The 72089-nt window shown below is 32.2% G+C and overlaps 6 protein-coding genes across 7 annotated transcripts in view; 3 read left to right on the top strand and 3 right to left on the bottom strand.

The window, feature by feature from the left end:
- LOC132750287 (uncharacterized) overlaps positions 1-3205 on the top strand; it is a 21185-nt gene extending 17980 nt beyond the window's left edge. The window contains exon 2 of the mRNA XM_060740237.1: positions 1987-3205. Coding sequence (XP_060596220.1) covers positions 1987-2972 — 986 coding nt within the window. The 3' untranslated portion in view covers positions 2973-3205. The remainder of the gene's footprint in view (positions 1-1986) is intronic.
- A 15701-nt stretch (positions 3206-18906) lies between these two features.
- On the top strand, positions 18907-22395 carry LOC132750286 (uncharacterized). The gene is made up of 2 exons (XM_060740236.1): positions 18907-19231; positions 20836-22395. Exons 1-2 carry the CDS (start codon positions 19114-19116, stop codon positions 22074-22076), a joined length of 1359 nt encoding a protein of 452 aa, XP_060596219.1. The 5' UTR covers positions 18907-19113; the 3' UTR covers positions 22077-22395.
- Positions 22396-26771: 4376 nt separating this feature from the next.
- LOC132750283 (uncharacterized) lies at positions 26772-30302 on the top strand. The gene is made up of 2 exons (XM_060740231.1): positions 26772-27375; positions 28723-30302. Exons 1-2 carry the CDS (start codon positions 27267-27269, stop codon positions 29706-29708), a joined length of 1095 nt encoding a protein of 364 aa, XP_060596214.1. The 5' UTR covers positions 26772-27266; the 3' UTR covers positions 29709-30302.
- Positions 30303-34563: 4261 nt separating this feature from the next.
- Positions 34564-39044, bottom strand: LOC132750285 (uncharacterized). Its single transcript, XM_060740235.1, has 3 exons — positions 38838-39044; positions 36188-36339; positions 34564-35669 (listed from the first exon to the last, which is right to left on the bottom strand). The coding sequence occupies exons 2-3, from the start codon at positions 36330-36332 to the stop codon at positions 34570-34572; spliced, it is 1245 nt and encodes a 414-aa protein (XP_060596218.1). The 5' UTR covers positions 36333-36339; positions 38838-39044; the 3' UTR covers positions 34564-34569.
- Positions 39045-45283: 6239 nt separating this feature from the next.
- Positions 45284-55772, bottom strand: LOC132750284 (uncharacterized). 2 transcript variants are annotated; one of them, XM_060740234.1, is made up of 2 exons: positions 55542-55772; positions 45284-47236 (listed from the first exon to the last, which is right to left on the bottom strand). In XM_060740234.1, exons 1-2 carry the CDS (start codon positions 55657-55659, stop codon positions 46143-46145), a joined length of 1212 nt encoding a protein of 403 aa, XP_060596217.1. In that variant the 5' UTR covers positions 55660-55772; the 3' UTR covers positions 45284-46142. The 2 variants fall into 2 exon arrangements, with proteins under 2 accessions (XP_060596217.1, XP_060596215.1); XM_060740232.1 differs by lacking the exon at positions 55542-55772 and adding an exon at positions 49206-49709 and having other exon boundaries at positions 45288-47236.
- A 4205-nt stretch (positions 55773-59977) lies between these two features.
- On the bottom strand, positions 59978-64534 carry LOC132750282 (uncharacterized). Its single transcript, XM_060740230.1, has 4 exons — positions 64452-64534; positions 61956-62108; positions 60599-60758; positions 59978-60254 (listed from the first exon to the last, which is right to left on the bottom strand). Exons 1-4 carry the CDS (start codon positions 64452-64454, stop codon positions 60175-60177), a joined length of 396 nt encoding a protein of 131 aa, XP_060596213.1. The 5' UTR covers positions 64455-64534; the 3' UTR covers positions 59978-60174.
- Between the last annotated feature and the right edge of the window lie 7555 nt (positions 64535-72089).

The following is a 72089-nucleotide window of genomic DNA, read 5'->3' as shown; positions in this document are numbered from 1 at the left end:
ACTTAAAAATACTTAGGGTACGCAATTTAATAAACAGTTCCAAATATGGAAGCCGGACAAGTCCATTTCAGTTATGCATTACATACTTGTATATACAAATCTCAAAATAAGAGCTTCAGATACATAAACAATTAATTGAGTTTTATTAACACTACGAAAATAGTGAGATGCCAGTGAGATCAAGTGTAATAAAAAAAAAAAAACAAGATAATTCTAATTTGCTTAATATTTTTAAAATGGGAAATAATGCTTCACCAGAGTATAACCTCTGAACTATAAATAATATCACATTGAAACTTTACAAATTTATAGACATAGGTCTGAAAAGCGCAGTGTTTAAGAAAAGTGGTTCTATATGTAATAGTTATAGTACATGAAACGAGTTAGTTACGAAGATATAAAACTGGCTGGGGCGACATCAAGGGGTGTTTCTGCTAAAAAAAATTTTTTTGCAGAAACATCCCGAGATGTCGCCCTAGCCAGTGTTATACCCCCGTAACTAACGAGTTTCATATACTATAACTGTTTTATCGCAATGGCATAATGTTTTCTTTTTTGTACTAGAAATAAATAAATAAATAAATAAATCGTTAGCTACATTACAGCTATTCATAATAAGACAGTATTTTCAAGTTGTTTTCGCTGCCGGAAAAAAAAATATAATACAAGAGACATCTAACGTTAGAGGCGAATTGTAAACTGTTACCAATATTGATTCAAGATTAATTAAAAGGCTTTTTCAATAAAAATAATTCATTCAGCGGATGTATCTTTTTGATTAAATGAGAGTAAATTTTATTTCATTAATTATCTTTATTTATATCTTTCATGGTATTTATTTATTTATTTTTTTTATTTTATTTTTTTGATTAAATGAGAGTAAATTTCATTTCATTAATTATCTTTGTTTATATTTTTCATTGTATTTATTTTATTTTATTTTATATATCAATTCTATATTATTTTATATTTTATTTTATTTTATTTTATTTATTCCATTTTTTTTTTTTTGCTACTGTGAATGGTCGTTGCCACTGCCCCATTGGAGCCTCTATGAAAAAAAACTGCATTGATATATAACAGGTGCGTAAAAAACTCGACCGATATATAACAGTCGAGTTTTTTTCCTATATAAATCAATGAAAAAAGCTGTACTGTTATATATCAAAACAGTTTTGAAATGCTCGTTGAAGTGTACTGAGTATAATGGGTTAGTAAGAACAAAGGAAAAGTTCCAAACCATGCGATAAGACTTAGTTTTTGAATGATCTCCTTTTATAATAAATAATATTGCTTTCTTGGGGAATTATTTGACCGCATTTTATCAACACATCACACAATGATAAAGATCAGAGAAGATTTTTACATTTTTGCTCATATTGCATTTGTTTATGTGCAGATGTCTTTCATATTTAGTAAGTAGGTTTGTCTAACTTAAGTTAAATTAATCAGACACTATGGTCAAGGTCACCGATTTTTATGCTTTTGCTAACCATTATGTTTACCTTTCATTTTTGGTAAGTTCATAACTTGGTTTATACTAAAACTTTAGATAGAGGAGGAAGGTAGTCTAGTACTGGTGTAACTCTCCAGGAAAGATGGTTAGGAAACTACCCGCCTATATGACTGAAATACTGTTGGAAAAAGGCGTAAAATGAAACAAACAAACAAACATTTGATAGAGGAATAGTGGTAAGTTGGTCAAGTTAACGAGACAGATAAAAATAGATTTGAACACTTCTGCTCATACAACCTTTATTTATTGACTTATGTCTTTTATATTTAGTTATGATGATATCTTGTGTTGTCACTTTACTTCGGGTTCAGTTAGGGGTCATGGATCTCAATTTCACTGTCGCTAAAATAAGATTTAGATTACAACATTTATTGACTAATGAGCATCATATACATTGACCAATGTTCAGGTTCGGGGATTTTCTTTTCCCATCTGAAATATTACTATGAATATTTTTCCTTGAATTACAGTGTTCTCAAGAGCAGATGCACTCAAAGATTTACCATTGTTTCAATCAACAGAAGAAGAAGAGTTTCCATCAACAAACAGGAATGTTCCTCGTATTCCTCACATTTTACATCAAATGTATGTGAATGAAATGATTCCTGAAAACTATATAAACCACATAAAATCATTCATCAAATACAATCCGACGTGGCAATACAGATTTTGGACAGATGAATCTGGTCGTAAGTTCCTTCAAAAATATCACCCATACTTAATAACAGCGTACGATTCCTTTGGGAAAAGTGTGAAAAAATCTGACATGCTCAGATATGCTGTTTTATACGAGTTTGGAGGATTTTACGCAGATTTTGACATGGAAAATTTCCGTTCACTTAACATCACGACAAATAAATATGCGTGTATATTCCCTTCAGAACCATTTGAGCACAGTGCTTTGTTGTACAACAAACCCTTTATGATAAATAACGCTTTTATGGGTTGTCGCCCTAAACATCCGTTTCTAGAACGACTCTTGACTGGTTTACATACAGCGTCTTCGGTTGGAGATGCTGTTGATGTAACAGGACCTAGGTACGTTACAAAAGTTTTTTGCCAGTACAATAATATTACACACATAGACGCGAATAGAAATAAAACGGACTGGAGCAGTAATTCTCCCTATTTCTATAAAGGTGATTTAAAGGAAGTCGATGCCAATGCCGTATACGTCCCCAATTCACAATATTTTATGGACAAGATGGATCCAGGCCTTATGCGTCCAAAAGGAGAAGTCAGAGAATTCTGTTCCAACATCAAGCCTGTGTCGTATGTGAAAGAAAGAGGATGCGCGGAATTAATCAGCCGTGTTCAAGTGAGGGAAAAAAGGAAATATACATTGACGGTACATCATTGGTTACATTTATGGAGTGAGAAAAAAAAGAGAGTCAAGAGATTAAAATATATCAATATAACTAGCATAGTGCCAAACATTATAAAATATCATGATTAATGTGATTGTCAGACGATATCATTTGCGTTTTTATAGTCTATTTGTAAGAGATATTTTAAATTACAAAACAGTTTTAATTCAATAATTTATAATGCTCAGTATTACTTTGATATTTGATATTGATAATCACGAACAATAACAATGTTTATTGTAGATGGAATGTGTTCTGAAACATTGCCATTAAAGAAGTATTATAGTTTATAGTTTTATGAATAAATGTTGCCATTCATCCATTACTGACATTTTTTCTATTCATTTGATTAAAATTCCTTTTATAATAATATAATAATTCATTTCAACATTGACTTTTGTGTGCTTATAAAGTTTTTTTTCAGCATAAATGGCAAAGAAAATGTCTATATTGCCGTAAAGTCTAAAGGAGCACGGGTACAAATTGATTTAAAGTGCAAATTGCTGACTTTAGTTAAGATGCTTGAATCAGGTTTCGACAATCTTGAAAATAGAAAAGCGAGTGAGATCTGCGAGTTGTTTTTTTTTAAAAAAAAGGTTAGACGTCGAAATAACCTCATCCGACTAGCAGACAAGTCGCCAGGTAGCTGGCTTACAGTATCTGTGTATGAACAAAACGATCTAGCGAGTGACGAAGAAGACATAAAGAAAACTAAAAAGGCAGAAAAGTGGCACTTATTATCTTAAAGGAAAGAGATGAAAAACGAACGTCTGAGAAAAAAGTTGTTCAGTACATGTTATTCTCCTTATTCTGCTACCAACGTACCTCTTCTTCCTACCTTTTACAAGCCGAGATCAGTGTTAGAGCAGAACGTTTTTCGCCCATACAACTACGATTTTCAAGGACGTCAGAGATTTTGTCAAGGACCAAAATCCACGTACCAATGGTTTGCTTGAAGACTGTTGGCGAATTAATTCCTCTTACAAAAAAGCGATTACAAAGTCATATTTTATACAAGTTTCCTTACGCAAATCGGGGGTTTTATCAAATGATGAAAAGTCAGTCCTGAAATGGTTAGCCTCGAATGTGGTTATTTAAGAATAACAAAGGAGAAGGTAGATAACCTCAAATAGGAAATTACAAAATTGAAGAATAAGTCCAATAGAGTTACTTCCCGTTCTCTAGCAAAGATTACTGGTATGCTGGTTGCCATGCATTTAGATTACTCGTATGCTGGATTCAATGCATTTTGTATTTGGCAATCTAACACGCTTAATGACTAGGTTTATTTATGAAATAATCGTATGTGAGAAGTTAGCAGTTAACAGTAGCAAAAAGGCATTACAATTTATATAGGGAAATCAATGATCTGTTGTTATGCTCAGCTGGCTAAGCAATCTAGCGGGGCATTCCAAAATATAGTGTAAAAATGCTCTGCTGGCTAAGCAATCTAGCAGGGCATTCCTAAATAAAGTGTAAAAATGCTTTGCTGGTATCCTCAGCTGGCTAAGCAATCTAGCAGGGCATTCCAAAATATTGTGTAAAAATGCTCTGTTGAATTGCTCAGCTGGCTAGGCAATCTAGCAGGGCATTCCTAAATATAATGTTAAAAATGCTCAGCTGGCTAGGCAATCTAGCAGGGCATTCCTCAATATAGTGTTAAAAATGCCCAGCTTGCAAGGCAATCCAGCAGAGCATTCTGAAATATAGTGTAAAAATGTTCTGCTGGAATGCTGAGCTGTCTGGGCAAACTAGCAAGGCATTCTTAAGTAAAGTATAAAATTGTTTCAGCTGGCAGAGCAATCTAGCAGGGCATTCTTAAATACCGAGTAAATATTCTTCCACTTTTACTCCTTTTGCATCCTCTTGTAATCCTTATGCCTCTGAAAATGTTATTTTTGTTGCGAGATATATTTCACTGGTGTCTGCGGCTGTGACTGACATCCTCGAAGACTTCCAGGATTTTGGTACGAAATGATTAACCCTCAGGAGTCCATTTCGTTGGTCTGCAACTGATTATTGGGCACTCGCAAACTTTCAGGAATTTTTGGTGTTAATGCAGATAATGACATTTTTTAATTCTAAGGACTATCCAGAGTCCATTTCGTTGGTCTGCGACTAATTCTGGAACACTCGCAGACTTTCAGGAATTTTGTTGTCAATGCAGATAATGACATTTCTGACTTCTACGGACCTTCCTGAGTCCATTTTCTTGGTCTGCGACTGATTCTGAGGCACTTACAGACTTTCAGGACTTTTTTATGTCAAGGCAGATAATGACATGTTTTACTTCTAGGGACTATCCAGCGTCCAATTTTTGGTCTGCGACTTATTCTTTGACACTCGCAGAAGTACTTCAAGGACTGTGTGGTGCCAAAAGAGATTATTACATTTTTGACATCTTTTGACCATCCAGAGTCCATTTCGTTGGTCTACGACTTATTATTGGGCACTTGCAGATTTTAAGGAATTTTTGGTGCTAATGCAGATAATGACATTTTAGAGTAAAATGCGCTGCTTCTGACTGAGGGGTTCTTTACATTAAAAAATGTCATGATCTGCAATGGCACCAAAAATCCTTAAAGTCTACGAGTCTTAAAGAATCAGTCGCATACCAAAGAAATGTACTCTGGCGGGTCCCTAGAAGTCAGAAATGTCATTAACTCTATTGGCATCAAAAATTCCTGAGCATTCCAGCAGGGCTTTTTTACATCATATTTTGGAATGCCCTGATAGTTTGCCTAGCCAGCTGAGCATTCTAGCAGAGCATTTTTACACTATAGTTAGTAATGCCCTGCAAGAATGCCTAGCCAGCTGAGCATTCCATGACCATATTTTGTCATGTCCCGCTTTATTGCTCTGCCAGCTGAGCATTGCAGCAGAGCATTTCTTGCACTACATTTAGGAATGCCCTGCGTAGTTTCCTAGCCAGCTAAGCACTCCAGCAGAGCAATTTTACACTATTTTTAACCATGCCCTGCTAGATTGCTAAGCCAGCTTAGCATTCCAGTAGAGAATTTTTAAACTATATTAAGGAATGTCCTGCTAAATTGCTTAGACTGGTTGGTATTACCGTAGAGCATTTTAACACAATATTTAGGAATGCACTGCTAGATTGCCTAGCCAGTTTAGCATTCCAGTAGAGCATTTTTACACTATATTAAGAAATGCCCTGCTAGAATGCCTAGCCAGCTTATCATTCCAGCAGAGCTTTTTTACTATATTAAGGAATGCACTGCTAGATTGCCTAGCCCGCTGAGTATTACAGTAGAGCATTTTTACACTATATTTACGAATGCCCGGCTAGAGTGCCTGGCCAGCTAGGCATTCCAGCAGAGCATTTTAACACTATATTTAGTAATGCACTGCTAGATTGCCTAGCTAGCTGGGCATTCCAGCAGAATATTTTTACACTATATTTAGGAATGCCCTGCTAGATTGCTTAGCCAGTTTAGCACTCCAGTAGAGCCTTTTTCAATATATTAAGGAATGCTATGCTAAATGGTTAGTCCGCTGGGCATTCCAGCAGAGCATTTTGTACACTACAATGTATATCTAGGAATGCCCTGCTAGAGTGCCTACCAGCTGGGCATTCCAGCAGAGAATTTTTACACTTTATTTAGGAATGCCCTGCTAGATTGCTTAGCCAGCTGAGCATACCAGCAATGTATTTTTACACTATATTTAGTAATGCTCTGCTAGATGCTCAAGACAGCTGAGTATAACAGCAGATCATTGACTTCCCTATATAAATTGAAATGCCTTTTTGCTTAACTCACTGTTCACTGCTTACTTCTCACATACGAAATAATCAATGAAAGTCATAGCTGGGATTGAAACTTTTTTATTTCACGTTATGTTCGGGTAATAGGGAAATAAGATGTTTTGTAAAACAATTTAGACCAATTTTGCATGTTCTTCTTTTTCTCCAAGTTACCCAGAATGCATCGTACACAAAAAATGGTCTGACCAAGAAAAAACAAAATATTCGACATGGAGGGAACTAAAATGCATTGATTGGGAAATTAAATTGTTGTCAAAATTTTTGTTTATAAGCATGTACAGTGGTTCACGGAGAGCAAAAACTGTGAAATCATTGTTCACTCAGGAAGTTCAAAGCAAAAGTTACAATCTATAGCACACTCGACATTCCGTTTTTGTATCGCATAGTTCTAACAGTATCGTGGATTCCACGTAAAGATAATGAAGTCGCCGATTTCTATTCTAGAATATTAGATGTTGACGACTGGGGTGTGTCTGATGCATTTTTTACTTTCTCAATTCACAGTGGGGTCCGTTCACAATGGATAGATTTGAAAATTATAGCAATAGAAAGACGATGCGTTTCAAGTCTAAATTCTGGAATCCAGACTGTGAGGCAGTGGATACTTTTTCTGCAGATTGGTCCGGTGAAAATTATTGGCTGGTTCCGTCCATGAATTAAGCCTGTAAAGAAATTTTACTTCTTATAAGTTGTCCCTCGTTAGGCGTGCTAGTTGTTTCTAAATGGTAATCCGCTGCTTTCTGGTCCCTAGACTTTGAAGATGAATATTTGAATCTGAAGCCTTATGTTAAAGATGTTCTGGAATTTAGCGATTCAAGTATCTTTATCCCAGGCGAAGCGAAAAAATCTTTACTTGGATCCCCTAATTTTAAAAGTGTTCACTTTATCTTAGCTATAAAGCTATATGCCACATAATCATATCCTAGTTAACATTCAATTTATCTTTTCTTGCTTAAAGTAGACGTTAAGTTAGTATTCTCTTATAAGGAAATACTCGGAAGTTAAGTTTTTGGCGGCAAAAGTGAACGAGTTTTTCGTGATAAGTAAAACGGGCAATCGAGTTTTATTTGTCAAGCCATTCAGATGTGAAATTTTGTTTTGCAAAAAAAAATTTGTTAGCTTCGAATATTGTCTAAAAATTTAGATGCTGAGAAAACAAAATCTTATTTTCAATATTATTTTAAATAATACGTTCACGGAATTTTAAAAGGACATTTGTAAAGTGCCAGAAACAACAATAGTGAACCCAGCTGCTATAAAGTCTAAAGGAGCACAGTTAAAAATTAATTTTAACTGCGAATTGTTTACCTTAGTTAAAAGGCTTTAATCGTGTTTCGACAATCTTAAAAATTGCGGAGTAAGTGAGATTTTCGAGCTTTTCAAAAATAAGCTTATCCGACTAGCAGATAAGTCGTAAGCTAGCTGGCTTATAGTTTCCGAGTATGAACAAAACGATCTAGCGAGTGACTAAGAAGACAGAAAGAAAATTAAAAAGGCAGAAAATGTGGCACTAAATAACATAAAGGGAAAAGATGAAAAACCAAAGTCTACCCGTTACTCTCCTTATTCTGCTATCAACGTACCTGTTCTTCCTATTGTTAACAGGCCGAGATCAGGGTTAGGGCAGAGCCTTTTTTCGCCCATGCACCTACGATTTTCAAGGACGTCGGACCAAAATCCACGACCAATGCTTTACATGCGGAAAGTTCGGACACTATCGTTCCAGCTGTCCATACAACTACTTTAATCGAAAATCCGATATTGAGTCGACGCAGCCGACATGAAAATGCCCACTTGAAGCCCAGATGAACTCAAAGTTGAGTATTCTTTCATTCTTTTTGTGACACAATTAACACGGAGAATATTTTGAAATTCAAGAAAATAAATCTATAGATGAAACGCTGATAAAGGGCAAACTTAAACAGAATATTAAATTTTGGGTTGAAATTTGGGTCAAAAGTTATTCCAAATGGATACACTTACCATTTTATTCATTCGCCAAAATTTTTTTTTCTTCAAAAACAACAGAATCATACACCGTAACATAGTATTCTCTTATAAGGAAATACCCGGAAGTTATGTTTTTTGCGGCAATTGTGCACGAGTTTTTCGTAATTAGTAAAGCGGGCATTCGAGGTTTCATAACCTCTGATCCCCTTTCAAAATTCCATTTTATTTAGTTCCGCCCATTGTTTTTTCGTTTAGGGCACACGCATTCTTTTACTTGGGGACCATACGCCGCTTTTCATGGAATGGCACGAAAGTGTCACATTGAAGGTTCCATGATACTAGTAGCCGCCGTATGAACACATCTGCGGATCATTCTAAATTCAAAATTTTACTATTACCATGATTAAATGTTGAATTCTGCTAAAGCCGGTGCTAGGGGGCGTGGGCCGTAACTTGCACTTTCCATTACCGTCCATGAACAGGCTCAATCAAACCGAGCCTGCAACATTTTCAATTTTGTCTTGCTGGGCTTACTTTAGGGATTCTTTATTTCTCTCTATTTTATTTGTCACACCGTTTAGATGTGAAATTTATATAATATACAGAACGTGTATGAACGTATGATTCTTACAATTGTTTTCTTTTTTCAGGGTCATGTACAGCTTGAAGCAAAAGAATAAATTTGTCTTTATAAGCGAAATAAATATTATCCATAGACTTTTAAAAGTCGACGATGCATATTCATTTAATTCTGTTTTGATTCACTGTATATTATCATTCTGTTTGCATATACATGTATGTACATGACATGAGTTTATTTCAGAGAGAAATGATCCGTGCCTTTTTTTTGCATTTATAAGTTTCAATATTCGTTTCCTTTTTTCCATTACCGCTAAATTTGGGTAGGTTAGAAGGAGCCGCTGGTGTTGAGCCTGGAATCATCCTTCAACAAAACCTCTCCTCCCACGTCGGAGTAGGTTTGGGTATCCCGCTCGAAGCAACCTGACTTTCGATCTTTTCATAAACGTCACTTTTGCAAAACTCTTTTATACAGTTATATTGGAACGTCACCGAAGGTTCAGGGTCAGCTATTAGTATCAAAGGGGGATGGTCCGTCGTCCGTCGTCATGTGTCAACAATCATCTTCTCTGAAACTGCTCGGCAGATTTACCTCAGATTTTGTCTGTAGCATCCTTGTGACATTCACATTTAAATTTGCTCATGTCATTTAAGTTTGCCTCTTTTAGGGGTTAACAGAGCTAAAAATAGACAAACCTTTAAACATCTACTCCTAGATTAAATGGTGGATGATCACCAAACTCTGTCTCATATGAATTTGATTGGCCCCTTTTAAAGCTAAAAAAAATGAAAACCTTTAAATGTCTCCTTCTTCAAAACTAATTGATTGATTGTCTGTAGCATTTTAGGTAGTCTTTTATCAAATTTGCTCATATCAATTTGATTGGGGGCGTTAAAGCTAAAAATAGGAGAACAATTTTTTAATTGTCTTCTTCTAATGAACTAATGGATGGATGATCAAACTTTGTCTGTAGCATTCTTAGGTAGCCTTTTATCAAGTTTGCTCAAATTAACTTGATTGACCCCTTTTAGGGGGGGGGGGGGCTATAGCTAAAAATACAAAACCTTAAAAAAAATTGTACTGAACTAATTGATGGATTATCACCAAACTTTGTCAGTAGCATTCTCAGATAGTCTGTTATCAAATTTGTTCAAATTAGTTTGATTGGCCCCTTTAGGGGCCTCTAGAGCGAAAAATAAAAGAAAACCTTCTAACAGCTTCTGCTAAAGAACTTATTAATATATGACCACCAAACATTGTCTGTAGCATTCTTTTAGAAGTCTTTTATTGAATTTGCTCATATAAATTTGATTGGCCCCTTTAAGGGACCGCTAAAGTTAAAAATAGAAAAACCTTTTTACGTCTTATTCTACAGGACTAATTGATGGATGACCAACAAACTTTGTCTGTAGCATTCTTAGGTAGCCTTTTATCAAGTTTGCTCATATTAATTTGTTTGGCCCCTTTAGGGGCCACTAAAGCTAAAATGTCACAGGACATGGCATTTCTTCAAATTATAGTTTAATAATGAAAGGGAAACAACTCATGTTGGAATGTATTCTTTACATGTGAACATGTTATGTAATTTTTCTTTAAAAAAGATTAAGTCTTAATGTCATGACCTGTTTGCTTTTCAGAGATCTTGAAGAAAAATAATTTGAGGTCATGTCCTTTGTATCTGAATAGTATGCATACCTGTAGATTGTCTCATTTGACATGCTAAAGAGGTCCTCACTAGACACTACTGCACAATGGCAAAGTTCAACTGTGTAGAATAAAATCTATTTCTGGAACTATTAAGTGTTCACAAATGCAATGGTAAAACTAAATTCATCATTTTTGTGTTAATATCTTTAGCTCTAGAATTTGGACACCATATTGCATAATTCTATTAATTTTTCTGCAAGGTCATTTGTAGGTCAATGTAGAGAATTTTTCAAAGGAAATGAAATTAGGACTAAAGAAGGATTACATTTGTTCCTGTACCTTACTAGCATGCTCAATTTTTTATTGAATTTTGTAAAAAGTTCTTGTATTTTGTTTTCAATTTTTGTTGAATTGGATCCAACTTAGAGAAACCACATTTCAATAAATATTTGGACACACTGTTGAACCTGGTGTTTCATGTGCATGGGATATTGTTACCGGTATTCTACAGCTGCATAACTACTTTTTCTGATCTCAGTTATGTGTTGTTGTTACTTTTTTGTTTCTTTGTTGTTTTTTAATTCATTAAGTAATATTCAAATAGTTTTCAATAGAGAAACACTCAAACTAGTTAGTTAGATGTTGATAAACATGAATTTATTTCATAAATCGTGTAGATATGGCTAAAATTATTTTTCATCTTATTTTACTTTATAATCCTTTGTAACTTAGCATTTTACATTAAGGAACAAAACTTAAGTTTAAGTGAACTCATGTGATTTTTAGAAGTTTTTCTTGCTTGTCTTTATAATGTAATTTTGTCATTTTTATTCTTTGTGCTATTTTAGTATCAGTTTCAAATATTTATATTCATTCTATTATTTCTATCATTTCTTGGTTATATCTTGTAATTTTGCACTGTTTCATACAATATCACTTTTCCACTTTGTATGTAAAGTTGTTTTATTAAAAGAGTTTTCTTGTCCACTGAATATATTTCATCAAAACAACCTTTTGCCTTTTTCCTCTATATAGTTAGAGTTACATGTTTTCCTTTTTCTATTACAGAGTAAATTAATTCAACCTGAAACGTTACCTTTCTGGTCGAGATGACTATGTTATCCTAAATAAATAGTGACCGTTGGTGTCATCCTGACAAACAGTTTACATATATATCTAAATACTGAGATTATATTATTATCTTATTTTTAAGATAAATAAAAAAAGAAGGATCACAATTTCGAAAGACAGTCATTGGCAAATTTGATCACAATTTAATGGATATATGATAACCAAACTTGGTTCCTTTTATTCTTACATAATAGGAAAAAAACAATCAGTGTCAGGAAACTTTATAACTAGAGAGGCAAGTTGAAGTTGCCTATTTAAACTCTGTGTTATGCTGTTTATTATTTCAAGGGTGTATAATTAAAGAATGTAAATGATTTATGCTCGTTTAAGTGCAACGGATTAGAGCATAAACTAAGGGATACTACTCGTTCTACGACCGTTGTATTTAATTGACACAGTTACTTTCCTTTAACTTGTGAAATCTTGGCTTTTTTTAAAGAAAACTTCAAAAATTCAGTTTTTGACAGAATAATTTTTGGCCGGGTTGCACTGGTGCAAACCCGGGTTATAGTATGGTGAATGTCGGGTGGCGGGTGGGGAAAAACTTTTCGTAACAGTTTTCTCAGCAACTACTTATCACAGCCTCTTGATATTTGGCATACAGCATTGATACGTGGTCCCATACCGTGGGATTCGATTTCAGGTCTGTTGCTTATCCACCTTCAGTTTACCGACTTAGTTAAATTTCCGACATAAATGGTCAATGGTAGGAAAATTTCGTAACAGTTTCGTACGTGGTCTCATACCGTGGGATTCGATTGCAGGTATGTTGCTTATCCACCACCTGTTTACCAACTTAGTTAAATTTTCGACATTAATGGTCAATGGTAGGAAATTTTCGTAATAGTTTTCTCAGCAACTGCTTATCACAGCCTCTTGATATTTGGCATACAGCATTGATACATGGTCCTATACCGTGGGATTCGATTTCAGGTCTGTTGCTTGTCCACTTCCTGTTTACCGACTAAGTTCGACATTGATGATCAGCGGCAATTTTTTTCCGTAACATCACAGCATCATGATATTTGGTATACAAATGCAACCCTTTCTGTCTTTGACCCATTTTTACTTTTTAAATTTACAGAATTTGTAGAACAATATTAAAGCCCTAGAGTGCAACATTTATCACAATATAGAGATTTGTCATTTGATTTGATAGAGAATAAAATTTTAGATAATTGATTTTTTATTTGGGTACAGTAAATCCAGCAACGTATATATACAGATAAAAACTTGCACAGATCACCTGAATACAGTACAACATAAAGTAATAGACACCTAGAGAGATTCTACATATTTAATGCTTGTATAAAGATTTAGATTTCTTTAAAATCAGCAGATACAGTAAGACCAGTCTCATAGATCATATTAGAATACAGTGCAACTTCAACAATATATACCTTGTAGATTTGTTATATTTTGAGTATTCCATTATTTCTTATTAGGCCTTAACATTGACAACTACTACAGATACCATGATGTGTTAAGACCAATCTCCCACTATAATATATGAGTGTGATACAGATGAGCCTCAAGATGACACTGTATACTAATCCCAATCAACCCTCGTTAGAAATCTAGGACGCTTCTCACTCCTTGGGAAGAGGATGGTCTAAATGTGGAAATTTTAGACACTTCCAGTGTAGAAGTTACATTTAGACTGCCAAGGTAAATATAGACTAACCCTGATAAAATAACCTATGTAGAACCGCCTGTGTCTATGCCGGTATCGGACCATAATTACAGTAAGGAAAATAACGAGCCTGTACGTGATAGGTATAGATATTCGGGGAATGAAGAAATTTTTAGGTGTGGGGCTGAGGGTGCCTTAATAAAGGACCCTGTTTTAGTAGAAAGCCTTGGCAAAGGTAATGATAATATGAGGGCCAAAATTGCAACAAATTCCTATTTAGTAAATCATTTGGTCTTTAAAAGGTCCCCACCACAATTTAGTTCAAATCAAGCAAATCTTTAAGGTCCATGGGTGGTCGTATGAGTTTTAAACACGTTGGATAAAGACAAGATTATTTCACTGATGGTCCAGTTCAGAGATCTAGAGAGTCTACAGATGCGCCCAGGGCACATAAAAGCAGACTTGATTATCATAGTTTTAACCCTAGGTTTTATTTAGATAACAGAAACGCATGTTCTGAATCAGACAGCAGATATAATTCTCAAATTTCTATAGCGCCTAGAAATTTGAATGCACAGAACCGACTTTAACATTGTTTAATTTTTGTTTGACTCTATATTTAGAAGTATTATTTGAATCCGACTGAATAGCCCCGAAAGCCCCGAAAAAATATCAGACATTTGTCTCATAATTTTGTGATAATTTTGAGCAATATTTTTGTTCAAGTTATATTTACAAAAGAAAGGTTCTAGGAACCCATTATGGTGAATTAAACATTTATCATGAGTCATTCTATATTTAACAATCAAGATTATTAATACAATTCCCTTGATATACGTGTGGTAAATACACACGCGACTTTACAGTCAACATGCTTCTTGATACAGTTGATACAGAAAAAGTATGTTAGTACACAGATCAAAATTTTATATGATTGTTTCATCTTGTTTGTTGTCAGATTTTATTAATTTATTATCAAACTGGCTAGATAAAGGTAAACATTTATAAATTCTTAGATCATCTTAACTATCATATTACTTTCATAAACACTGTAGCAATGATACATAAATATGACATCTTGATTACACCTTTTATATGCTTTCTTGTAAAGAAAAGAATTCTATTCATTACAAGAGAAGTTGCGAAAGACAAAGAAAATATTCTTCGTTTCAAATGTTTAAAGTATTATACTCATTTTTCTTTTATCTTTCAGGGTGACATTATTACTGAGAAAGACGAATGTAGATAGAACTATTACAAATTAAAGAAATAATAATGATCTAATGACAGGCCATATATAAATCTTTACAAAAAAAGTTAGTTTTACCAAAACCCTTATGTTCTTTTTCAATCTCCAAAAGAAAATGGAAACTAGTTTGAAACAATTTTCAAACAGTATCGTTGGTTGTATTTTGATACTTTATATCAAATATATGCGGATGAAATGAAACCTGAAAAATAATTAAGCCTCGTCAAGACATTTATCAGATCTATCATCAATTATTGTCTGTTGCGGCTGTGTCTGGTCGCAAATTACTTCAAAAACACAACATCTATCTTGTCTATGTGTATTATAGATCCTATATATTTCATATTTGCAGTCCAATAAGAATTTATAGGATTTTACGCAGATTTTATCATTTCCGTTCCGTTAATAGAACGACATTATGATATGCTTGTATGATTCCTGTAGAACTATTAGAGCAAAGTATTGCGTTGTACAACAATTCTTCTTGCTAATAAACAACGCTTTAATGGGTTCTCGCCCTAGGGACCAGTTTTAGAAGCTGCTTTTATCTGAATTATGCATAGTCAATCCTAGAGGTAACCCTATTGAAATTACGGGACCTGGAAATAAATTAATAGGTTCTATATATTTTATTAATGAAAAACTGTGAATTAGGTACATGTATAAAGCATCATTATCAATCTCTTGTAAGTCTCCTTCATAAAAGTGTAGAGAACTGCTGGACCAGTCTGTTTTGATCATTTTAGTTGAATAATTATCAATGCGATTATAATATAAATCATCTTTGTAACATATTCAGGTAGGGGTGACATTAATTATATACAAATGGAATCATAACAAAATTATGCAAGAAATTTGTTTAATTAGGTTATCACACCTAAAACAGAAAAGTTCTATGATAGAATCTTCTAGGCGGGTAAGAACTAGGATAAAGTGTAATTTTAGGTAAGATAAGATAGTTTATTAAAGTCTCATCATCATGTACAATATTAAAACAATACAAATATAAAACCTACGACATTGTACATAAATGCCACTCAAAGATGAGTTATAAGAGACTATACATAACTTTATAGCAAAATCTAACATACAGGACATATCTACAAAATTACTTAAAAATAAAACCAGGTAATTTTTCTTTTTTTAAATTAATGTGAAGTGTTGAGACAACCAGACTGTATTTATTTTAGTTGAAATTCTGTGTAGTTTGTGTTGATATTGCTGGTTGTAAGATTTGAATGGTTACAGCGGTGTACAAGTTTACAGTGTTCCGAGAAACGCCCAGATATATGCAGATCCTATACACACATCCGAACGTTCATCCAAAAACTATACCCTTGATATAATATGTGTGTGTGCTTTACCTAAATAGTAATAAGATTGGGTGTAAAGCAATAAACAAGAAAGTGTGATTTATTTATGACTAAACATTGCAGTCCTATAGTATCATAAGACCTTTTTTGTATGTTAATACAACTATATCTGTTACAATGGTTCAATTCAAGAAGCAGCCTCCAACCAAATACTTATGAATAACATCAAGGCAAAGCTCAATATTACGCATTAGAGCGGTATCCTATATCAATAAAAGAAATAAAAAAATCTTAAATTAGGAATTTTTATCACGTCTACTTATTGAAACCTACTTCTTGAATATGTTTCTAAAAAACATAAAATCTATCTAAAATGTTACTAACCATTATTTACATATTTGTGAAAACGATAATCCATAAAAACATATAAAAGAATCATGATTTACAGTACAATTTTCTTTTTCTCTCTGGCAGGCTTTGGCAGATAAATATACTAGGTTTTCACTACTAAACATTGTTACCATTTTGTCATCATCAGAAACAATATCTCTATTTCTTAATACATCATCTACCGCAGAGACCAACTCTTTCCTTATATCATTATATAATGGACAGTAAAGTAATACATGTTTCTCATCTTCTACAGTGTCCGGACAGTTAAAGCATTTTCTATTTATTAAATCAATATTTTCATAACGACCTGTTTCTATTCTTAGTGGTGCTACACCACATCTGAAATTTGTAATGACTGATCTATACATAAATGGCAACTTAGACGTAAGGTATTTTTCAGTGCAGAACTGAGATTTAAACTTCCTGTAAGTTCTTAATTTATTCCCGCCATTTCCTCTAAAGGCATTTTCTGTCTCAGGTAATAACTTCCATTTATTTGTTTCTATATCCATAAGTTTAGATTCTAGCATTGATATGGTAGGTTTGGCATTTCCGATATTAGCCTCTAGTACGTGAACACTATCAATATCTTTTAAAAGTTTCTTAAGTCGGTAAAAACCATTCTTGACATTACTTGCTTTAGACCACATATATACAGACTTATTAATTCTATTATCATCCATATTAATAACTCTAAAATACTGTCTAAATACAAACACCCACTGTCTAACAATTGGTGGTTTCCATCCCATCTCTCCACTTACAGCCACATTCGAAGTGTATCTTCCAACACCCAAGTAGTAACGCATGGCCCTATGATGAACTGCATTAATGCACGAGTAAGATTAATCACCCCAAATCGGGGCACTGTAATTAATTATGGGCCATACCATTGAATCATAAAGTTTTATAAATGTAGAGTACTGAAAACCACCAAATTAAATGCCTTGCTTTTGGATATAACAAGACCAAGAGCTCTAGAGGCATAGGTATACAGTACATCAAGTTTGATAGTGCCCAAGTAAACAATATTTGGTGAATAATCTCATGTGACTTATTTCAGAAATTCTACGAACTTAGTGAACTCCTCTCGTATTTCTACTGGCACATTCCAAACTCATTGCAAACGGAATTGTATGTTTTATTCACGATAGGTACTTTTCTTTCTGCGGCACACTGGCCTTCCTAAATCACTAATGATAAATCACTTACATTGTCAAATTTGACAATTGCTGAAGAACACATGGAAGGAGATCCTAAAATTTTAATGTTGGGTATTAAATTTACTAAGGACATTTGCAAGAAAGACGTCTTTGTTGTTGTTGTTTTTGTTGTCTAAAATGTTGCAGGAAATGTTTAAAATATTTTACAGTAGCTGTGTTATACATATAACAATCGATAATCACCAGCACTATCTTAAAATGAATTCAGTTTATTCTTTTTTTTTTCATTCAATTAATTATAAAAATAAAATATAAATAATCATGTTCATTTGGAGGTGTTTATAAAACTTACGAGGGACATGTTGTGGTATTTCACGAATTACTGTATGGTGTTGGATAAATAACACCATGACATCAACTACTGATTAACAGATATCATATTATTTTAAATCATAGTATAAAACACCCGGACATAAAATATGTGTGACATATGTAAATAATCTTACCAAAAGCAAAAAACGCCACAACCGTTCAAGTTGAATAAACATTTACAAAGATACATACAATGAAATACAACACGTTTTAAGATGATTTTCATTGATATGACTTGTTATATGTTATAACACTTCACCAGACCGCTTTGCCTACTTTCTTCACATTATTTTAACAAAATCATTCAATTGTGAAAATGATAAGATCCACCCACACATAGAACATAAATGAATACGATGAAATTGGTGTGCTCTAAAACTTTTTATTTTAATTATATATACTTTATAAAAAAACACTGCAAATTTAAGCAAATGATATCCTTGAAACTTAAACCGTTGCGCGATCTGACAGTCCATTTAAAATCAGACACTTAAATTTGCGCCGAATTTCTTAAAAGGAAAGCCAGTCGTATTGCTGCGGACGGTTCCGTAAATAAATTAGGCCCTGATAAAAGGGCGAACACGTAAATATGTGATGTCTGTTAGAATTTATTCGGCATTAATTGCTGTTATTGAATAGTCGTTTGATGTCGTGAGTAACTGATGTTACGAGTTTTTGCCATTTTTGGCTTTAGCAATCATAGTTTATTATTTTGTTTATAGCTTGTCGTAAAAAATACAGATAAAGTATAAGGTGTTGTTTATTTATGTTTTAAATTTCACTGATATCCATTCAATAATAACCGTTTATATTTAAAACTTGGGTGTTGTGTCAGAAGTGTGTTTCAGTGCACCTAGCGCTATTTTATAAACCCACCGATAACTATCTTAAATTAATCCTGCATGGTCGGGTAAAATATATTTTTAGTTGGAGAGGTAGGATATCATTTGATGACCTGTATGTCAATACTAAATGTTACTTTAATATTTGTTACTTGTTTATCACACTTGAGGGGATGTCCTTGCGTAGATATTGCAGTTTCAGGAAGGAAATAAACATACTTTGTTTCGTCTTAGTAATAATAGGTGTATGGGTTTTCAGCGATTTTACAAAAGAAATTCCGCTGGATAAAGGTAATATATAATTTTTACATATTTTTGATAATTTTAAAGAAAACAATTATGCAGAATGTAAAATAAAATGCTATAAAAGAAGATTTTATTTTATGCATGAAATAAGACAAAAGATCTCAGCATTTGTTGGTGTATTTGATTAAATGTACCAGTTTTAAAATGTATTCATGTTTATATTTATGTTATAAATGTCTTTGTCATATGCCTTTGCATATACGTATTGTAATGTATCTGTGTATATGGAAAAATACAATGTTCATCATTGATTTGCTTATAAACTTGAAATAGAGTTGATTTAATTGTTCATTGCTAACTGCTATTCCTATTTTACAAATACATTAATTTATCCAATTCACATGAGTGTCAAGTAATTTGTAATTGATTACATTTATTATTATACAAGCAACATCCATTAATCACATACACAGTAACAAACTTCTTTTAAGACCACCAACGGGTCAAAACCAAAATGGTCTTAATTGTAGAATGGTGTCATTAGTTGATATTATTTATCTACGCTTAGATATGTTCCGACAACTGTTCATTTTGGTCATTTTATACGAATATGTTCATGCTGAAGGTATTATAACCCTTAAAAAGATAAAACAAAAATGTTATGCTTTTTGATATGAGGAAGAAACATAATTTCTGGTTAAATTTTTTATTGTAATGATTATTTTGTCTTGTTTTCAAAATAAATGACATATTCACATTCGTTTGAATCCCAGAGTGGTCTTTATTTAAAAATATACTACTTTATATTAAGTATACTGATTATATCAGATATAATACACTGATATATTAAAAGAATAAAACAAATTGTACATAAAATGAGCCGCGTCACGACAAAACCAACATAATGGGTTTGCGACCAGCATGGATCCAGACCAGCCTGCGCATCCGCGCAGTCTGATCAGGATCCATGCTGTTCGCTTACAAACCCTATAACAAGTAGAGAAACTGATAGCGAACAGCATGGATCTGGATCCATGCTGGTCGCAAACGCATTATGTTGGTTTTGTCATGACGCGGCTCAAATGAGCGTTAATCAATATGAACGTTCTAAAAACGAATTGTTATAAGAGACAGCTTGTTTGACACACAATTCTGTTTCCATGTCGGGATCTAGACGCTGTAACACATGCAATCGATAAACCCTGTATTTCATTACTAGCTAAATTTCCGCATGGTAACACGCTTTAAATAATTCAATATACATGTATATGCAATTATACTGTATACTGAACACATTACTACAGTGACAAAAGATAACACTATCTAAACACGTATACTTTACAGATCAATGCACAATTACTTAGAGCGCTAAACATTAAAATGAATTTTTCGCAAAGGCTATATCGATCAAAACTGGAATTCAAATCATGTAAAATTCATGGTTCTTGAAAGAATATTTCTTGAAAGAGATATTTCAAATAAACTTCTCTTCCATGTTTAAATACACTTTAAAGCCTACAAAGTGTATGTTTTTTACCTACTAAAGATACATTACTTGCAAAATACATGTACATTGTCTCCTCGCCTACCTTACAATCAAATGGCTACTTTTATTATTTTGCATTAACTGATTATCTTTTTTGCTCTAGGTTTATCTTCAAACATAAAATCGAAGGAAGAGCACCAACTTCCTATCTCAATAACACCAGATGAACAAGTCAACACAATGTACTCATCGAAACATAATTTTACAATGTACGACAACAACAACTTAGAAAAGCAAACATCCAACAAATCTACTGAAAACCAACAGACCACGATCGCAAGTTTAAGAAATACATTATCTATCAACGGAACTCAATCAATTTCTAGAATAGACAAGTCGGATATAACGAAAACATCAATGGAAGTCCCAGTGGAAAAGGCATACCCGTTGCTTTTTCAATCAGCTGATGAAGAAGAGTTTTCGTCCTCAAACTGGAGTGTTTCTCGTATTCCTCATATCATACACCAAATGTACGCGGGCGACATGATTCCGGAAATGTACATTAATCATGTAAGGTCATTTATACAAAATAATCCTACTTGGGAATATCGTTTTTGGACTGATGAATCTGGTCGTCAATTACTACAAAAACATCATCCATATCTTGTAGATGTATATGATAATTTTGGAAGTAACGTTAAACGGTCCGATCTACTACGTTATGCTGTTCTTTATGAATATGGAGGCTTCTATGCCGATTTAGACATAGATAATCTGCGATCTCTTAATATAAGTACAATGAAATATGCATGCATTGTTCCGGTGGAACCATTTGAGCACAGTGTTTTATTAAACGGTATGCCGTTTCTGATGAACAACGCAATCATGAGCTGTCGTCCTAAGCACCCGTTTTTTAAACTTCTATTATCTAAATTACGTTATGCCCACCCAAGTGGATATCCAGTTGGAACTACGGGCCCAGGCTTCGTTACTCGGATATTTTATGAGTACAATAATATGAATCATTTCCCAAGTCTACGAAATAAAACGGAGTGGAGCAGTAATTCTCCATATTTCTATAAAGGAGAATTAAAAGAGACCGACAACAATGCTGTTTACGTTCCTAATTCGCAATACTTCATGGATAATTTAGATCCTGTTCATGTAACTGAAAATGGGAAATTTACCCAACTCTGTAAACAAACTCAAAATTTATCAGGCATGTACATAAGAGCATGCTCTGAATTTCATAGACGGAAAAAAGTAAGAGAAAATAAAAAATATACATTCACAGTACATCATTGGTATCACTTATGGGAAATGAGTAAAAGCTCTGCAAGTAATCTCAAAAAGGTAAATATTAGCAGTATAGTTCCGAAAGTTATAAGATACACACAATCGTAAAAACATCGGACATGCTCCCATTATTCGTAATACACGTGATATGAAATTGATGACTTCAATTGTGATACTTTTCAGAGAGGTTGAGTGGTTAACTCGTCGGACTAGTTATCTAAGGATTGCTGGCGACTCGGGTAAACCCCGTCAGGGGCAAACCGTTGTTTCCGTGAGCAAGAAACTTTACATTCATTGCTTAGTACTGGTTGGTTTCAGGAATGGATTCGGGAGTGTTTCAATAAGGTTATAGCTTCCGACACAATCGAACTAAAATTACATTCGTATAAACTAATTGTGATACTTTAACAATTTAAAAATGACAATTTTAAAAAATAACATTTTAAAAAATGCGTATAAAAAAATTTAAGTGTGTAAAAAGTAAAGTGAGGGAGCTATAGCTTACGGAACGTCGGTGGTTCTACTCAGGTGCCCGTTTCGTGCCTGAAATAATGCAGCGGATGGCACTGAGGTCTTCCTCCACACAGTAAAGCTAACGATCGCGATATGAAACCCATACTGTTCGATGTGAAAGTAAAACCCAAAACAAAAAAAACAAACAAAAATAAGTTAATATTAAAGTTTACATGTACATGACAATTTTCAAAAAACACGAAAAAAAATGATTTTACATAAAAACGCCCCCAATGGGTCCGATAAGCCCCTTAAAACCCTATACCCCTCGACATTAATTTAAAAATTCAAAATAAAAAATTTTTATTTTATACACACATATCAAAAGTGCAGTATAAATAGTATATTTCAAAAAATGTATATATTTTTTTTCATTAAGGGTTTTTTTAAAATTTTAAAAATTATGCAACTTTATATTATTAAAAAATTTACGTTTTAAGTCAGGGAATCTTTATTTTTTTTGAAAACGGGGTTTTCTTTGGGAACCCTTTGGGATAAAATTCTTTTTGGGTTGAAAACATTTTCCAAAACAAAATATATCAATCAACCCTTTATATTGTTAATACTTTCTTCCTCACTATTTCCTCATTTATTTTGGGGCTTTTTCTATTTCGCACCCTTCCCGTCCAAAAAATATAAAATTTTTCAACCCAAAGAAAAAAAAGAATTTTTTTCCGAAAAAAAAATTGAAAGCTAGGCCTTGATAATTTCTTTTACAAATCACGTTATATGTATTGTATTAGGGATTCAGTTTGCCTACAGTACTGTCTGTTCTTCCGTCCGTCTATCATACAGATTAAAAATATAGTTTAAAACATTGCATATCAAAAGTCAGCAGATATTTTTGTTAACCCTTAACTGCTGGCGACCAGTGCATACCAAGTTGAACCAGCACTCCTTGCATAGTTCGCAATTAAGTCAATACAAGTAGACAAATTATCAAAATGATGTTTATTTTATGTAAAATAGAGAATGAGGTGTAACATTATAGGGGGCTGAGGATTGAGGTTGCTAAATGTATTTAGTTATGAGTCATACATTATATATTCAAATTATCCATTTAAATTATTCATTTAAACTTTACTATACATTAATGTTATTCTTCCTTACCATATGTAGTAGCCTACTTCATATTATGTGCAATATTATGTACCAGATTTATCAAATGTTGTGTTGATAACTTTGAAGATATCAAATTTCCCATTGAGAACTTTTATTACTGATGGAGTGCTCTATTCTGTTGCGTTAAGATACTCTTCATTTTTTTCTTCCGTGTAAAAATATTTTAAACTTATATTTACATTTGGTGAAGGATCAATATTGCTTAAATAAAAAAGTTTACCCCTTTATATGTTTTGAAACCGTCAACTATACTAAAATGTTATACAATAATAAATTATTAGCATGAAACGTGATCTAAATCACTTGTTACAAATGGCTTGTTTTATTGCGCCCCGTACCTAACGGTCCCAGTTGTAACTGATAAAAAATAAAACTGTATCGAAATGATCTTATAAAACATGAAGAGGTTTTTGATAATATTTAAATGCAGTGGTGTCTCGTCAAAATCGGTTGTGTATTGGGCAAGTCATTTTGGGAGAGGAAATAAAGCATGCCTTATATTCAGTAGTACCTGATTATATCTCACTTGAGATGACAACATTAACGTTTTGTATAATGTAATTTTCTATAGGAAAAACCGATATATGCAAAGTTAGAGAACTATGCGTCAGCTCAACATTTTATACAATTTTATAAAGTATTGATGTTGGTCTCTTCAACATTTATAAGAAGAGGGTGTTGTTACGTTTTGATTCATAATCTTCCATTGTTAAATTTGGAAAAATTTACTAAAATAACACGTTATAACTTAAATCGTAAAATGTTTGTTTAGAAATTTTTAAAGTTGCAGTAGGTATATTTTATTAAAATACCTTGTTACTACTTTTAATTTTTGATACTTGCAATAAACATCAAACACTTGAAAATATATTGACTTTCATATGGGGACAATCGGAATGAAATATAAAATAACTGAGCACAGCGACTTCTTTGTATTTTTGTATTGAAAATATACGAGTATGTATATATGCATAGCAAGCAATACGAAATTTCCGGTAGAACAATATCTAGTTCAAAAATATGAAAGTCAGGATTATATTCAATATTATAAGTAGATAGACATTAACAGCGTCGTTCGGAGTATTTCCAATGGTATCAGTACTAAATTACAATTACATTAATTACAATTAGTGCCAACAGGTGACTTTACGGATTTTACAATACTATGATAAACATCGGTAACATAGTTGAACAAATGGTGCCAATGGCACCCCAGTAGACTGATCTTGGTCGTCTTTCTGTACCTTTTAGACTACCAATCTTTTTATTCAAGCACAGGCGTGATCCTCGTCGGGAACTCCAAAATCCGTATCATCAGCAGGCATTTCCTTAGAGAGTTTCTGTCTCCTTCTTATTCCGACCTGTTTTGCTGACATTTTAGTTGAATGACATTGTATTTTGCATACATGTATTCTACCAAAATGTCAATAATTGGCCATGACAGACCTTGGTCATTGAACGAGTATGTACGCTGAGCAGTACTGATTAAAACAGGTGCACTTCAATGCAGGAGATGTATATAAGCGACAATACTGCGTCGCAAATTTGAGTGCGTTTCAACCCCAACAGGATATCGTTTTAACGGGTAGATTCACGAAGAAAAACCTAGAACAAAGCAGGGCCCAATAATTAAAGGAAAGGTAGCACCAAACAAACGTGCTTTCACGTAAGATGGTGTAAGATTATAATACCAGTCTTTAGGTGTTTTGAAATGTTAAAAACAGCTACGACAGATTTTGTTAGCCTGCGAGAATGCAAGACTTCGAACAGCTGTCACAGACATGTTATTACTGCGGTGCGACAATAACTTAAGCTGAGTCCTCTGCTAACTAGTTTATGCTTAGATAAAATAGATGGTTGAAGATCAAGGTACGGTTCTCTATTATATATCTTTCCTTATTGTCCAACAATCAATGCATCCATCGCATGCACAAATTGTATCACACTGGATATCTGGAACGAAAACATGAAAATACGATGGTGAAAAGCGAAATAACGAAACATCGAACTTATATTGAGTTATCACCATCGTGGTTTCGTTATTTCGATCGTTCACCATCGTACTTTTGACCTTTCGTCATCGCATCTTTTCACCATCGTATTTTCGTTTTTTTTTCGTTGTTTCGATTTAGGTATGTGTCGCGATCGCCCTAATGGTAAGCTCTACAGTAACTCTGTTATAAATGGCACTGCCGTATTTTTAACCTAGGAAATTAAAATATTTTGATAAATATGTTTTCTGATAGGCATAAATGAACTGTTTTTTTTTTCTACACGACAGCAATAATGTTTAAAGTTAGTTTTAACAGAAGATACAATCATGGAAAGGTTTTTTTTTAATTTCTGTTGTACCTTAGATAACACCATGCTACTGTATTTATATAATCATTTTATTTGTGAACGTTGTTAACATTGGGCGAATATGTTATCGCAATGTAATTTAAAGTATTCATGTAAATACGTTTTTGTAATGAATAAATTTACATTGTATTTGGATAGAAATTTACAATCACGAATCGTTACGCCATAAACAAGTCAAATCACTTAAAAAATGTATTTGTAACCATCATTTAGTAAATTCACAAAATGCGTCTTGATTTAAACAAACAAAACAAAGGGAGTGAAGAAAAAAAACTTAAAGTGAAAAGTTTATTTTTTCTATTTGATTTCTGAAACATGTACTCCTTTTAAACTTCTTAATGTTTGATTCATGATAACAATACATATACAAATGCAATGAGGACATTTCTTGATGAAAGCATAATGCCATTCAATCTTTTTATTATAAGTTAAACATAACATTCATAACATTAAAAAACGTTTCTCACATATTCAAAACAAAAGGTGAATGAATGAAAGGGAAACAAATCTATATATTCATGATTAAATTTTACATAAATACAGTATTGCGTCACGTATTGGACGCAATAGTGATTGTTTTTGTAGATATTAATAGTAGATCTAATATACCTTTACAAATATGCAAACAGATTTTTCCTTTATAAGTACTTAAAATCATATATGAAAATGAGGTCTCTATAATGAGTTATAGTTAAAGACAGAAAAACAAGTAATGCTTATATCTATTTGTTTCTATTTTGATCGGTTATTTAGCAAATCTAAGTTTTGAAAGCTTAACATAAAGAGATAAAAAATAAGTAAATCTTAATGCTTTTGTATTGTTAAAATGATAATTTACCACATTCAATGCAACGAGAACATGTCATTTTTTATTAAACTAAATATTATTTTTTGAAATTGGGATCCTTTTGAAACTGTTTGTCCGTGGACTTTGATGGTAGCTTGCATTTCCGCTGCCTTCTAGCAACAGGCTCAATAAAACAAAAGCCTTGAAATTGTTATGTTACACACGTCAGGTAAAAATGCACCACATGTTTGTTGTATGTTTGGAACACCATATGTTTCTACTATATATAAAACATGTGTGTCACATACGTTTCACATGTGGTGCATTTTTACCGGTGTATATTCGGCGCAAATTTGCATTCATAAATCATTTTATCATAAAATCTGTCTAGAGAGCCCTTAAAAATGCATATAAAGAGATCTTGAGATAAGATTTACGAGGGAATTTCCTAATTGGTGTATCAACCGTGGCTGCTATATGCAAGTTTTGTGTACATTGTATAAATTTTAGGGAAAATGGTTCATGTTACGCACCTAGGTATCAAGAAAAGAAAAGGATATAACTGTTTTATTTTAGCTATAGCTGGAATTTGGATTTTCCACCGTTTATTGACATTGTATACAGGTAAAACAAGTTTCTCTTTATTCGGTTTAGTTTGATGACAAGCCATAATTTACGTAAATCTTAATTCCCAAACCTGTTGCATTTATTAGGCATGCGCCAAGTTTTAAATTACTGCACTTTCGGACCCGCCAGCTTATTGGACTTTTTACACAACAAGACCTACTGCACCTCTTGAGAAATTCTCTTCTTAAGGAATGCACTGCTGGAATTGCAGCACTGCTAGATTTTAGTTTAAATGACTTTTAATGTTTATTTTACTTGCTGCGCTTTTTTGTCGTTTGACACGTTGCATTACTGAGACTAATACGACTTCTGAAGATTTGTTTGCCTTAAAAGCGCGTCATATTAATATTTGCTTGACGTTGTTGAAGCAGACATGTTATCCAATGTCTTGGAAAACGGATATTCACAAAGAGTTGCTTCTTGATATAAACTAGTCAGGGAAAGTGCAGAATGAAGAATTATACCTCCACATATCTTTGTTTTTGAGGGAATTAATTGAAAAATTATTGAAATGATTTTATTAATACATCGCACATAAATAGTGTTTGTGGTCAAAGATCTTAATGCTACCTTACTTGATTTTTCAAAAATCTCCCTTTATATACTTTATAATGCTAGGTACTTTTTTCTTTATGATTGATTGTCTTTCATATTTTGTAGAGAAACTCACCTTGGATGGTCTTCTTACTTTTGTCTCTAAGGTCAATGTTATTTTTTTCACATTTGCCCATAAAGCTTCTGTTTATATATTAATGTCTTTCATATAAAGTAGGTAAATACTTTGAGTGGCCCTCTAACTTTGGATGAATTAATAGGGCTTCCGACACTTCGGCCAAGGGGTCACCGATACTACAAATTGATTTTGATACTTTTGCTAATACAGCCATTATTTAGAGTATTTCTTATTTAGTAGGTGAATATTTGATTGGTACTGTAACTTTGGAAGGTGGAAAAGTGTTCAATTGGGTCAAGATCAAGGTTACATATTTTTACACTTGATTTATTGACTGGCTATCATATTTAGTAGAGTGATACCTTGTCATCATACTGTGACTGGAGTTAGGGGTCATTTGGGTTCAATGTCACTGTCGCTAAAAAGATTTAGAGACTTAGGAGTTTTGTGCCTTCTGGGTGCCCTACTTAGGTGTGTCGGGGAGGGGGGCTGCGCCCTGTGAATGTTGCCTTTACCTTGTTGATCTTTATTCTTGTTTTTCTTTAAGCATTGATAATGTGTATATTCGAGGAACTTCCATCGCTTTCAGCGATGATCATATAAATGTTCAGAAAAATATATCGATGTAAAATATCAGTGTTGAAGTAGGAACATGTTTCGTTGAATTACAGAATTTTCAAGGGCAGAGGCAGTCAACCGTTTACCTTTGTTTCAATCTCAAGAAGAAGAGGAGTTTCCATCAACAAACAGGAATGTTCCTCGTATTCCACACATTTTACATCAAATATATGTGGATGAAATGATTCCTGAAAACTATATAAGACACGTGAGATCATTTATTAAGTACAATCCAACGTGGCAATACCGGTTTTGGACTGATGAATCTGGTCGTAAATTGCTGCAAAAATATCATCCATACCTTATAACAGCATACGATTCATTTGGAAAAAGTGTAAAAAGATCTGACATGCTCAGATACGCTGTTTTATACGAGTTTGGAGGATTTTACGCAGATTTTGACATGGAAAATTTCCGTTCACTTAACAGCACAACAACGAAGTATGCGTGTATATTCCCTGTAGAACCATTTGAGCACAGTGCCTTGTTGTACAATATGTCCTTTTTGATAAATAACGCCTTTATGGGTTGCCGCCCTAAACATCCGTTTCTAGAACGACTCTTGACTGGTTTACATACAGCCTCTTCGGTTGGAAATCCTGTTGAGATAACAGGACCTGGGTACGTTACAAGAGTTTTTGTACAGTACAATAATATATCACATGTAGCTGCAAATAGAAATAAAACGGACTGGAGCAGTAATTCTCCCTATTTCTATAAAGGTGATTTAAAGGAAGTCGATGACAATGCCGTTTACGTCCCCAATTCACAATATTTTATGGACAAGATGGATCCGGGCCTTATTCGTCCAAAAGGAAAAGTCAGAAAACTCTGTTCCAACATCATGGTTTTGACGTATTTGAAACAACGAGCATGTGCGGAATTAATTAGCCGTGTTCAAGTCAGGACAAATAAGAAATATACATTCACAGTACATCATTGGTACCATCTATGGAGTGAGAAGAAAAAGAGAGTCAAGAGACTGAAATATATCAATATAACTAGTATAGTGCCAAACTATATAAAATATAATTATTGATGTGATTGTCTGACGATATCATCTGCTTGTTGTAGTATGTTTGCCATAGATAGATGACAAAAATCATATCAAATTTAATACTTTTACATGCTTACAATTATTATGATTTTTGTATTGATCATCTCAGACAAAATCAAAGTGCTTTGTTTATAGAACATGTTCTAAAACATTGTCATTAAAGTAATATTATAGTGCTATGAAAATATGTTGTCATTTACCCATTATTGATATTTCTTTATTCTTTTAATAACAATGCTCCTTTTATAGTCTTTGTATATAATTCATTACAACCTGTGCTATGTAAGTAACTACAACATATCTTGCAAAGAAGATGTCTAAGTTAATCTTTTTCTTTTGATTTTATTGAAATAATTTATAACTTAAAATTGCAATGTATCGGCTGGTAGAAATTAGTATACAATTAGTAAACTTCTGCTATTTTACTAATCTCTTCACATCCAATAACTGATTCAAATATTGTTTTATCTCGTTTTTTGTTGTTTTTTTATTTGAACTCTCAGAATTGAGTTCTCCGGAAAAAAATGAAATACAACTACTTTTGAATACATAAAGCAATTAGTACAGAATAAAAGTATCGCAGTTAATCTAGTAATACAATCAATGTCTATGTAAGGAAGGTAAAGGGGAAGCAGTGCAGACAAGTGATTGGAAGAAAACTGAGAAAGGAGGCAAAAGACATCAGAGTATCCGTTGATAAAGGTATTTTAGTACATGTAAACAAACTATGTTTCATAAAATTACATGTACTTTATTGTCAATGTTTGTAAACAATCATTTATTGAAATTGAATATAGAAAAAATAGCACTGATATCAACTCCATACGAATTATAGGTTTGTCTATTTTTGACAAAACTTGCAACATTCGGTGAATATATATAATGTTAAAAGAAAAATAAAGAAAGACAAAAGTTGACCCTTCTGGGGTTTGAACCCACGGCCCTAAGTTTCAATGTAGTGAATAGGAAAACTAGCCTATTTGAATCCTCTTCAAAGCGGAGGTATTGCATTAGGATGGTCATACCTTAATGTACAAAAGTACGCATATTTATAATTCAAATACTGAGTAAGCAAAAAAAGGGACAAATAAAGATAGGATATTTGATATTATTTTCGGTTATGTACATAAAAGTATTAAAAAAGAAACATGAGGTAAGTTAACTATTGTAAAGGTAAATACAAAGGTATTGTAATATAGGAAAATTTAAATGTTACAGACGTCAAGCAGATTTTTGTTAATTTCATATTTTTAATTTTTCCTGTATCTCTTTTCATCAACAATTTTTTAAAAAAATAATATTCCGTCTTTTAAAGAACGTGTAACATTAAATTTTAAGGTAGAACCCTTTAATTTATTTCTCCACTTTGAATAGCTACAAATTCAACGATCTCAACTTTGTTGAGTTTCTTTATGTCTGAAAATTATTCCTTTTTATTGCCAAACTTTAGTTAGAAAGGTGTCTATAACTTGTAAACCGTCTGGTAAATTTTGATTAAAGTTTGCATGCGAATATCCTTAAGGCACATAACTGACTTGACTTATGTCGTCATTTCCTTATAGTGCCTATTTATATTGTCATACCATAGTGCTATAACTATGTTTACATAAGTAAGGCAAAAATGGGTTACAAATGACTCATATAGGCATATATGAATTTGGTTATATTTGGGAGAGGCAAAACAAAATCAGGAATGTTTTTTATTGTATATCATTAGAGTGATGATCAATTTTCACAAAATAGAGTTCCAAATATATGCTTAAAAAGAAATTGTCACATTGCCATGCTTTCTTAAAACAAACAAAGTTGTTGGAATCTATGCAAATTGAGTGCACACTTCCTAATCCAGAAAATGTTCCAAATCCGAAGCAATATTTTAAATGCTCAAAATTTCGTCACCATGAAATAAATGTGCTTACAGTGGAGGCATTCGTTACCCTATCTTCAAATCTTGTCCCGTGTAGGTGACGGAAAAAGAAATTCCCCGTAAAAAGATTTCTAAACATTTTTCCCTTCCTGTTGAAAGTAGGGGGCATTCCAGACAGGTGTACCATTCAGCAGTAAAGTGGTAAAGATGGTTGACTCAGTGAAAATCAGCTTATATAAATGCCTCACTCTTAAGAAAATGGAATATACAAAGAAGCTAACAGTCTCCTGTTCCCTCTTCATAGAAGCCAGCTGAACAAGATAAAATTATTTCTCTTGAAAAAGTTTTTCAGCGACAATCGCCAAAAAGGGGATTGTCATAACAGATCGATTGTAGAATGCAATGCAACACCCGACTTATGCATCATATCGGTACATGGTACTAGAAGATGACGAATCCATGGAGGATGAAACACTGTATCTTTCCGCAGGCACCATTTGGTGGGAGTCGAAAAAAGTTATTTTAACTGAAATTTCTTTAAATGTCACTTGAAAAGCATTCAGCTCTTCAATGAATTTTCCGCAGTCTTAAATCAGTTTTTGTGATTATCCAAATGATTAACTTAATACTGTCACATTTTAAAAATGTTTTGTTCTATATACATGTTCAGTATTGAAACTATGGATTAAGTGGAGATTAAAGTATATCTCCTTAATGTAAAAAAAGTAGAATTTGAATATAATTACAGTATGTTAATATGTTCTTTATATAAATTATATAAGCTGCTAATATATGTCAGAACGTTACAGAGAGCAACTTTCATTTGATAAACTTCAAGAAATTAAAAACACTGCAATTAACCTAATATTTTATTGAGTCAAGAGAAAACTGTAAAAGCGCAGACAGGGAAACATTTCGTCATGACAGTTGAAACTTTGATATTGTGACTGTAACCTTATCAATTAAAAAGATATTGTGAAATCTAGATAGCTAACATAATATTTCGAACTTTGATTGATCTGTCTAGTGTTGATGTTTGAAGTTTTGTAGTACAAGTATCTGCCGAGTTTTATTGGCGTCCAGAATTAAGCCCTAGATGTCACAGATTTACTATAGAATAATGAGAGCAAACATTGACTGGGCCGAGTCTGTAAAGGCATGTCAGTGCAGTTTTTAGATGTAACAAACTCTATTTCGTTTATGTTTGCAGGTATGTCCGATATTTCCTTAGTATTTAAAAAAAAGGAACTTAAATAATATTGTTGATATAATTTTGTTTTATTTGACATTCATTATCTAATAACCAATATAAATATAAATAAAAATAAAATTGAACTCGGGTACATATTGACTAAGAATTTAGGTTTTCTGTTGTGTACGATCAGGTGTCTATGATCTTTGCTTCACATGATTTTATTCATGTAAAGTACGGAATTTCGGATAATTCTAATTTCAGGTACGTTAATACGGGTTCAAACAAAAAGAAATAATACAACAAATATAATGATATTTGGTGCATTTATTATCATAAGTTTAGGTGTCCATTTTGTCTCTGAGCAAAATAGAGATGCATAAATCAAGGGATGTGGAAAGTCATTGAATATAAACCCACATGTATCCTTGAAAAAATTGATCTGACTAATAAAAAGTTTTGTCAAAGAAACTTCTTGTCATACCTAACCATAGATATGCTGTTATGGTTTTTCATTTTTAACAATAATACTATTTACTCCTTTAAGTAAATAGTACTAGTCTTGACATAAACGACCTAAACTATCAAAAAAATGTTTGTTTTAAAATTTTACAAGTACTCAGGTATAGGTATTCAGGCAATTTATACAACCACAAAGCATGATATACTGTGATTGCATAGTTTGAGGATATTATAAACACTTAAACTTAACCTGCCGTATTTGAGTAATTGATTTACCCAGCTTTGGGTTTAGAACAGTCCATTCAAAGATTATGGGATTTCAATATAAAAGTATCAAAGCTGAGCTACCAACAGATCTGTTTAGTGGTGAATAGTCGTCACTTGTACTTCCATCAGACAAAGTGTTAAATCAAATTATTTTGAACAAGTTACCTGTCAATATTGAGGCTCATATTTTAAACACATACTGATGTGAAATGAAGATGATTTCACAAAATATAATGGGCATTCCCACATGCATTGCGATGTAGGTTTGTTGAAACTTTGTTAACAATGCGACATCCAATGATGAAAATCGTACATGTACTATAAAATTGTACATGGCATATATGACACAATATAAATGATTGAACGGCCATATAATCTGTAATAAGATCTTCATGATGAATTTTTACTTTTGCATATTAAATTACTTCCATTAATTGACAATCAAAATCAGACTACACTATTGAAGCATCCAAGTATACAGCCGATATGAACCTTATAATATTCATGATTATCGACGTTATATTTATAACTCGCGCTTAGCGGCTTACGATGGTTAAAGTAGGCAATACAGCCAAACAAAAATCTATTTATCTAGCATCATTAACGGTGTTTAGTTAACTAGGCTAAATTAAAAGTGACATCAATTTAAAATGATATTATCGTTAAACTCGATTTGTATTAAGATGCATTCAATGACAAAATCGTAAAACATACATGTTGATACCCAGATGCTATGATTCATTCCAAAAAAGGTACCGACAGATTAATTCATTGAGCTGTATACATAAATAAAGGATTTAACGTGAGCTGTTTACATTCCACGAATCATTTCAGTATTGTACATCTGATGTATGATATGGTAAATACCATCAGATTAAATCTGTACTTACGAGAAAATGTTTTATTGATTTTGTGTTTGTTGTTCATTAAACAACTCAACAATATGTCAAAATGTTACAGAGTTAATTCTAAAACCTAGTAAAATTAAATTTCTGCGTCGATCTATAGAAAAACATTTTTCATACAATAAATAAAACAATAAGCATGCACTTATTTCAGCCGTTATATTTAATAAAATATGGGACTATTTCTTTAATATTGGTACTTTTCATACTATGGATTTTATCTTTTTTCATCAACCACAAATGATACCAGTGATGTACTGTGAAAGTGTATAATCTATTTTTTCTAATCTTTTCACGCCTCGACAGTTCAAAGCAAGCTCTTTGTTTAAGATATGTTAAAGTGTTGATATGTTTACAAGCTAGCGTTATTTTTCCATTCGTTTCTAAAAGCATCGGATCTATCTTATCCATAAAATACTGTGAATTTGGCACATACACAGCGTTATTGTCAATTTCCTTTAATTCACCCTTATAGAAAAAGGGAGAATTGCTACTCCCGTCGGTTTTGTTTATTTCGCTAGATGACACGTTGATGTTATTATATTCAAGGAATTTTCTAGTGACGTAGTCCGGACCTGTAGTATTGACAGGGTCTCCATTAAATTCAGCATTTTGTAAGCCGACCAATAAAAGCTTGAAAAACGGGTGCTTTGGACGGCAACTCATAAATGCGTTGTTTATTATAAAGTGTTTGTTATATAACAAAGCGCTGTGCTCAAATGGTTCTACAGGCAAAATACAAGCATATTTTAATGTCGTTATGTTAAGTGAACGGAAATTTTCCATGTCAAAATCTGCATAAAATCCACCATACTCGTATAGAACTGCGTACCTGAGCATGTCGGATCTTTTGACGTTATTGCCAAATTTATCATATATACCTACAAGATGTGGATGTTGTTTCTGTAATAATTTACGACCGGATTCATCTGTCCAAAAGCGATATGTCCACGTTGGGTTGTTATAAATAAAGGATTTAACTTGAGCTGTATACATTCCAGGAATCATTTCAGTCTTGTACATCTGATGTATGATATGGGGAATACGAGGGACGTCAGTGTCTGTTGATGGAAATTCTTCTTCCTTTAGAGGTTGAAACAGTGGGAGCTCACTGACAACATGTTTGTTTTCCTTATCTTTTGTGTTAGTTTTGACTAGTTTATCATAATTTATCGTAAACTTTGTTGTTTTATTTCCTTGTAATATCAGACTTCTTTCTCCTGTGCTAAGGACATTTTGGGGTGATATGCCTGTAAAGATAAATCATTTTGATTAATTATTCGAGTTCAATATCACATCATCTGTTATACATTGCAAGTGTTATCAGAATATAAGCAAACACACGATAATTATGTCCGATGCTTAGTATGATAAATTTTTGGCATACCGGTACGGGAAGCGGTACAAGTTTTCTATGACAGTTTACGCTGTACACGAATGACGCGCTGGATATAAGTGAAGCAGATAGTTTTTACTAATTATTATACAGATCATTGTTTATAATACATAAATATACATAAAGTATCTGCACGCCTGTAAAAAAAACTTAAATATCAATAAAAACAATAATTAACACATATCATAAAAGTAATAAATAAAAATAAATAAATAAGTAGAAAATAATGCATATATATATTTAATATATATATATATATATATATATATATATATATATATATATATATATATATATATATATATATATATATATATATATATATATATATATATATATATATATATATATATACAAATGTATATATAATACCTTTTTCTTTCAAGTTATGTTCATGATATTTCAAACTATACATCCAATAAAAATATGCTCCTGAGCCGATCACCAAAACTACAATATGCAAGCGATTTCTTGTGCCATGCACTACAAAGAATATCATCCTTAGGAATTGTTTCATAACTCAACCCAGCAAACACAAGACGCCATACTGACGTCAGATTTAAGTCAGGTTCTGACGTCGGATGACGGTCGGAAAAACGGTTGGATTTGAAAGTTTTTTTTGACGTAATAATCTGACGTCAGGTAGACGTCAGAATCTAACCATTATTTAACCTTTTTCTGACCAAAATCTGACCATTATCTAACCATTTTCCGACCTCAATCTGACCATTTTCCGACCTCAATCTGACCATTTTCCGACCTCAATCTAACCAGTTTCTAACCATTTTCCGACCTCAATCTGACCATTTTCCGACCTAAATATTAACCCTTTTTTTGCCCTAAATCTGATCATTTTCTGACCTTCATGTGATCATTCCCCTAATCTTTTTTGTTTCACCACGTCATAAATATTTTCTGGCTAATCCTGATTTGATCGAATTTAATGTAACTCATTCTATTAAGTAACTTTCCCTCCAATGAAATGTATAACAGAAAACTAAAAGCAAAAATATGTTTTATGCTTTTTCAATTTAAGATAAAAGTTGCAATTTTAAGCCGATACATACAATTTTAGTAAATTCTGCAAGGTTAAATAATTTTCATAAATTAAACAAAATAAAACATAAAATAAGTTAATTACAAAACAAAAAGTATTACAAAAACAATGACATAAATGAAACTAAGAAAACATGTACAAATATTAAAGAACAAAACAATGTATGCACATTTCTATCAAAGTTTGCCTTATCAAATAAAATAATGAAAATATTATAATTTTAAGAAAAGTTAAAAGATTCTGATAATAATGTTTCAAGCAATTAATGACAGATTTTCAGTATTTTAACTATATTTCTACAGCATTTCTAAAACATTTAGTGCCATTTTGCATATTTTGACCTCCTTTGAAAATTGTCAGTACTGTATAAATTGCTGCCTTTTAGTTACTTCACAAAGTTATACTTTTAGATATCCATGAGAATTAGCACGAATTTTGAGGTGTGATGCTTTAAGATATGACCTTCTTTCAGCACCCCTCGTCTGTCCGGAGGATATGTAGCGTTTGTAGCGTCCAATAGCGTGTGTGACATCATTTTCACTGAAAAAAAAAAGAAATTTATGAAACATGTAAAAATAACAAGCAATGGATGTGTTCATGGTTATCTAAACTTAATGAACAATTTTGCCAACTTTTTATAAGAGAGCTTTAACAAAAATTAAAAGTAAACATAAATACTGAACATTTAAAAAGCCGCTTTTAAACTCCAGTTTAGTATGGACTAAAGTATGTAATAGAATTTACAAAAATCTTACTTTCATATGTTTCTTTTTACATATTCACGTGTTTCCGTCCCTCCGACCTTTGAGAGCATGTCCAACACTTTAATTACCTGAAAAGAAAATTATATTCTAACTTATGTATATATTCTACGTTTGAAATAGAACAGTTACGCAAGTCTTAAATATTTCATAGTTTTAAATTAAAGATTTAATGCCGAAATGTCTGGAACCAAAATGTCTTGGGTTATTTGGGACCGGAACGTTTTGGGTTATTTGGGACCGAAACGTCTTGGTCCGAAATGCTCGAAATCGTACAAATTCATTCTCAATTCTCAGATTTTAACTGACAAAAACATCACAGTTTAAGAAAAATATGAAAACTAAGCATTCTCTTTGGTAGTACTGAAAGGCACTTTATAAACTCTTCACAAGCAGAGTTAAAACATGTCAATTTTAAAAAGATTTATTATTAGACATTATCGCGAATTTGTGTGACATTTTACTTCAGCTGTTCAAATAATGATAATTAAATTTAAGAGTGCTTGCAATCGTGCAATTATTTATCAAATACAAAGTAGAAATAAATCTAAATAAATTGAACTGACCTTTTTGTTCAAGAAAATCTATAATATTCACTTTATCAATGCATCCCGATTCCTGACCGACAGCCAAAACGTAACGCCTACGAATTTGAATTTCCATCCACGTGACTTTAGATTCGAATTATAGGTTAATTATGTTTTCTTTCCCTTTTCTGTCACTATGATTAAATGTTAAAGCACTATTAAAAAAACTCGTGATTTTGATACATATAATGTACCACAAATGATAATATTATAACGTTAAATGATTGGAACTTGTAAACAGATCTGTGGCTATAAATAGATTTCATAACAATAACACATGTAACTTGCCTATATGCAGCGCCACCTATATGTTTTATTAGGTTTCAGCGCCGCGATCTTGGTTTGTATTTATATAAGAACACTTCATTTTGTAATCCAAATAACATTTTAAAAAAAGTTTAAATGATTACAACAGCGAATAGGGATTATTTTTTGTTATTTTTTTACCTACCGTCAGGACACCGACCAGAACCTGACGTTAGTACGACGTCAAAAAGAAACGTCTATTAGACATCGGTATTTTAACGTCAGATTTACGTCGTATTTTGGTCGCCGACGTCGTGACCAAAATCTAACATTAATCCGACGTTATTTTAACGTCATGTGTTTGCTGGGAATGATGCCTGATGGCGGAACAACAGCATATGCCATCTCTTGTCACGTGTCCAATTCCCTCAACCTTCCGTAGCAAACAAGTATAACTGACATGATTGAAGGTAAATTATAAACTATCTGTTTATCTTGTGAATCACTAACCAACTGTGAACATTTACAAATCCCGTCACAGTTGCTCACACTTATTGATGTCATATGGTAACATGTATTTTCAAACATACACACATACTTTACAGCATTACATAATATGCATGGTTAGTTTACATAAAATTCGGGTCATAGGTCAAAGTCAAAATCGGATAGTAAATGAACCAATCAAAATACAGGAGACAAAATGTATCGGACAAACTATATGTAATATATTGGTTCGGCTAAAAAAAAATTTAACAAAATTGTAAATTTCATTTAAATTGTAATGAATCAATTAATATGTTAATATTATTGCCAAAATGTTTAGTAATCAACTTAATCTTTGTATTAACAAAGAAACCCGATCCTTTCTTAATCTAATTTCACATTTATACAAGATTTTCTTTAACTTGGGAAAACTGTTCTATGTATCGTGGTTGGTACATCTATTCTGATATCTTCTCGAACAGTGTGTCAATGTTATGTCCGCGAGCTCGCATTTTTTCCAGCAATCAAATTTATTAAAATATGAATAATGCCGTGCAAAAGAGAAACTCTATAGGGAATATAAGGTTGTCTAACCAGAAAAAAAACACATATAATTATTAAGGTTAAGACGCGAACATTATAGAAATACCCGGAGTTATATATTACAGTAATGAATACTGTATGTACGATTTATATATCAATAAAATAGTTTTATGTCTTAATGTTTTTGGGTCAGTACATATCCTATGTATAAAGTGTAAAGTATCTATTTTAAGAGTTTATTTTAAAAATGGCCCTAAGAGGCCGTGAAACGGTGCTGTAAGGAAGTTTATTTTTAACGACATATTTTGCATGTTTTAATTTGTTTAGTTTTTTTAACAGGCTCTGTACTTGACTATTTTTACAATACAGTCTCATGGTTATTCACAAAATTGGGTTACTGGCTACAGATTACCCATAATGTCACAAAAAGACTCCATATTGTATATATCATTTTGCCCCCGCCCCGTGTTTATTCTTATTATCCTTTTTATCCTTATAACTGTACATAAAGACCTAGTATATATAATACTAGTATATGTGAACCCTTTCCCCATATATTTGATAGTTGGGCATCAAGGAGAAATTGCTATAACATTTTTGATTTGGGATTTCCTTCTTTAAGTCAATTAAATATAGTCATTAATTAATACAGTTGATCTGATTGAGTTATTTACTTCATTACTTTTCAGGTTAAATATTAAGAGGATATTTTTTCGTTTGAGTGAAATATGGAATATATTTTCACGAAACATGATAAAATACCACATATTTTCACGAGCCGGGACGGCGAGTGAAAATATGAGGCATTTTATCATGTTGAGTGAAAATATATACCATATTTCACAAAAAACGAAAAAATAACCTTTTTATTTAATTTCATTATCAAAGAAAAATGGTTATGAACCCCCTTGCCTGCTACGCAACTGCAATTATACAGCGCGCAGTAATATAAGTATCGTCTTGTTTTGCACGCGATATTTAGCGCTAGATTGCGACGTCACATAAACAACTTTTTAAACGTCTGTACAGCGTTAATGACTGAATTAAAGATATTGGTGTTCCGATTTATTTTCTTAGTTAGATCATTTTCTATCATTCTAGATAGTTTTCAAAACAAAATTCAACAAAAAGGTTGTTTTATTTATCAGATTTTTCAAACAAAATGGCGAAAGAAGTCCCTTAAAATAAATATGAGTTTTGACTCCGCCCACTTTCATATTTATATTTCATATTTATTTTTAAAAAATATGAAATATATTTGACTGATATAGCACCATATTTTATAGGTAAAATTAAATAATAGGTATAATTAATTCATCTCATAGTGAATAGGCTACATTATTTATAAAGTATGGGCAAAATTGGAAAAATGCTATAGCTATTTGATTAATATATGAATTTTGATGTGTTTTTTTAAATTTAGCCCTTAAAGATTACTTTAAATATTTATTGTATAAGGATAGAGTTTTCTCTTCCTTTTTTCAGGGAATTAATATACATTTGAAACATGAAATTGTTAATGTAGGAAACCTGAAATTACATTCAACAGAAATTGAACAGGTGACAACTATTAACACCTGTTTTTATAAATTTATACAGGTATATATATACTGGTAATACGGGTTAGAGACATTGCATTTTGGATTTTATTATTAGGGAGGCTTATAACATATTACTATTTTTTAACTACAAATAAGTAAAACACGTATATATTGAAATGCAAAGAGCACCTGCTAAATCTCTATACTGTCCGCGCGACAGACCAAAATTAGCAGAAATTTCAACAAAATCTGATTGACCTCCTAATTTTGTAAACGAAGAATTTTTTACCAATCTGGACAAAAGAGGCAATTACTTCTAAACAAATCAAATCATTCTTATAAAGCGGGTGTTCGGTAGAAATTATAAAATTTATATCGAATTCTGCTAATTATAAACTTGTAATTAATAATATGCAACCCAGTGTATGCGTAATTATTAAATAACATAGGAAACAATTATAAATACAGATAACCCACATTGAAATGGAAAAGAAACGTTCCTGACATGCCTTTATCGCACGTAAGTATGCGAATTCTGTAACTTTTATATGTAACTATTGAAACTTTCTTTAAATCTTTGTGTCCTGTGATAAAAGATGGTACTCTTTAAAAACGTCTTGGCCATTTTAAAAAAGTACCTTTAAATAATTACTTTTATAACCGTAATCTTAGAATGGGATCATCACAGCACAGGTCGTCGTACGTAGTGATGGCCATGTTATGGGGAGATTTGGTATGCTCATATATAACAACTAATAAATAAACACAAGATCCCCTATATTTAGGTTATAAATGAAGTATATGCCTCTGGGTAATTGATTTACACGTTTTACAGAACAGATCTATTATAAGATCGATTTGTTGCAACGGAGTGGAACACAAAACATTGGGGTTTTAGACAATGATGATGAAAGATAACGAGTAATGCTAAAACACGTTTAAACTGGTAGCAATGAAGTTTTAAGCAATTCATTTATTATAAAATTTAAATACTTTGTGATCAAATTTAAAAAAAGATATGTTAGAATACATGATAATCGTTATCTTCTTGTACTGAAAAAGTCTTATTTTAAATTTTCAAATCTATTCTTAATATTTTGATACGAAAACAGTGAATGTGAAATCTACTCTTAAGACCTTTATGACATCAGAGCAATACAATAAAAAAATCATGATTATTTCAATTTCGGTTTCAAATAGCACAAGAGTAAATTAAATATAAATTGGAAAATATCACTTTAAAAACAAAGAGGTATTGACGTTGCAGTAAACTTTTTTAAGTAGTTGTTATTTTTTTCTTCTGTCACTATTGTGATGAATTATTTGATATGAATATTTAGACAAACAATTCCTTGAATTGATACCACCTCATTTTACGCCATGATCTACTTATTTAAATGGATCAATTGGCCATAATCAAAAATCATGTGTTGATTTAGATGTTACACTTATTCATCTCTATATGAAACTGACCAGTTTAAAGATGACTCTAGGAATTCTATATATTCGACATTTTGCTGCGTTTAACGGAATAAAACGTATTCTAAAATGTTTTAATGTAATGGCAGTCATTTTATAACGCCTAAAAGGCGCTGTTTCCTAAACTTTAATTTTGTCTTGTACATTACTTCACAATAGCGTCACTGTATTTGGTTTAAACTTCACAGAAAAGCAGAAAATCTAAGGGGCATGTTGCTTCCCGTAGTGCAGCTAGACAAATAAGCACAGCAAGATTTTATAGAGATGCAAGTAACTCAATCAAACCAAGTCTGCAATTTTCATGTAATTTTGTTAATATTATTGCTTTCGATGAATCACACTTTTCCATGTTTTAAAGCACAATATCTCCTATAAACGAAGGAACTTCTTTTGTGTAGCAATACCGGGAATCCATAACTAGAGGAAGTCTCGGGAGCACACCCATATCAAAAAGAGCAGCAAGAACAGAAAGTCCTTAAGTTCAACAACTTAATACCCGGTACGTGCGGTATATGTAAGAAATGCAGCTCCAGACGTTGATATTCATGATAAAATATGTGTGTTTCTTAACTTTACCAGTAGACCATAGAATAACCAAAATCCAGTTAAAGCCAACGTGAAGTAAATAATGCCTATCCTTGTCCTGATTTTGAGCAATTATAATATCAGTATATTTTAAGATGTTTAATTGTTGTTGTTGTTGTTATTGTTGTTTTTGTGTGTTTCTTTTCTTGGGGGTGGTGTTGTTTTTGTTTTTTTCAAATGCTGTTACAACGTTTTTAAAAAGTGTTGAAAATTATATGATTTTTTTGACTACACGTACGGGAACACGGTGATAAAAAACGCACCAATGCCATAAAAATATCATACTGAAAAATCTAGGAACTGCAGAAACAGTAATATTGCTTGCATGTCAAACAGGATTATCTACCGTTTACATCGGTGCTAGAAAAATCTATCCTAAACCCCTACCCTGTGTAAGGCAAGTTGTGTGTTTTAAATGTCGTCATTCCCGCACGCCTTTCATGAGAGAATTGCGTTTTTAGAAAGACGTCGTTTTGCCACTTTAAAAGAAATATTGTAAATTCATATGCTACTTTAAGAAAAAAAAATCCGGAATAATAGAATTAGTTTTCGTTTCTCGTTATATCTTACAGTGTTGTCTGTACGGCATATACAACAATAGCTTTCGCGCAAGAAAAAATTAGCCAGCGGTGAGGAGCAAACGGTTTTAAGTCAACGACTTTAACAACTCGACCATGGACGACACTATTACATTTTTAATGCAACTTCCTATGGGTATTTGCAAAATATTAATTATATAATTTTAACATGAAGACTTTACATTTTCTAGCACCAAAATGATTTAATTCAAATACGTGCACCAGAGGAAATTCAATTTTTCACACAGAGCATTTCTGGCTTATAAAAAATACTTCATAAGTTAATTTAAATATTGAATATAATTTGGCACTATCATTCTCTTTTCATTTGTTCTTTTGTTTTATTGTTAACATTCATTCAGTATCAGACAGAGACATTATTTAGGTAAATGATAAACTAAATATTTTGTCTTGTGTATCATATCATTTCATCATTTAAAAACCTGCCACAGCTGTTTGTAGTTATTGAAGTTATACAAACTCAAACCTCCATTACCATATATGTTAACATGAATTAGTGTCGCAATATACAGATTTACACTGTATAGGTAAATGAAACTGTTACGATGTTGAAACGAATTTCAGTAACTTTTTCAGTTGCACAACAGAAGATCAATTTTCTGTTTTAAACGATGGTGGAATAAGACAAAAGTTTATTGTCCATGTAAATATTGTTAATCATTTAATTTATATAAGATACTTTGTCATTTAAGTGTTTTGTTGTATTAATTCGGGGATACAGCGGCTTCATAAACTAAATAAAATGCAAATAATAAAATAATAAAACGCTTTGAGCTATTTTAATGTTCCGTCGATTTATAATGGTCAAATTGAAGAATTGTGAAAGCCAAAGCGTTTAATGATTCGTGAGACAAGAAGGAATTTTTGGTTACAGAGAGCAACTTTCACTTGATAAACTTAGGGGAATTAAAACACTACCGTATACCTCATATTTGTATTCAAGGCGTCATTATTTGGATAGTTTTTAAGAGAAAACTGAAATAGCGTAGAAAGAAAAACATCCCGTCGTGACATTTGAAACTTTGATAATGTGGAAGTAGCCTAATAAATTAAAATTATATTGTAAAACATGGATGGCTAAACGGAATATTTCAATTCGATTGATCTGTCTAGTGTTAATGTTTGAAGTTTTAAAATTCAAGTATATGTCGAGTTTAATAGCTTCTTTCACATTTCCGTATAACGTCTATAACAAGTCTAGAGATTTGGGTGATATTCTAAGTAAGATACCCAGTAAGATACCCTGAAGAAACTGCAATAATATGTTGTTCTTTAGACATTAATAAAATCATAGTTTGAAGCTCATCGTATTAGTTATGATAGGCGCTCAGATAACTATTAATGAACACATTCTTAATGTCAACAGTCTTCCTGAACTTCCCTGTGGAGTGCAACAGACCATCACCCAGTTACAAGCCAATATTTCTTAAGATACAACGAGAAGTCAAACTGCCACGTTGTTATCAAAGTCAACGTATATATTTAGAATAGAGATCACGGATGTAATAATTTTGCGATATTTACTTTTTTACGCACAATCACATTCATTGAACATACGTGTTAAATTTGTGTTTGTTATAAAAATAAATAAAAGGATAATTACACTATGTCTCTCAACTGTATATATTGAAAATTCCAGCATGACATAAATAATATTGACTCACATTATAAGATATTTATACATGCACACTTATTAGATTTGTTAAGAGTATGTACAGAAAAACATATATATAGACATATATGGACATTCTTGTAGGTTTGTTGAAATGTGTTACATGGAACAATGCGACATTCAACGATGATAATCGAAACAATCGTTCAAATCTGTAACAAGTTCTTCATGATGAATAATTAAATTAATTCAGTTCATTGACTATCAAATTCAGATTGCAATATTGAAACATCCCAGTATACAGCCGATATAAGCCTTATAATTTTATGACCATCGACGTCACTAAAGATGACTTAAATGCAGGTTAACTTTATAACTCTCGTTACGCAGTTTACGATCGTTAAAGTAGGCCGTACAGCCAAACAAAGCTCTATTTATCTAACATCGTTAACGGTGTCTAGTTTGATAGGCTAAATTAAAAGTGTCATCAATTTAAAATGATATACTCGTGAAACTCGATTTGCATTAGGATACTTAACATTCAATGACAAAATCGCATCATACACATGTTGATTACCAGATGCTCATGTTTGATCCTAACAAAGGTACCATCAGATTCAGTCCATTCAAATGAAACAGACATTTCTGTACTTACATGTAAATGTTTTATTGATTTTGTGTTTGTTGTTCATTTAACAAGTCAACAATATGTTATAATGTTACAGAGTTAACGTTGAAACCTAAAAATTGGCAAAAAAAATTTAATCTCTGCACCGATCTATAGAAAAACATTTTTCATACAATGAATTAAACAATAAACATGCACTTATTTCAGCCGTTATATTGAATAAAATTTGGGACTATTTCTTTAATATTGGTACTTTTCAGACTATGAATTTTATCTTTTGTCATCAACCACAAATGATACCAGTGATGCACTGTGAAAGTGTATAATCTATTTTTTCTTATCTTCTCTCGCCTCAAAAGTTCAAAGCAAGCTCTTTGTTTAAGATATGTTAAAGTGTTGACATGTTTACAAGCTTTTGTTATTTGTCCATTCGTTTCTAAAAGCATCGGATCTATCTTATCCATAAAATACTGTGAATTTGGCACATACACGGCGTTTTTGTCAATTTCCTTTAATTCACCCTTATAGAAATAGGGAGAATTGCTACTCCAGTCGGTTTTGTTCATTTCGCTAGATGACACACTGATGTTATTATATTCAAGGAATTTTCTAGTGACGTATCCTGGACCTGTAGTACTGACAGGGTCTCCATTAAAATCAGCATTCTGTAAGCCGACCAATAAAAGCTTGAAAAACGGGTGCTTTGGACGGCAACCTATAAATGCGTTGTTTATTATAAAATGTTTATTATATAACAAAGCGCTGTGCTCAAATGGTTCTACAGGGAAAATACAAGCATATTTTAATGTCGTTATGTTAAGTGAACGGAAATTTTCCATGTCAAAATCTGCATAAAATCCGCCATACTCGTATAGAACTGCGTATCTGAGCATGTCGGATCTTTTTACGTTATTGCCAAACTTATCATATATATCTACAAGATGTGGATATTGTTTCTGTAATAATTTACGACCGGATTCATCTGTCCAAAAGCGATATGTCCACGTTGGGTTGTAATAAATAAAGGATTTAACGTGAGCTGTATACATTCCAGGAATCATTTCAGTTTTGTACATATGATGTATGATATGGGGAATACGAGGGACGTCAGTGTCTGTTGATGGAAATTCTTCTTCCTTTAGAGATTGAAACAGTGGGAGCTCACTGACAACATGCTTGTTTGCTTTGTCTTGTGTGTTTGTTTCAACTAGTTTATCATAATTTATCGTAAACCTTTTGTTAACTTGTAATATCAGACTTCTTTCTCCTGTGGTAAGAACATTTAGGGGTGCTATGCCTGTAAAGATAAAATAACTTTGATTAAAGATTCATGTTCAATATTGCATTTTTTGTTATTAATTGCAAGCGTTATCAGAATAGCAAAAACACACGATATTTATGTTCGATGCTCTGTATGAGGAATTTTTGGCATAGCGGCAAAGCGGTACGGGATGCAGTACAAGATTTCTGTGACAGTTTGATTTTTAAAATAAAGCACGATAAACACAAATGCCGTGCTGGGTGTAAGAAGAAATGAAAGTTTTTACTAATTATTATACCGATCATTGTTTATAATACATAGATATACATAAAGTGTATATAAAATATAAAATATACACATCTGTACGCCTGTAAAAAAACTAAAATATCAATACAAACTATAACTTACACATAAAACTATAATGTGTCCATAGGACACGGGTGCCCCTACTGCGCCACTGTTCTGTCAATCTTATGACTCTAGGTCAAATATTTTTTGAAAACTAAAACTCTTTTACTAAGTAAAGTGCAAGAACTTTACAAATACTGAATAAATCCACAAGCAAACCCCAAAGTGCATAAGTACACATGCTGACCAACTTTCTTGTAAACTTTCAGGCCTACAAGTCAAATACTTTTTGAGCTATGCATGAACAAGTTGAAAATTGCAAATTTATACTACTGTAAGTCAAGGGCAATAACTCTTACAAAACTGAAAAAATCCACATGCAAAGTCCCAGGTTCATAGCTTCACAGTGATGTGAATCATTATTCCTGTAATTTAGTGATGTTGATCATTATTCCTGTAAAGGTGGTTGATTCTAACTCAAGCACTCAAGGAACAAATAACAACATAATGAAACGGTTTTTACTAAGTCAAGGGAAATAACTTTACAATACTGGATAAATCCACAAGTGAAACCCCAGGTGCAAAACTAAATATGCTGACAAACCTTCCCGTAAGGTTTAATGACTCTATGTCAAATCCTGTTTGAGTTACATGCGACACAAGTTGAAAATTGCAAAAATTTTCTAAGTCAAGGACAATAACTCTAAAAATACTAAATAAATCCAGACGAAAATACCCAGGTGCACAACTACACATGCTGATCAATATTCCTGTAAAGTTTCATGACTCTATGTCAAATACTTTTTGAGTTACATGCGACACAAGTTGAAAATTGCAAAATTTTACTAAGTCAAGGGCAATAACTCTTAAATACTAAAAATATCCAGACGAAAATACCCAGGTGCACAACTACACATGCTGATCAACATTCCTGTAAAGTTTCATGACTCTAGGCCAAATCAAATACTTTTTGAGTTACATGCGTCACCAGTTGAAAATTGCAAAATTTTACTATTTCAAGGGCAATAACTCTAAAAATACTAAAAATATCCAGACGAAATTACCCAGGTGCACAACTACACATGCTGGTCAACATTCCTGTAAAGTTTCATGACTCTAGGTCAAATCCTTTTTGAGTTACATGCGACACAAGTTGTAAATTGCAAAATTTTACTAAGTCAAGGGCAATAACTCTAAAATACTAAAAATATCCAGACGAAAATACCCAGGTGCACAGCTAAACATGCTGATCAACATTCCTGTAAAGTTTCATGACTCTCGGTCAAATACTTTTTGAGTTTCGTGCGACACAAAAGAGAACGGACGGACGGACGTCCGTACGGATGTTTTTACCAGAGCTACATTATTGGGTTTTCTTTTGTTATTTCTCTTGTTCTTTTTAACCCCACAATGCAGAAAATAACCCCACAAGAGAAACGGAATGAATGACATCAAAGACATCTATTGTTATGAGAACAATAGACCAAACCCCATAATGTAGCTCTGGTTTGTACGGACGGATGGACGGACGGACGGACAAGGGTAACTTGAAATGCTCGCCACTTAAGTGGGGGCACAACTAATAAAATAAATAAATAAATAAATAATAAGCAGAAAATAATGAAATAATAAAATTTACATATATACAAATGTATACCATTTTCTTTCAAGTTATATTCATGATATTTCAAACTATATATCCAATAAAAATATGCTCCTGAGCCAATCACCAAAACTACAAAATGTAAGCGATTTCTTGTGCCATGCACTACAAAGAATATCATCCTTTGGAATTGTTTTAAAACTACCTTACATAACTCAATTATGCCTGTTGGCGAAATAACAGCATATGCCACCTGTTGTTACGTGTCCGATTCTTTCAACCGGCTTTGTGATTGTTATCAACCTTCCGTCGCAAACAGGTATTATTTAAGGTAAATTATTAATTATCTGTTTTTCTTGTGAATCAATTATATCCTATCATTTCCTAACAAACCGTGAACATTTTCAAATCCCGTCACAGCTGCTCACAGTTATTGATGTTATAAGGTAACATGTATATTCAAACAGACACATTTCATAATGATTTTCGATCCAACATATTTAATAAGCATTTTGATAAAAACAAAGTATTTATAGGTTTCTGTCCCAAAATATCCGTTTTTACAACAAATAAAGACTGACGCTCAATACAATGGAGATAGAGTCAATGGCGCTTTTTATTTTTACAGACATATATGGAGAAACAAACACAAAAGTAACACAACTGAATACTATATCTTAAGAACTTCTTGTTGTGCATAAAATCTAGAAGAAATGTTGTTGAGTCATAATTTTCTGGTTATCAAAACATGCCATTCATATCGATTGAAATATTTGTGTACATGTGGAAATAACATTATATTATACATGTATTTGGGACCAAAAATATACATTTGATTTATTTTTGGTCCCAAATTATATTGATTTCTTAATGAATCGTAGATTAAAAAAATGTTATGATGAGCTTTGTGTTTATGATAGTATGTTTAATCAAATACCCGTAGAATGTAGTACAATGTTATTCTTATTTGCTGAAAAGTAAAAAAAATCCTAACATTTCCCGTATGAGTTATATTAATCTTATCTTATCTGCATATATAAAAAAGATCAAGAAATTGACTCTTGAGAACGCAATGTTGCAGCAGCCAAATAGACTGATAAATGTTAGATATGCAAGCAAAAAAGCATCGTTAAACAAATTTACAATCATACCTTGCACAATATCTTAATCTCTTAAAGCCACTGGCCTACAGAGGGTAAAAAAATTTAAAACAATAATACATCTGAGATAGCATTAAAAGTAACCAAATCATAAGATATTGACTATTTACAGTCATCAATGCCGTTGATACCGTTAAATCCGATTGGTAGGGGTATTTGGTTGTCTAAAGCCTAAAATCGGGAAGTTGGTTTGTAAGAACTATAACCCGAAATACGACATCCGTTCCATGTATTCATACTATTGTGAGTGAAGCCATTTAAGAATGTCAAAATGGCAGAATTGAAACTGTTATAGATTCAGTTTTATTGAGCCTATTTGTGGAAGGTAGTTTAAAATTCAGTCTACAGTCCACGCCCCTGCTTAAGTTAAGCAGAAGTTTACCTGGTGAAAAATTTAACTTAAAAAACATTCACAGATATGAATTCATTTGCTGAACATTTAATATCTTCAATTTTGGATAAACCGAGTTTGCAAGTGTCAGCTATTTGCTTTGTTTTCATTGTTATCTCCTCAAATTAATACGTCATTGGTTGTTTCATTTGCAATTCAAAAGCTCATTCAGTCCTAAAATTTTACCAATTTCATTTCACAAACTGCTTTTTTTTAGTTTTGTGACCTCTTATATTCTCCAAAATAATCTTTAGCTACTTCGCCATTAAGTTATACAAAATAGTGTATCTGAAGGCAAAACATTCTGGTACGTTAAAAGCAAATTAATTTCACAACCAACTACATACATTTATTGTAGCTGATAAGCATTTAACATGCTCTTAATCAATTATTAAAACATTTCAAAACACATGTTTTCATTTTAGCCAGAGGAAAGCTCGATTTTAATAATGAAGCAATTTTAAGCCTTTGTGTCTGGGTTATTGATTTTTACGTATTACAGAACCGATATATTATAAGATCGATTTGTTGCAATGGAGTGGAACACAAAACATTGGGGTTCTAGACAATGATGATGAAAGATAATGGGTATGGCTAAAACACGTTTAAACTGGTAGCAATGAAGTTTTAATCAATTCATTTATTATAAAAATTTATATACTTTGTGATCAAATATAAACATTAATATGTTAGAATACTTGATAATGAATTTTTTAATCAATTCATTTTTTACAAAATTTAAATAATTTGTGATCAAATTTAAACATTAATATGTTGATTTCATGATATTCGTTATCTTCTTGCTACTTAAAAGTCCTATTCATATTTATTCTTGATATTTTGATACGAAAACATGTACAGTGAATGTGAAATATATAAATCTTTGGACCTTTTTGACGTCACGGCAATATAGTAAAAGAAATCATGATTATTTCAATTTCGGTTTCAAATTGCACAAGAGTGAATTAATATAAATTGGAAAATATCACTTTAAAAACAAATAAGTATTGACATTGCAGTAAACCAATTGTAAGTAGTTTTATATTTCTCATGTCACTACTGTCATGAATTATTTGATATGAATACACCGATTGACAGTTTCCGAACTGGCAGACGACAGGCTGTTCTTACTGAGTAAAGATAACCGGTTGCGTATCTCACTGTATAAATCGTATGTAAAATGTTTTGACTTGTGGTAGGTTTATCCTTAAATTTAAATACCTTTCGTGTCAAACGAGATCACAAGCTTTTTCATTGGTGTAATAAATTTTAAAATGGACATTAAATCGCCCCAAACTAGCGATTTATAAAGGGCTAAACTTGTATCGTTTTAGCATTAGAGATATCGATTTTACTCGAAGATAAGAGAAACAACTTGTATTTTTTCACTCGATATACCTCGGTTATTTACCTTGTTCATATAGAGACTGTCAATGGGTGTATTCCTTGAACTGATACCACCGACGAAGTATACAATTAATTGACCTGTTAAAAGAAGACTCTAGGAATGTTCTATATATTCGGAATTGCTGTCTTTAACAGGATTAAACGTATTCTAAAATGTTCTAATGTAATAGAAGGCATTTTCTTAAGGTTGAATTTTTGTTTTGTTTTGTACTTTACTTCACAATAGCGTCACTGTATCCGATTTAAACCTCAAAGGAAAGCAAAAAATCTAAGCCCGTAGTACAGCTAGACAAATAAGCACAGCAAGATTTTATAGCGATGCAAGTAACTCAATCAAACCAAGTATGCAATTTTCATGTAATTTTGTTGATATTAACGCTTCCGATGGATCACAATTTTTCCATGTTTGAAAGCACAATATTCTTTGTAAACGAAGGAAGTCTTTTTGTGTTGCAATTCCGGGATTCTATAAGTAGCGGACGTCTCGGGAGCACACGCACATCAAAAAGAGCAGCAAGAACAGAAAGTCCTTAAGTTCAACAACTTAATACCCGGCACATGCGGCATATATACCTTAAATGAATGCCACTGTAAATTTTGATATTGGTGTACGAATATTTGTGTGTGTTTCTTAACTTTAATATTAAAACTACTGCGCAGTATTTCGCTATAAATGATCTTTGATCAACAATTATGTTTATTACCAGTAGACCATAGAATAACCAAAATCCAGTTATACCTAATCTTTTTTCTTAATTCGAGAAATTCTTTTTCTTCAGTTTATATTATCAGTATATTTTAAGATGTTTAATTGTTGTTGTTGTTGTTGTTTTTGTTGTTGTCGTCTTATAATGCTGTTACAACGTATTTTAAAAAAAATGTTGAAAATTATATGACCGTTTTTGACTAAACGTACGGGGACACTTTAAAGAACGCGGTGAAATAAAAACCAACCAATGCCATGACAATATTATACTGAAAAATCTAGGAACTGCTGGATCTAGAACTGGATCTAGAATTGCATGTCAAACAGGATTAACTACCGTTTACACCGGTACTAGAAAAATCTTTCCTAAATAACCCCTAATTTGTTTAAGGCAAGTCGGATGTTTTAAATGTCGTCATTCTCGCACGCCTTTCATGAAAGAATTTCGTTTTTAGAATAAGAATGTTTTGAAATATTGTAAATTCATATGTTGCTTTACGAAAAAAAATCGGGAGTGATAGAATTAATTTTCGTAATATTTTTAAGTGTTTTATATTCGGCATCTACAACGACAGCTTCCGCACAAGTAAAAATTAGCCTGTGGTGAGGAGCAAGTGATTTAAAGTCAATTACTTAACCACTCGACCACGGACGACACTATAACATCTTTTAAGCGACTTGCTATGAGTACTTTCCAGTGATATAAACAACTGTAAGACTTTACATTTTCTAGCATGATTTTCCAGCATGATTTATTTCAGAATTCTGGCTTATAATAAATGCATCATAAGTTCATTCATCAAAATATTGAATATAATTTGGCACTATCAAACTTATTTTAATCTTGTTCATTCTGTATAGTTCCTCTTTCTTGAGCAAAAATGATACCAATGATTACTGTATAAGTAAAATTTCAACTTTTTCTTGTCCTTTCCCTGCTAGAAAGTTCTCTGCAGGCTTTCTGTTGAAGACTTGATAAATTTCTAAAACTCTTACATATTTTTTTATAAACATTCCATTTGTATATAAATGGATAGAATCTATTTATCCATGAAATACTGTGAATTAGGTACATATACAGCATCATTATCAATCTCTTGTAACTCTCCTTTATAAAAGTATGCATTGGAGAATTGCTGGACCAGTCCGTTTTGATCATTTGAGTTGAAATATTCTCCATGTGATTATAACGAATAAACACCTTAATGTAACGTATTCAGGTCCGGCAGTTTCAAAAGGTTTGCCTTCTGGATTGGCTGTGTGCAACTTCAGAAAAGGATGCCTAGGGCGACAAGCCATAAATGCGTTGTTTATCAGAAAAGACTTGCTGTACAATATAGCACTATGCTCAAATGGTTCCACAGGAAATATGCACGCGTATTATAATGTCGTTTTGTTAAGTGAACGGAAATTTTCCAAGTCAAAATCTGCGTAAAATCATCCGCCATACTGTTATAGAACTGCGTACCTGAGCATATCGGATCTTTTGACGTTTTTTCCCAAATTTATCATCTACATGAACAAAAATATGGGTGATTTGTTTGAAGCAATTTACGACCAGAGGCATCAGTCCAGAATCAATACTCCTATGTCGGATTGAAGTTGATAAATGATTTGACGAGTCTAAGATATATTTCAGGAATCATTTCATCCGCATATATTTGATGTAAAATATGAGGAATACGAGGAGAACTACAGTTTGTTGATGGACACTCCTCTTCCTCTTGAGATTGAAATAGAAATAGAGTTTTGGTTAAATTAAAATTTGTTATGGTTTTTGGATGATCTGTCATTAGATTATTTCTATGATTCTATGATTGCACTGAAAGATAAAAGAAAAATAATTTTTCTTTATTCTGTAAATTAAGACCATAATTGTTTATCAATCATTGCCCTTTTTGGCATAAATCACATTTTATTTTGAAACATTATGTCGCATGGAACACCGTGAAATTGTCTTTGATTGAAATATGTCTTGTAAAATAATGTTTTGGTAATTTTAGATGATCGAAATATGTCTTATGAAACACCTTTAATAACTGCCTTGGATTTTGCATTGATTTTAGATTCTTTTTTATGTACAAGAAAGTATATAAATGGATTAACGAAGATGTCATATATTTGTGTCATTGCTATACTTTATAGTCATGTGACAGCTCAAATAGACCTTTTGATTAGGATTTTTTGAATTTTTAATTGTTTAGTTAGATTAAAGCAAAACAATTGATTTGATATTTACCTTGGATATTGCTTGTATAACTTGTCAGCTTTGAAGAACTGCTCCCAGCGCGATCATTATGTTAATCAACATTCTCTTCCCACGAGGTTAAAACAATATTATAATACTGCACGTTTGTAACGTCGCTTTTCATTTGATAATCGTGACGTTAACATAGTTTAATATACAGGTCTTCTGTCGATTCATGAAGAAATCTTACTTTTTCTCTAAAATTTGATGCTTGCTGTATTATAAATTCGTTATAAAGATTGTTGGCCGGTTATATGAGCCTATATAAACGGCTGTTTGCAATATAACCCTCGCCTAGCGGCTGGGATTATATTTACAAATAGCCGTTTATATAGGACCATATAACCTGTCAACAATCTTTATAACTAATAATATAAACGCAAAATGTTGTACAAAATGTAGAATTTATTAATTTGACGCTCCAAATTTTATAAGTGAAATCAAACGTAAAAGGAAACACTTAAACATAAATTGTTACCTCTTTGTTTTAGATTATCCTTGTAATAGTGCTTACTATATTTCAAATAGAAACATACTCCTGTGCCAATTAATAACACAAAAAGAATCTGTTTCCGTGTAAAATGACCTAATACCATCCTTGCTTGCTGTTGTCAAGCTTTCTAACATTATAGCTATTCCCCAAATGTCACAGATATACTACAAATACATACAATTCCCTTTCATTTGTTCTTTTGTTTTATTGTTAACATTCATTCAGTATCAGACAGGGGCATTGTTTAGGTAAATGATAAACTAAATATTTTGTCTTGTGTATCATATCATTTCATCATTTCCTAGGTAACTGTGGACATTTTCAAAACCTGTCACAGCTGTTTGTAGTTATTGAAGCTTTACATTATCATATCTTCATTACCATATATGTAAACATGAATCAGTGTAGTAGTAAACAGATTTACACTGTATATGTAAATGAAACTGTTACGATGTCCAAACCAATTTCAGTAACTCTTTTAGTTGCACAACAGAAGATCAATTTTATTAATTTTCTGTGCAAAGTGTTTATTTTGAACATGGTGGAATAAGACAAAAGTATAGTGTCCATGTAAATATTGTTATTCATTTAATTTATACAAAAGATACTTTATCATTTAGAAGTTTTGTTGCTTTAATTCATGGAAACAGCCTTTTAGAATACTAAATAAAGTGACAATAATAAAATAATAAAACGATTCGAGCTATTAAACGTTCGTTATCTTTTGTTGATGTTTTTTTTTTCCTTCTTTTTTATTTTTTGTTATCTTTTATTTATTTATTTATTTATTTATTTATTTATTTATTTATTTGTTTATTTATTTATTTATTTATTTATTTATTTATTTATTTATTTATTTATTTATTTATTTATTTTTTGGGTAGGGGCGGTACTTTTCGAGAGATGTTTATTTATATTAAATCAAACTGTAGTGTTTATCGTTTAAACGATAAGTGGTGGTGAAATTCTGGTTTTACAAAAAAGAAGATACATTTAGTATTATGCCAAGTTATATGGTCCAATTTAAACGGTTGTAAACTTAAATATGCTAAGCTATATGACATGTGTGTATTGAGCAATATAGTTTAAATCATCAAAATTATAATACTTTACAGTTACTTTCAGTGATAAAAGAAATTCATAAATTAGTAACTGCAGTGTATATAAATGATATAGCATGATTATTATGTGAAATAAAATCAACGTTACAATGAAAAACGAATAAGCTTCAATGTAATAAAATAATTAGACAGAAAAAGAAATAAAAGAAGATAATGGTGGACTTAGAAAATAAGAACTTTGAGAGGGAATAAGAATATATTGCGTCAGCATTACAAAGCCGTAGGTGCTATTTTTGTTGATACAGAGATATTATACACCGTTTAGAATTCCAAGCCCTTTCTGATAGTGCAACTCAGTTTAACTCAAACCTCTATGACTATTCTATCTCCATTTATTGTTACTATTGGTAATTCTGTGTCTAAATTGATAAAGACTTTATCTCCGTTAGGGTCATTAGGAGTTTGTGTTATTAAAAAGAGGGTATAATCTCCTAACCCGAAACTAAGACACTTATTTATAGCTTTATGTCCTTCTTTTCCGACCTTATTGTCAATTGTTCAAAATGTAGGTACACTTTAGTATTGTTAAGACCTCTGTTCAATTTGTCCATTCAGTATACTGAAAGGTAGTCATGTGGAAAAACACGTATTCTATGTACATACAACAACAGAAAGGGGACTTTCTATGGAACGCCATAGCTGCCTCATGTTGTTACATTTCGTTTTATTTTCCCCTAAAAGCGTCTTATTATGTATAATAGAAGTGTTGGCTTGCCAACGTTTTATGAGAACCTGTCTTAACGAAGTCTTATTAGGTCAAATATTCATTTTCTCTTGTCAAAACGTAGTGCTGACTTGTCTAAACACTGTCTTATTATTTCAAAACGTCATGTTATCATGTGCAAATCCGGTGTTAACATGCCGAATGGAAGTCTTAATATGTCTAACATGCACGCCATCTTTTCGAATTAAGATTTCAATATGTCTGAACACAGACTTGTTTAAATGTGGTGTTGAATTGTCTTGAAATTGTCTTATCATGTGAAACAGTAGTGTTATCTTGTCGGAAGTTGGTGTCATCTTGTCCAAATGTGATCCTGGTATGTTATGACACTGTTGTATTATGTTATACTGTCGTTTTGTCTTGTCCAAATGTGGTATTGACTTGTCTAAACACCGTCATATTTTGTCAGACTGCCATGTCATTGTGTTCAAATTCGGTGTTATCTTGCTAAGAGAATGTCTTTTATGTCAAAATAGCATGCGGTCTTGTCCAACTGTGGTGGTAATTTATCTAGAAATTGTCTTATTATATGAAACAGTAGTGTTATCTTGTTGGAACTTGGTGTCACTTTGTCAAACTCATGTCTTATTATGTCGGCTAGTAGAGATTTCTTGTTCAACGATTATATCGACCTGGCTGAGCGCTGTCTCGTTTTGTCAAACTGTTATGTTGCTTAGTATGAGGTGGTGTTATTCTGTCTTATTATGCCAAAACATCATGCTTTCTTGTCTAAAACTGTTGTTATCCTGTCTAAAAATATACTTATTATGTGAAATAGCTAGTGCTGACTTGCCAATAAATTATGTTTGTTTGTGTAAACGTTATTGTATTATGTCAAACAGTATTGTTGACTTGTCGAAAGATGGTATTGACATGTCTAAACACTGCCTAATTTTCTCAGATCGCTATGCTATTTTATCCAAACTTTATGTTAACCGGCCTAAACACCGTCTTATTATGTGAAATAATGGTGGTATCTTTACAAATTATGGTTATGAACTGTTAAAAGGCTATTTTAATTTGTCAAACTTTCATGCTTTTTTGTTCAAATGCAGATTCAACTTGTCTATATTTGTCTTATTATGTCAAATAGTCATGTCATCTTGTCGAAACGTGGTGATTACTTGTCTAAAATTACTGTCTTTTTGACAAAGTGTCATTTTGTCAAGGTTCGGTGTTATTTTTAATAAACATCGTCCTTTTATGGCGAAGTATCATTTTTCCTTTTCAAATGTGGTGTTTACTTGTTGAAACACAGTATTATTATGTAGTACAGTGGCGTTAACTTGCCAGTTTATGACGTTAACATGTCTAAATACCGTCTCATTATGTCAGATAATCGTGTTATTCTGTCCAGATGCGATGTTGTCAAAATTTAGTATCACGTGACCAGAACCCGCGCGGAGCGTGAAAAGATAGAGCAAAAAAGATAACGAGGCAGTTTCGCAAAATCAGACAGCGCTTTCTCAAGACAGAACTAAATTTGAACAAATTTACACAATTATCAGACACAATAAGACTATTTCTGTGTTTTACAAGAAAACATCAAATTCGACAATATAACACTTCTGTTTTACATTATAAGAAAGAGTTTAGACACGTCTTTACCACATTCCGACAAGATACCGCAATTTTTTGACTTTATAAGACTGAGTTTTAACCAGTCAAAACCGCTTTTTGGTAAAATAGCATACAGTTTATCATAATAAGGCATGATTTAGCCCAGTCAACACTCCATTTCGGCAAGATAATTCGAATATTTGATATAAAAAGACAACTCAGTAGTGTACGTTGGCAAATTAACACAGATGTTTGACACAATAAGACAATGTTAAGGCATTTAAACACCGTATTTTGACAAAATAACATGGCAGTTTGATAAAATAAAGCTTTGCTTTCACAAGTCAACACCAAATAACGACAAGAGAACACTACTGTTTCAAATGATCAGACAGTCTTTTGATAAAACAGCTCCACAATTTGACCAAATAGCGCGACAAGTTGAAATAATATGACACATTTCAGACACGCCAAAACGACATTTTGACACGATAACACTATTGTTTGAAAAAATCAAACAATGTTAACACAAGTCAACATCACATTTTAAAGAGATAAGACTACTGTTACGCATGATAAGGCAATGTTTAGACAAGTCGACAAATTACAATGGCATTACAACGCTTATATTTGATATAATAGGACGCTTTCTGGGCAAGTTAAAAAGAAATGAAAAAACATGAGGCAGTTATAGCGTTCCATAACTTTCTATCTCATGATGCCTTCATCACTTGATTCATTTGTAATTTGCGTAGGGAAATTAACCGATACAAAGACGGTCAATGTTTTAATTTCTTCTATAATTTCTAAACATTTATTAGTAATTAATTGGATATAGTGTAGAACCCTCTACATAGTTTAGACCCATTCGTACTCCTGAACCACTACAACAAAACGCCACTGTCAACAAAATATATTGATATCTAAATATCGAACTGTTTATAGAAAGCTACTTCAATCATTAATCATAGGAATGGGAAAAAAAATTTTACTTTTGATTCATTACAAAGGTGATACTTTTCAAATATCTTTAATCTGAAGATGCAAAGCCACATTTACTGATCACTCCTTTTGCTCAAACTTTCAAGTGTAAGTAATATAAAAATGTATATATGAAGCCATTAATATTTCTGTCATCCTATCAAGGTTGTATGACGTTTATCTTTGTCCATGTCAGTGTCCAGGGTAGAAATTCTGTAACGGTGATTTCTATCTATTCATTAAATTCAACACATTCTTTGATGATCATGTTTGACATTGCGATGAATTCTTCTTCATCTATTCCACCATTAGCTGTGAAGAAGGAAATAGAATGTGTTAGAATTCTGTCAAAATTATATATTATTTTCATTATCCCATCTTTAAATAAATATAACAGCCAGCTATTGAGATTTTAACATAACATTTTCATTGCATTTATCTCATTTAACGCATTGAATGCATCAAAATTATATTTAATCTAATAAATTAAGTTTCAAGTTTGACCTTTGACACAAAATCCTTATTTTGACTAAGGTATATATTCTCTAAATGTATTCATTGTCTCAAATCAAACAAATACTTCAAGCACATAATAGCTTTAAAAACGATTGCTTAAAGTTTATACATAAATATATAATACATAAAAGAATACACACTTGGCAGTTTATCCATGTCCTTGAATAGACCATTACTTTTCTCTGTGTTTCCAAGGACAGCATACATTTCATCTTTGACGATGGTGCCATCGTGGTTATGATCGTATGTACTAAACAGACAGGGATTATCTTTTATATCGACACTATAATACAAACCATCCTAAAAATAAGAAAATATAAATAAATTATCAGCCACATTTATGTCATTGTGACTATTTTTCCTTTGCGGTTCTATGTGAATAAGCTTTTTTAAAAAAAAATATATCAATACAAAATAGTATAAGAATCTGGCCCTGTGTCAACTAAAAAACCTTGATCAAGATCAAACAATCCTGATTTTATTTTTTATGCTTTATGAACTAATGTGATTATATTTGGCTACAGATAAAATGGTACAAAGATAATAAAATATAAACTATGGCCTTTTTAAAACAATAACATCCCTAATTTGGAATAAAATTGAAGAATAATAATACAAGAATAATCAGATCAAAATTTGGGTCAATTTAAGAATCAAGATCAATACATCAACTGTTAAAAGTCCTTATCTTGTAAAGTTATGGTAAATTGTTGAAGTGCTATCTCTACACAACTTTTATGAAGGCATTATTGTATATTAAATGATGCTAAATAAATGAGAACCTTTTTAGCTTTCTTTTAATTTTAATCATGTTCTTGATCCTTATCTCTACATCTTAAAGAACATGAAGACTGGTTATATCTTACTGAATTTAAGGTCACATTAAGCCGACGATAGCGCGATGTAATGACAATGCGCATGAACGTCAATAGAAACGGAGAAAGTAATAATACGTCCATGCATATTCAAGTATGTACGAGTACTCTAAGATTTCAGTAACTAATCACTTTCTAACTTGAAAGATATATTGTAAGGGATGTATATATAGATAATACGATGCTAGTGTTTGATATTTCAAAATTATTCAGGTAAGGCTTAGAAAAAAAGGAGGACATGGCTTTATCATGTAAACTTTATCATGTTTGCAATTTTGATATGCGTTTCATTCTTTAAATCTGAAATGAAATAAAAACCTATCAAGAAACCTCGAGTTCAAGCCGCACGCAGTAAGGGTCATATCTTTAAAAAAAATAGTCCGAAATATATTTTTAAATGTATTCGGTTCAAAATTTATCAATTTATATTAGAGGTAAACATATTCCACTCTCTTCATTATATTTCAATATGTATTAATGAGGTGTCTGATAAAGTTGAGGGTGACTGATAAAGCTAGATTTATCAGGCATGCACTTTCTCAACAGAAATCAATGTAATGACATGCTCAACGGATTTAAATGGTTTATGTTAAAAATACATATTTCTTAAATAAAAACTTACCCAATCTCTTGAATACCTTTTCTTCGCCCAAACGCACCATTCAGACGAGGTTGAAGTTGAACAGTCCGTGACACGGCGATTTTTGTCACAGCCTTTAGCAGTTTGTAAACTTACAATGAATAATAATCCAACGATACTTAAAAATGCGATATTCTGAAACGAAATGTTTGGAATATTCATGAACAGGTAATTTACTTTGTTTTTGCTTGCTGATTTTGTTGACATTTGCACTGCTTATGCTGTGCAGGATATTGGTGCAATAGTTACTATTGCCGATAGTACTAAAGCAGCTGCCAGCAGGAACTATTTCTGCAGATGATCATACTGATGATGATTATTATTTCTAACATATCAGACAGGATTATCTACCGTTTACACCGGTGCTAGAAAACTCTGTCTTACAACCCCCCCCCCCCATGTAAGACAAGTTGCGTGCTCTAAATGACTTTATTGCCGCGCGCCTTTTATGAATGAATTGCGTTCTTAGGATGACGTCATTTTTCCGTTATGAATGGAGTTGTAAGTTCATACGCTACTATAAGAAAAAAGTGCGTAATGACAATATCAATTTCCGTAATTTCTGTTCTGAAAATAATTGATATGTAATATGCAAGAAAAAGAATCAAACACTGGCTGTCGGTACAGACGGGAATATCTAGCACTCGGGTAGCGGAAACTCGGCAGAGTCTCGTTACCACCGTAAACAGTTACCCTCGAGCTAGATATTCCGGTCTGTAAGATTCTTATAGACAATGACGATAGATAAAAACAACAGAAAATATACGACTGTTTTAAAATAGGCATCTCTTAAAAACCAAAACTGTTTTTTAAATATTGTCTTTTACAATTACTAATCCGAATTAGCGACTTATCTGTCGTTCTTAGTAGTGTTTCCGTGAGCATTTACACAGTCGTTCCAAATGATATATTCCAATGGATGCAAATGTCACAATGATTATAGTTAGAAAGGGATATAACTTCTATATTCCTATTCATATAATTCAGGAAATGAAACTTTTAACACTATAGAAACAGAAATACGAGTCTTCGACAGTTTGCCTTAACTTAAGCCATCAGATATTGAAGTTGTCTCATAGAGCTTTATCAACGGTCCTGAAAGTTTCATTTACGAGAGTTTCTTTTAGTGGTGTAATTGTCATTTTATTGTAGATTTATTAAGTATCAAAATACTAATACATAAGATTTATGTACGTGTTTTATATTAATTTTAATATTGCATGATACTAAATCAAAATATTGAATATCTAATATATAAGTTCTCAAACGGGTAAACTGTCGTTGTTAGTAAATTGAAACTCAAAAGAACGCGCAACGAGGTAAAATTGAAATGATTGCTAGGTCATTCTGCCTTGGCCAGTTCATTTAATGTAGCTTTAGATTTAAGCTACCATCCACATCAAAGCATTGACATGAGCAGAACTAAGTCTAACATTTGGATATGTTATTGTGCTTAAACATCCATAGATACAAGTACGTCTAAGCGTGGTTATGATGGACCTTCAATGTGTCAGTTTCACACTTATTCAAATTCACGTTCGCTCTTAAATATTAGACTTGCTAAATAATCATCTTTGCGACCAATCGTCGATATGATCTTATTGAAACAAACTGTTATAACCACTGCTTTTATCAGTATGTACATACTAATTTTGCTCCTTAATAGCGACAGTATGAAATTTACTATTGTATTTTGAATCGTTGATTCACTTCATATTTATAAATTAAAGTCATTTTTGCAACGTATTAATTAGATTTATGTCAACTTTGTATTGTTAAAATAAAGACTTAAGAACATTCTTCCTATATACTTTTGTTTAAAAATATTGTTTACAATATGATCGTACCATAACATACGATTTATGTATTACGTGTTGTGTAATTATGACCATGTACAAATATATATACGTCAATAATTTATATTTATCTATTATAAAACATGAAAAAATTTAATGTGCATGTACATTATCTTAATGAGCCCAACGCCTATGATAATGGCAGCGACGGCGACAATGACGATGACAATGACGATGATAATGACGATGATAATGGCGATGACGACAATAACGATAGCGACAATTATAATGATAATGTCGGCGGCGACAGCAACAAGATGATCATGGTGGCGGCGACGACAATAACGATGGCGACAATGATAATGATAACGGCGGCGATGACGATAACGATGATAATGGCGGCGCCGAATGCAATAAGTTGATCGTGTCGGCGGAGACGACAATCAAGATGGCGACAATGATAATGATAAAGGCATTGATGACGATAACGATGATAATGGCGGTGCCGACGGCAATAAGTTGATCGTGTCGGCGGAGACGACAATCACGATGGCGACAATGAATATGATTATGGCGACGATGGCGATGATAATGATAATGAATAATTGATCAACATTTTAAAAAGTGGTTAATATCCAAATGATGGTATTTGCAGTCAAAGATTTGTTCTAAAATAACTTACCATGACTGTATGGCTTTTCCTCTAAAACAGCAAAGAAGAAAATGTCAGAAATATGACATGAAGAAAGTCTTTAAATATGTGTTTTATCAAGGAAAATGAGTAAGCATAATTTAATTTTCCTATTTCCGGGTTTTCTTTTTCTAATGTTCTTTCCCTATGTAATTGCAATTTTCAAGGAAAGTACGAAAACAAACGCGTATAGGGATAAAATTGGTTGGTTAAATAGTAGTTTCTTATAATAATGTGTTTCTCTTTTTATATCACGAACCTTTTTTCCTTACAAATGTCTACTTATCCCAAATGAGGAAACAAATATAAATATTAGAATGTATTCACTAATTATAATAATAATATTTGCCATATTTTGCACCTATATATATTGAGTGCACCTGTCTTTTAGGTGTTTTATGAGGCTTTCCGAATTGCCACCCATCTGCTTGTATCCGTGGAACGGATTTTCTTTTCAGAATCAAAAACACATATTAGATATTTTCTGGCACATTCTACATTTATCTCAATATTAAAATATTTTTTCATAGAAATTAATGTAATTTCATCCGCGGTTTTCTTACAGTAGCGTGGAATTTACAAGTGCAATCATAACGGCAAAATGACATCATACTAGGCACGCAGAAATGGCGTCATTGTACAACCCGCGACTCATCTGGCACCACGCTTGTCAGAACAAATGATATGGACTTTTCGTTGATTGTTAAATATATATATTAATATGAGCCGCAATCAACTTCTGAGAGACATTATCATACGTAATATGTCTGACGCATGTTTATTTTTATTACTAAGATGGAAAAACAAATATTCCATTTTAATGACACAAAATTCATTTCCTTTTACAATATTGTTAGGATTGTTTACTTTATTCAAATGGTTTATGGTTTATTTGTAAATGACATGAATAAAGTCTTATATTCTATAGTTCAAAATACTTTTATTTTTTTTTTCTATTTAAAAGGTTTATCCTTCAAGAAAAGAATACACAATGAAATAAAACGTGAAAAAACAAATCCCTATCTGAAAACAAATTGCAAGCTCAGTGAGTATCAAATTTATCTGAACCAAAGTATATATAGGACGTAACTTTTCTATACTCCTCATTTTGTAATGATTATTATAGTTAGTAATACCACAATAATTAAGATCAAAATGTAGATACCTTCTCTATACTACTTTTGTTTTAATAATTATAGAAGAATACCTTAAACATTGAGACCAAAATAAATAGAGGGGCGTACCTATCTATACTCCTCCTGCCTTTGTTACTATGATCATAGTAATGAATACGACAATTAATATCATCCTTGCAGGCACCACCACGAAGCAAGAAAGTGCTATCTTTTTTTTTTTTTTTTTTTTTTTTTTTTTTTTTGGAACCACGTTTAAGGCCCGTTTATTTTACATTTCCTTTTTACATAATACATTCATTTTACATATTTCAATTAATTATGTTACATAACATACGTTACAAACTAATATATATGTTGTTGTAGACATTTTAAATAATTTCAAAGAGCATATAAACGTGAATCTCTTTTCTTTAAGAAAAGGTTAAGAAAAAGGATATTATATTTTAAACAAGATAAAGTTTTGTTAAATCAATTTTTAAAGATTTCCTTGAGTCAGTTGAAAAATGCTGAAAAATTTGTGGAGGTGCTAAAATATAAAAGTATAATTTGCAAGAGAAAAAAAGTGTAGTAAACAAAAACATATTTTTCCAACAAACTACGATAAGATAAAAAAAAAGGTAATATTAAGAAAGAAAGAAAGGCTGCTTTGGTAATATACTTCTGACATATCATCAATCAGTTCTTATAACAGTATTAGAAAGTTATTCCATTTCCTGTTGAAATCATCAAGAGAATCATTTTGAAATGCTATGTATTTTTATAAAGATATTCTATCAATCAATTTTCTTTTAAACACAAGATTATTTGGTAATTTCTTTTTTGTTTTACAACTATATATATAATATTTGGCAAATAAGAGAATATATGATAAAATTTTATTTTGTGAATGAAAAAAGGACAAAAATTTGTCTTGGGTTGCATGTATACCAATTTCTACCAACCATTTAAACAATTCATTCCAGAAAATTTGTGTTTGTTGACAGGTCCAAAATATATGTTCTATGCTATCTATTTCCATATTACAAAAATCACAGAAAGTGCTATCAGAGATAGTAAAATTTTAACTCCCTATAGTAAGAAAAATAATTATTATTATCATCATTTCTTTATTATTTCAAGTATGCTTACAACATCTTTATGATCATCATTAGTACCATTATCAGTTATTGCCATTATCATTAAAATAAACAAAATATACTATGAGCATTTGAGTTCATTGAACGCCACCTTTCCTTGTTGATCTTGTTTATCATATTTAATGCAAAGTGATAGTTCATCAGACAAAAAGGAAACACCTACCATATTGACATAGACGTGTTCTTCTGTATCCTTTTGACTTTTACTATTTACACCCCGACTTTAAAGATGAAATGCATCAGCCAGATTTTTACCTTCAATGTCAAGGTCACACTTGAGTGCCAAATCTTAAACATGGTCTGTTCTAGGGTATATTTTGTTTGTTGTATATAACTTTCAACAATCAAGAGATTTTAAAATAACTTGGCACATGTGTTAAAAATGATAAGACGACATGTCATGCTCAACACCTAGACCCCTACGTCAAAGGCCAAGGTAATACTTGGAGGTCAAATCCTAAAATAGTCTGTAATAGGGTATAATGCAGAGTCGATGTCCATGCAAATAAGATGTCATTGGTGAATCGCACACGTAACTTGATTGATGACTGGGCACGAAATATACCCTGTTACAGACTATATCATGTATTGACTTTGTATTTGTCACATTTTGTGGCTTGTAATAGTGATAACAAGTATACAATTGTATTTCTGTTGACACATACACAGGAGTCATTTCATTATATTTCTTAAATAAATTTATTGTTATTGGCATGATTGTGCAGGCAATGATCAAAATTTTACACTGAAAGTCAAGATCAATACCGAATAGCGCAATTTTGTGTTTCATGTAAAATTCCCTTAGGCGGGGACGTTGGTAAATCTGTTACCTTTCTTGTTCTGTCTGTAATTGATTATTAGTCAATTCATTTTACTCATAGAAATTATGTTTTAACCTTGTTTATTTAGTCTTGAATTCCAACAAATGGCCTCTCTACTATTTATCAGTATATTCTACTAATGTAAGGATGTATAATATTTTACCTTCATTTATATGTTCATAATGTTTTATAGTCTTGAATTATCAAATTTAATTTCATAATCAATATGCAACATATTGTTAGCCAATGGTTAAATTATGGTAAATATTCTGTTTTAAAGAGGCTTATAAATTTTATATTCCAAAGACAGTTGACTTTTTTGAAAAAGAAATTGTTTTGAATGAAAACGAATCTTTCAACACAACAAATGATACCTCTAAATTGTTGTTTGACATATTATGTGGTTACTTTTAAGCTTTTCCATTATGTGGTATTTTTAACTCTGTTTTTGATATTGTACTTTACTTTGCAAAAAACAATTGTCAATAACACAGTTGGTCAACGCGTTGAATGTAAATATCTTTCAGAATTTATCTGTAACATTCAATTTAAAAAGGAGTTAGGCAGTCTTTTATTAAAGGCAGTTTTTAATTTTTTATCCAATCCATTTTTAATTAATAATATTTGGTCAATAACCATGATGTTATGAAATATATAACTTATAAAGCTCAAATTCACAACAAAAAAGAGCATAATGACACTTTAAAATAGACAGTTAAAAATAAATCAAGATGCAGTTTAAGTGTTGAAAGTGTAATATTACTTGAACCTTATTATTCATGCTAAAGCAATATGCGTTAAGTTCAAGTATATTGAATTGTCTAAAGTATCACACTTCCTGCTCATGAAAGTTATTATTTAAAACCTTTGCTTATTTTGCATAAGGTAAAAATTCACACTTCATCTTTTGTTTTGCTTATGAAGCAAAATAAATTACTTGTATCATCAAAAGACACTTGAATTCTTAGTTGGTTTTAAATGATGGTTTCCTTGAATACTGAAAAAAAAAAGATCTTTGAAAGTTCACTTTTCTTCAAAGATTATTAATCATTGGCTGATTTATAATGGCAAGCTGTTTTCTACTTGATAATTATACAAAAACTGATAGTGGAACAAACTTGCGCACATTTTACATACATGTACTTGTTTTTGAAAACATGTTTATAAATATAAATAATGTCGGTCAGCATTTCATACTTGTAATAATTATTATTTGAATATAACTTTTTTTCATGATCTGATATTGAAAGGCTGGTCTAACTGATACATTAAAATCCTTCCTATACATGGTAAAATGAAAAGTTTCCGAAATGAAACTTTAAATGATTAATAATAAATTTCTTGATCTGATTCATGCTTTTTATTGTCTTTGACATTCATTCATTCATTCATTCATTCATTCATTCATTCATTCATTCATTATTTTTTCATTCATTCATTCATTTAATTTTGCAATTCGTTTTAGATTTGTTAACCTGTTAACATTTATTTAAAATTCCGTGAATTGTGCATTTTATTGTAGCGATGCATTAGTGTTCATTTTAATAATAAAATATATTGAAGCGTGTTTAACCTTTTACCCCATGAGCATATTGTGAAAAATGGCCATTTTCATTGAAAAGCCTCCTGTTACAAGTTCAAACTGCTATGAAACTATGCAAAATGCTTCAATACTGATGAAAACTTGGCACACATGTTGACTGGACCATAGCCTCTGTAACAGCATGCACAATCGTAAATTTTCTGTTACCAAGGCAACGGGGGGACGTCTCAAAATTGCGAAAAATCACTATTTTGCGTGTTTTTTTTTTTTGTTGTTTTTTTTTTTTTAATCAAAACTGAATTCAAAGTGCTGCAACTTCTCAATGAATTAAGATAGAGTAAAAGGTTTTTCAGCGTCGGTTAATAGTTACCCTAGGATCAACCTGTGGCCATTTTTCGCCTGTCACATGTCCAAAATTTTCTTGGAGATGAGGGGGACTACTGCCCCCTTTAAACCCCCAAAACAGAAGGGGGCACTTCCCCCTTCTGGAAACCCCCTGATGTATCATTTTGAGGGGGGCCGCGCCGAACACAGGTCACTTTTTTAACAACATTTCTCAAACGAAAAACAGTGTTTGGGGCCAAAATAGGGCATTTTTTCACTGTTTGAGGCCTCAAAAAGGGGGACAAAACGGCGTCAAAACACGCTTATATAAGGGAAAGGGTTAACAAAAAATTATGAAAAACCTTGGAATTACCCAAAACCTAGTTTTACCATCTTAACACATGCCCTTACACTTAATTTTGGTGAAAATGGTTGTTTTGTGACATTTTTATTTTTTTAATTAACATTTTACCCCATGAGCATACTGTGAAAAATGGCCGTTTTTCCTTGAAATGCCTCCTGTTTCATGTTTAAACTGCTATGAAACTATGAAAAATGCTTCAATACTGATGAAACCTGCCACAAATGTTGACTGGACCATAGCCTCTGTAACAGCATGCACAATCGTAAATTTTCTGTTATCATGGCAATGGGTTACGTCTCAAAATTGCAAAAAAATCACTATTTTACATTGTTATTTTTCATCAAAACTGATTTCAAAGTGCTGCAACTTCTCAATGAACTAAGATAGAGTAAAGGCTTTTCAGCATCGGTTAATAGTTACCCAAGGGTCAACCTGAGGCCATTTTAGCCTGCCGCATGTCCAAAATTTTGTTGGCGATTAGGGGGACTACTGCCCCCTTCAAACCCCCAAAACAAATTTTGCATTGTTTTAACGCATTACCCGATATACACGCCTTTTAACGCCTTTTTCACACCCCCTTTATTGTTGTCTTAATGGTGAAAAAATACCTTATATGGGCCCCCAACACTTGTTTCTGTTTGAGAAATGTTGTTTAAAAAAGTGACCGCTTTTTTGATGCGGTCCCCCAACCAAAAGGTACATCAGGGGTTGCCAAAAGGGGGATGTGCCCCCTTCTGTTTGGGGGAGGTGTTTGAAGGGGACGGGAGTCCCCCTCATCGCCTAGAAAATTTTGGACTTGTGAGAGGCTAAAAATGACCCCAGATCGATCATAAGGAAATGTGTGTCCAACGCTGAAAAGCATTTGCTCTATCTCAATCCATTGAGAAGTGGCAGCACTTTAAAATCAATTTTGATGGAAAAAATCAAAACAAAATAGTGATTTTTGGCAATTTGAGATGTCCCCTCGTTGCCATAGTAACAGGAAATTTAAGCCTGGGCATGTTGTTACAAAAGCAATGGTCCAGTCAACATTTGTGCCACGTTTGATTAGTATTGAAGCAGTTTTTATAGATTTATAGCAATTTGAACTTGTAACGGGAGACTTTTCAATGAAAACGGCCATTTTTCACAAAATGCTCATGAAGTAATGGGATTAGTGTTCTATATCTTATTCACTTCCTGCTTAGTGTTACACGTATCTGTATGTGGGCGATGGAACGCTGTGTAGAAATTGCAAGAAGATATGTAAATTTCAAAGATCTGCAGTCAATCATTTTCCCTAATATTAACCATAGTTTTGCTATTACTTCAGTTCTTTACACTGTTGTAAAATTTGACGAGGTAGGGAATCGAACTCTTCCTTTGTAATCACGCCATACCCCACGCCCGTTTAACTCACAACGAGTGAAAAATGTCCATCGGTAAAAATGTTGTGAGCAACTTCCGTTCCTCGTTGTGAGCACTCATCTTTGACGTGTGACATGATAAACAAGGTGAGTTTTTCATAATTTTTGAAGATTACAGACATTTATGTAAAAATATCGAAATGCAGTTAGCTAGCAATGTGTTTTCCGAGTATGCACATGTAAAGATATTGCCTGTTGGTGGACAATTTGATGGAAATACCGTGCGACGCAGTCACTCGGGGTAGCTGGAAAACTGGAGACAACTTCTCTTTGGACCTAATTTAACATTGAAAACGTCGATTCTGGTGACGTTTTGTGCATTCTAACCTAAAACAGATGCCCACAAGTCTTCAGCGTGTTTTATTACCTGAAAGTCTTCATAGAAACGAAGATATACCCTTTTTTGCTTTAATCCTCGTTGTGAGCACCATAACCTCGTTGTGAGCAAGACACGCGCAGTGCGTGTATGGTTTTAATATGTAATTCAGATGGTGAAAATATAATTTTCAATCTACCACAGCAATTAAAACATTTTTGCACAGCAGCATTTCTTTGCAAGACGTTGTGCATACCCCAAAGGGAGGCATATTAGTTTTGAACTGTCCGTCTGTCAGTCCGTCAATCTGTCCCAAAACTTTAACATTGGACATAACTTCCTTATTAGTCAACGGATTTGATTCCTATTTGAACACAACATCCCTTAGCACCTTCCTACGGACCTGTATTTTGTTACCTTGACCCCTGAATGGCCTTTACCTTGAAGGTCAAATTGTCCAAAAACATTTAAGATTGGCCATAATTTAAGTCCTGGCATAATGTTTAGGCACAACACATCTTTGGACAAGGCCTTTCAACTATCCTATATTCTCTTTACATTGACCCCTGAATGACCTTCACCT

Source organism: Ruditapes philippinarum, unplaced genomic scaffold, assembly GCF_026571515.1.
Source record: "Ruditapes philippinarum isolate M1 unplaced genomic scaffold, ASM2657151v2 ctg2604_1_1_1_1, whole genome shotgun sequence".
Taxonomy (NCBI): Eukaryota; Metazoa; Mollusca; class Bivalvia; order Venerida; family Veneridae; genus Ruditapes; species Ruditapes philippinarum.
This window is presented reverse-complemented; position numbering and strand designations above follow the sequence as displayed.

Excerpts from the sequence above, each read along its gene's own strand:
- LOC132750286 (XM_060740236.1), top strand. The coding sequence starts at position 19,114 with ATGTCCTTGCGTAGATATTGCAGTTTCAGGAAGGAAATAAACATACTT. Across the intron at positions 19,232-20,835 it reads AGAAATTCCGCTGGATAAAG|GTTTATCTTCAAACATAAAA; the intron begins GTAATATATAAT and ends TTTTTGCTCTAG.
- LOC132750283 (XM_060740231.1), top strand. The coding sequence starts at position 27,267 with ATGGTTCATGTTACGCACCTAGGTATCAAGAAAAGAAAAGGATATAAC. Across the intron at positions 27,376-28,722 it reads TTTATTGACATTGTATACAG|AATTTTCAAGGGCAGAGGCA; the intron begins GTAAAACAAGTT and ends GTTGAATTACAG.
- LOC132750285 (XM_060740235.1), bottom strand. The coding sequence starts at position 36,332 with ATGAAACAATTCCTAAGGATGATATTCTTTGTAGTGCATGGCACAAGA. Across the intron at positions 35,670-36,187 it reads ACATAACTTGAAAGAAAAAG|GCATATCACCCCAAAATGTC; the intron begins GTATTATATATA and ends TTATCTTTACAG.
- LOC132750284 (XM_060740232.1), bottom strand. The coding sequence starts at position 49,332 with ATGATATTCTTTGTAGTGCATGGCACAAGAAATCGCTTACATTTTGTA. Across the intron at positions 47,237-49,205 it reads ATATAACTTGAAAGAAAATG|GCATAGCACCCCTAAATGTT; the intron begins GTATACATTTGT and ends TTATCTTTACAG.
- LOC132750282 (XM_060740230.1), bottom strand. Across the intron at positions 60,759-61,955 it reads AAAGGTATTCAAGAGATTGG|GATGGTTTGTATTATAGTGT; the intron begins GTAAGTTTTTAT and ends TCTTATTTTTAG. Across the intron at positions 60,255-60,598 it reads GGACATGGATAAACTGCCAA|CTAATGGTGGAATAGATGAA; the intron begins GTGTGTATTCTT and ends CCTTCTTCACAG.